General features: G+C 39.0%; 4 protein-coding genes across 4 annotated transcripts; 2 read left to right on the top strand and 2 right to left on the bottom strand.

Annotated features, from left to right (window-relative positions):
- Positions 1-26,482: 26,482 nt before the first annotated feature.
- Positions 26,483-31,538, bottom strand: GCC1 (GRIP and coiled-coil domain containing 1). The gene is made up of 2 exons (XM_003771580.3): positions 30,222-31,538; positions 26,483-28,145 (listed from the first exon to the last, which is right to left on the bottom strand). Exons 1-2 carry the CDS (start codon positions 31,233-31,235, stop codon positions 26,853-26,855), a joined length of 2,307 nt encoding a protein of 768 aa, XP_003771628.2. The 5' UTR covers positions 31,236-31,538; the 3' UTR covers positions 26,483-26,852.
- A 2,622-nt stretch (positions 31,539-34,160) lies between these two features.
- On the top strand, positions 34,161-38,752 carry ARF5 (ADP ribosylation factor 5). Its single transcript, XM_003771582.4, has 6 exons — positions 34,161-34,347; positions 35,043-35,123; positions 35,460-35,569; positions 36,386-36,457; positions 37,893-38,018; positions 38,210-38,752. Exons 1-6 carry the CDS (start codon positions 34,281-34,283, stop codon positions 38,294-38,296), a joined length of 543 nt encoding a protein of 180 aa, XP_003771630.1. The 5' UTR covers positions 34,161-34,280; the 3' UTR covers positions 38,297-38,752.
- A 1,247-nt stretch (positions 38,753-39,999) lies between these two features.
- FSCN3 (fascin actin-bundling protein 3) lies at positions 40,000-53,247 on the top strand. Its single transcript, XM_012551018.2, has 7 exons — positions 40,000-40,546; positions 42,304-43,006; positions 43,381-43,499; positions 45,048-45,207; positions 45,364-45,534; positions 46,643-46,848; positions 53,068-53,247. The coding sequence occupies exons 1-6, from the start codon at positions 40,406-40,408 to the stop codon at positions 46,846-46,848; spliced, it is 1,500 nt and encodes a 499-aa protein (XP_012406472.1). The 5' UTR covers positions 40,000-40,405; the 3' UTR covers positions 53,068-53,247.
- A 12,940-nt stretch (positions 53,248-66,187) lies between these two features.
- Positions 66,188-69,070, bottom strand: PAX4 (paired box 4). The gene is made up of 7 exons (XM_003771586.2): positions 68,870-69,070; positions 68,370-68,500; positions 67,879-68,094; positions 67,470-67,545; positions 66,991-67,116; positions 66,558-66,640; positions 66,188-66,403 (listed from the first exon to the last, which is right to left on the bottom strand). The coding sequence occupies exons 1-7, from the start codon at positions 69,003-69,005 to the stop codon at positions 66,188-66,190; spliced, it is 984 nt and encodes a 327-aa protein (XP_003771634.2). The 5' UTR covers positions 69,006-69,070.
- Positions 69,071-71,871: the final 2,801 nt, after the last annotated feature.

Genomic DNA, 71,871 nt, shown 5'->3' on the forward strand with positions numbered 1-71,871 from the left:
GTAATATGGCGAAACTTATGGATTCTCTCATAATAATGGAGTTTTTTAATTTTAAAAAAATTCATAATTGAAGGAAATGCCAAATTCAGTTAGAGATTAGTGAAAAAAAAGACTCCTTGAATTTTATCCATAAACTCTTTTTAGGGGTCTGTGGATCCCAGATTAAGAATCTCTATTCAAAGACTTGGTATTCAACATTTCAATTGTGTCTGACTCTTTGTGAACTCATTTGGGGTTTTCTTAGCAAAGATACTGTAGTGGTTTGCCATTTTCTTCTCCTCCTCATTTTACAGATGAGGAAACAAGGCCAAGTTACTTACACAGCTAGTAAATTCTGAGATCACATTTGAATTCAGGTCTTTCTGACTTCAGACTCAGTGCTCTTTCCACTGCACCACCTAGCTCTAATACAATGGATTGAAATGAAGATACCAATTTGTATTAGGAAGATTCCTTATCACAAGAATTTTATAACAATTAAATCACTAGTTGTGTGTGTGTGTGGGGGGGGGTTGTTACAGAAATACAAAGATGATATATTTTGACTATTATTCTCTTATGAGTTGAATACTTAGTAATAATTGGGCACATGTGCCTAATCCTTCATGCATCTAAACAAACCCATAATCTTTAATCAATATTTAAGAATCAAATTAAAAAAAGTTTTGAGTGTGAGTTCAGTGATGACCAACCTGGGTCCATTAGTTCAACTGACCTAAATTCAGGAATGATAGTCATTGAGAGCCAAGTGATAAAGGATTATTTTTTTCAGTCAAAAAAAAAATCTTTAAGAGCATTTTCTAATCAATATTTGAATGCAATTGTATTGGCAAAGTACTTGCAAAAACAAAATCATTGATTCTTAAAGACTTGAAATTCAAGAATCACAATACTAGCTGCTTTCCATTACTACCCACTTCAGTCATTTTCTCTTCCTAAATCATTATTTCAGGCTGATGCATAATTCAGGATTTTCGTACCAGATCTAAGAATCAAGAAACTAAAATCAGTTGTGACCATTAGGAGAAGAGAGGTTTGGGTGAAGCTATCCTCCATAGGAAAACATGAGAAAGAATAAAAGAAAAATGGGGCACATTCTGATCGTCTAGATCTTTAAAGCAAAGTTTCTACCCAGCAGGTAGGCACACCTTTCAGCCCAAAAGTCAGACTTATGTCCTATAGGTAACAATCAGATGTTACAGTAGAGAGCACACAAAATTGAGAGTATTGTGTGTGGATATATGTATGAAGGTATGTTCCCATTCTCATTGCCAGTCTTTAGAATAGGGGTCCCCAACTGGTTAATCAAAACTGACTGGTCTTATGTTATTTTTGTTTTTAACTAGAGACTAGATCTTCCTATATCTCCTAGGTTGGAAGTATAGCAACCACTCCTAGGGATGATGATACTAATGACATAGAAGCTTTGATTTGCTTTGTTTCTGGCCGTGCCTTATTTGCCCTCTTTCAGTAGCCTCATGACCCCATGCTACCCCAAGTCAATATATTAATGCCAGACTTGATATGGACACTTGATGGACTCGCCCTGCTATAGCTCCTGTGGTGCACCAGCCTCAACCTCCCAGGAGATTACAGTAACATAACCCATTTTTACTATAAAGTCAGGGCAAGATAGATGAAATGATTTGTCCATGATCACAAAATCTGTGATACAGTTGATTTTAGTTAATCAAAAACATTTATTAAGCACCTACCATGTGCTATAGTCACAATGAAAGTAGAATTGTCCAGACTTGGGAGCTAATTAAATATGGGGGTTGAAAAAGAGGAAGAGTTGAAGATAGATCTGCAGTTGAGAACTTTAGTGACTGAAAGATAGCAGTGTCATCACTAGAAATGGTAACTTGTTTCACATGGAGATTTGGGGATATTTATGGGACACAAAGGTGAAAATGTGCGGCAGGTAAAAAAAAAATTGGAGTTAGGAGAGAGGTTAGATCTCATATGTATCAGTCATCAGTATCAACCTGATAATTGAACAAATGGGAGCTAATAAGATTACTAAGGGAGAGAATGTAAAGAGAGAAAAGAAAATGTCTGTTGAATTAAATTCAATCTATGCTAGAATTACAATACTTGATGATAGACAGGATGAGAGAGAGAGACAGACATGAGAGATAGAGAGAGACAGAGACAGAGGGACAAAGAGAGAAAGAGAGGGGAGGAGGGAGAGGGAGAAAGAGAGAAGGAGAGAAGGAGAGGGAGAAAGGGAGAGGGAGAGAGGGAGAAAGGAGGAATCTGACAGCACAACTACTTCTAGCCACATCCATATTCACAAAATTTAGATTTTGTTGCATTCACTCGTGATCACTTGGCTCCAGAGAGATTTCAAAGGTGGTAGACTGGACAGCAGCCCTCTAGTGGAGGAACCTACCCATTAGTTTTTCACTGCTACCCTAACAATTTAAGGTGTCAGAACTCTATGTTTAATCTACCTTTTTTACACTGCAGTAATAATAAATGTTATTGTGGCAATTAAATTTTTCAGATGATTAGTTTATGTGGCAGACTAATCAGTATTGCCTTTATAGAAAAACAAAGCACTCTCACAAAGCTTGTGTTCTTAGAGATTGTCAATTAAATAATTTAAGCTGTGCTATTTATGTAAGTCCTTAATTACTTGGGGGCTTTGCACAATAGAATAGAGTTAATGGTCTATTCTGCTGTATTTTCCCATAGTGTGATGATTGGGAGCTTTCTTCTCTTAACTGCATGCAAGAATGAAAATATTCAATCTAAATAAAAGAATGGTTAAACTCATCTAACTGAAGCCTGTAAGTACCTCAGGTGGCTCTAGAGATTTTGTTCATGCTTCTCAATATTACTATATGCCTCAGCAACAACATGCTATAGTATGATCTCATCTCTCAAAAAATAACCAGTATTATCCCTCCTCAATACTGTTCATGGTTTCCTTGCTACTAGGTACTTTTAAAATGTTTGGCAAGAGGACTGAAATTAGAACATTCCTCACTACATTTTAAATAGACTCTAAATAATTCTCATTAAGTAATCTCCTTTTCTCTTTTCCTGATCCCTCAGCTAAGGCACTTTAAAAAATATCTGTTCTGCAGACAATTTTCAGATGATAAAATGAAACTATTACCACTCATATGAAAGAGTGTTCCAAATCACTATTAATCAGAGAAATGCAAATTAAGACAACTCTGAGATACCACTACACACTTGTCAGATTGGCTAAGATGACAGGAAAAGATAATGATGAATGTTGGAGGGGATGAGGGAAAACTGGGACACTGAAACATTGTTGGTGGGACTGTGAATGGATCCAACCATTCTGGAGAGCAATCTGGAATTATGCCCAAAAAGTTATCAAACTGTGCATACCCTTTGATCCAGCAGTGCTACTACTGGGCTTATACCCCAAGGAGATACTAAAGAAGGGAAAGGGACCTTTATGTGCTAAAATGTTTGTGGCAGCCCTGTTTGTAGTGGCTAGAAACTGGAAAATGAATGGATGTCCATCAATTGAAGAATGGTTGGGTAAATTGTGGTATATAAATGTTATGGAATATTATTGTTCTGTAAGAAATGACCAGTAGGATGAATATAGAGAGGCTTGGAGAGACTTACATGAACTGATGCTAAATGAAATGAACAGAACCAAGAGATCATTATATACTTCAACAACAATACTGTATGAGGATGTATTCTGATGGAAGTGGATTTCTTCGACAAAGAGATCTAACTTAGTTTCAACTGATCAAGGATGGACAGAAGCAGCTACACTAAAGAAAGAACACTGGGAAATGAATGTAAACTGTTTGCATTTTTGTTTTTCTTCCCGGGTTATTTTTACCTTCTGAATCCAATTCTCCCTGTGCAACAAGAGAACTGTTTGGTTCTGCACACATATATTGTATCTAGGATATGCTACGACATATTTAACATATATAGGACTGCTTGCCATCTAGAAGAGGGGGTGGAGGGAGAGAGGGGAAAAATCGGAATAGAAGTGAGTGTAAGGGATAATGTTGTAAAAAATTACCCTGGCATGGATTCTGTCAATAAAAGTTATTATAATAAATAAAAATTAAAAAATCCAAAAAAAATACCTGTTCTGCATCAAAAATGGCATTGATTAAAGGGAAGAGTTCATCCTATTCACATTCACAGTTATGGTTATGCTTGGCACATAGTCAAGAACTATATAAATCTTAGCTATTATAAGGGTCCATGACACAAAATCTTAAAAGCATCTGGCTTGCCTGTTCTGTTAAAGTACATTCTAATGCTGCATCTATGATTTAAAACAACATAATAGAGAGATGAACTAATAGTCCTAATAGTGTCTTGTGATGACCGCGTATTTTAAAATCAGCCTGAGTCAGGAATTCAGATTAAGGGAAAATCTTCAATCTTTATTCTCAGTAGAGGTGAAGAAGGATCAGAGGTAAAGGGGGATCGGAGGTGAAGGAAGATTAGCAACGTCAGCAGCTGCGTCAAGAAGTCAGCCAGACCAGCAGCCAAAAGAGCAGAAGCCCCCAGAGCAGAACCCAGCCAGCAGTCTCTCTCCCCCTCTCTTCCTGCCCCTCTGCCTCCACCCACCAAAATCGTCATTTCCTATACAACACATTAGGACTTGCACAGAGAGTGGGAGGGGGCCACTCTTTCTCCAAGCATATATATTAATAGAGTATGATCCAATTACGATTGAGCCTCATGTGCTTGGGACCTCAGTGCATCAACTCAAGCCTCAGCCCATTACTGTGTCTCTTTCAGTTTTCAGCTGTATGACCTTGGGCAACAACTGTAAATTCTTGCTGCCTCAGTAGACTCATCTGTGAAAATGAAGAGCAAGACTGAATGTTCCCTAAGATATCCCTTGCAACTCTACTTCTATGATCGCATGTTCTCTTAAGGAGTATCAATATATGCTCTTGCTTCCCCAAAGATTCATAGTTTTAGGTTGGAATCCTTACAAAGCGTTAACTCATTAGAGTTGATAAGAGACAATAATTATCTAATTTAGCATGGTTCAGTATGATTGATCTGATCTTACAAGATGTTATGGGCCAGAACTTGAAACAAGGTACTAAGTGGAACTGATAGAAACAATGCTTGTGTTCATACCTTTAGAGAGCTCATATAAGCAAGAAGCAATCAGGGCCAAAGAGCACTCTGGGACAGACACAGAGCACTCTGGGAGGAAGCCCACAAGCCCACTCTCGGAGGTGGAGTCAGATTCATTCCAACTTTCACCTTGGTGCTGGCTGGAGATATTTGGAAAAAGAGAAACTGAAGCTGGCAGAGGCAAAAGATTAGCGGCAAGAGCTCTTGGAACCAAAGAGGGAGAGAGACCTCAAAGAAAACTAACCAGGCTATATTGAGGACACAATTAAAGATTTGAACTTTTAGCACCTAGCTGCATTTTGAGGTGATTATTACTTTTAACTGAAACTAGGGCTGCCTCCAGAAAACCTCCCCAAGAAACCTGCTCACAGAGAATCATCATATATATTTTATAAAAGAAGAGAACACCACAGTTTTGTTTGTTGGTTGTGTTGTTGTTTTTTTCCAAAATTAAACTTTTATGTTTGGCTGATGAAAATATAAATCATCACAGATAGCACAGTGGGTGAGAACGCTTGATTTGGAGGAAGGAAGCCCTAAAGTACAAATACCACTTCCCACATTAAATGACCATGTGACCTTCAGTGAGTCACTTAACCTCGATCTACCTCAGTCTCATCTAGACATGTGGTGAGCAGCAATGCCTAAAGCTCTTTGACCCAGAACACAGAGTCCATAACAAAGAGTTACTAGGGAAGAATCTTTATCTGCATCTAGTGGCTTTATTCTTTGAGAACAGCAATATTCAAATCAGTTGAGGTAAATCACACAAATACTTTTTCTAGATATGTCTTCTGGCCAATGATCATAATCTTCATCAATATTTGGATTCAATGTAGAGTCTACATCAACATAATTGCAGAGCGCACATAAGTACAATCCTTCTTGCATTGTCTGATTGGAAAGCCATTTCTCTAGTTTGGAGGATATTGTAACATAATAAATGGTGCTTTTAATATATGTGACGAGTATTTTCCAAAAATCAAACACTTGCATCATAGAAGCTACGTTATTGTAAGTGATGCTGTAGCCTTCCAGAACATACTTGATGACAAGAACCTCCCAAGCTACCCAACATTAACTAAATTGCAGGATTAAAGGAGAGCACATGGGGAAGATGAATCTAGTCATCTAGGAAGATGGCTAGGTTGGCAGCAACAAAAGCCATCATCTTTTGTTCATCTACTCCTTTGGTAATGGCTTCTACTTCTCATCATTTGCAATAAGTACCTCTAAATTCAAATCCCCTAAGCTGGAAAGTGACAAGATCTTTGCCTATCTATATATCTATAAGATGGATCAGTGCATTGAGATAATCAGAAGCAAGAATGAAACTGTCCCCAGTATTTCATCACCCAAGCAGTAAATTTCCATATAAACTATCCTATAAGAAATGTTTTAAATGCTCATAAAAGATGGAATTCAGTTAAGAATCATAGTTTCTTATTAGTATCATGAGAATTAATGTCATTGGAAATCCATAACTCCCCAAATGGGTCTCCGTCCTCAATGAACTTAGATTCTACTGGTAGTTTGACCCCCAAGAGGAGTTCAAAGTAACTATTATAAAATATATTTATTACTTCTTACATTTAGTGTAACTAGGGATTTTATAGTGTGGTGACAGAGTTCTGGTGACTTTGCTGATGCAATAAGGAAGGACAAGGTGGAAAGAGAGAACAAAAGCATATACAGGGAAATAAATAGGATGGGGAGAAATACACAGCTGCTAATCATAACTGAATGTGAATGGGACAAAATGTCCCATAAAACAGAAGCAGATTTCTGAGTGAATTAAAAATCAGAATACCACAATATGCTGATTTTGCTGATGCAAATTTCAATACTCTGAGACTTGAACAGATTTATTTTTATTTTGGGGCTTGAAAAATGAACCATTCCAGGGCTAACCTGGAGATGGACTTCTCCAAACTTAGCTAGGTTGACCCACTAATGAAAGACTGTACAGTCTATCAATAGGCTTTTCTGGATTGGCAAGAACTACCAGAGTTTGTTCTCCGTGGGCATAGCCTTCAAAAATCTAAGATCACCTTCTTGTCACATTGAAATATTAAAACAGGATGTATACTTTTCAATACTTAAAAAGTTAAAAATCTTAGAGTTAGAAGCAACCTGAACAACCACGTAGTCTAACATTCTTATAGTATAGATGAGACTGAGTTCCAGAAGAGTTTAAATAATTTGTCCAAGATCTCACTGTTAGTTACTTACACCAGAGCAAAATAATATCCTATCTATCTTCAGAGAGAAAAGGGGATTGTGTATAATTATAACCAATATTTATATAGCACTTTAAGATTTGCTAAGCATTTAAGCATTACAAATATTATCACATTTTATTCTCACAACAATCTTGAGAAGCAGGAGTTATTATTATTTCCATTTTACGGATGAAGAAACTAAGAAAATCAAAGGCTAAAAGACTTGCCCAACAAGATACAGGTACTAAGTAATTTTTTATTTAATTTTTTTTGATTTATGAATCATGTTAGGAGAGAAAAATAAGAGCAAAAGGGAAAAACCATAGGAGAGATTAAAAAAAAAAAAAGAAACAGAAAAAAGAAGTGAACATAGCATGTGTTGATTTACATTCAGTCTCCTCCTTAATTCTTTTTCTGGATGCAGATGGAATTTTCTATCCAAAGCCTATTGGATCAATAAATCATTGAGAAGAACCAAGCCTTTCATAGATGATCATCGCACATTCTTGCTGTTATTGTATATAATGTATTCCTGGTTCTGCTTGTTTCACTCAACATCAGTTCGTGTAAATCTTTCCAGACCTTTGTAAAATCAGATTGTTCATCATTATTTTTGATAATATTGATATTGAATGATGATATTGATAATGATAACAATAATATTCCATTACCTTCATATATCACAACTTGTTCAGCCATTCCCCAATTGATGGGCATCTACTCATTTTCCAATTTTTTACTACCACAAAAAGAATTGCTACAAACATTCTTGCACATATGAGTCCTTTCCCCTCCTTTATGATTTCTCTGGGATACAGACATAGTAGTGGCAGTACTGGGTCAAAGAGTATGCAGAGTTTTATAGCCCTTTGGGCATACTTTCAGATTGCTCTCCAGAATGGTTGGATCATTTCACAACTCCACCAGCAATGTGTTAGTGTCCCATTGTTTCCACATCCCTCTAACATTTATCATTTTTTCCTGTCATCTTAGCCAATTTGAGAGGTATTTCTCTAATCAATAGTGATTTAGAGCACTTTTTAACATAACTATAGGTGGCTTTAATTTTGTCATTTGAAAATTGTTCATATCTTTTAGTAATAAGTGTTTTAAGGCAGGATTTAAACTGGGAGCTTCTTCATTTCAAGTTCAGTATTTTATCTATTGTATCACTTAGTTGTCTCTATTAATGTTGGATTATATCGATCTACATACTGAACCCACAGTTGGTATTATGGTTTTTTGGCTATATATTTGTTATGAATAAAAGCTCATGGAATTGTTATTGCCAAAAGAAACCTCAGGGATGCTGCATTTTTCCAACTGGAATCTCAACTCACTGTAGCTTAATCCCTTGGGACCTCATTTGTATAAGCTAGTGCTATTGAACATGTACATTTAGGCAATATTTCAAATAGATGAGCTATTTGAAACTTTTTCTTTAGGTTGCTGAAGTTTCAGAAGGAGAATAGGAATAAAAGGTCACAGATTCCCATGCCTATAGATTCCTTTTAGTCATCCCTTTTTCCCCCATGGCAAGCACTCCTTCTGATGTGCAACTTTGAAGACTGTAAGGCAAAAACTCACAATCCATTATTTATATTGCATAGGCCAAGCAATCAGATGGTTGATTGAACTTTCCACTTTTCACCCAGATGTTTGGTACAATGTAGACAGAACAAACATACACACAAACACACACACACACACACACACACATACACACAATCTACCAAAAATCAATATTTCATCATTGTGTGGCAGAAATGGTAACTGACTAGGAGTTAAGGGACTTGGGGTTACTTCTAGCTAATAGCTACATTTGTGATTTTGGACACATTATTTTACCTTTTTTTACTCTCAGTTTCTTCATCTATAAAATAAGATTGTTCAATCAGATTATATCTAAGATTTCTCCAAATTTAAAAAAAAAATGTTAAAGGTGTAAAAAAGAATGCTGCTGTCAGAAATGGGTGACATGGTTCTAGGAACTATAAACAAAACTGGAACAAAAAATAAAAAGATATTTTTCTCAGTGATCCCCAACAAGAAGCCAAATGAATCTATTCAACTATAACAAACATCTATTTTATTCTTTATTCCCTGTGACCTACCTGCATTCCTTAAGACCAGAATTTGATTTGCTTCACAACCCTGAGATCTCTCCTTTACATCTCTTTCTACTATCTCACACTACTCTCTTACTTATACACACACATATGTATACACATGCACATGTGCACATACACTCACATATACATGAATGGCCTTCCACCTCAGCAGACCACAATTATAACCAAAACACGGTAAAATAAAATTATAAGAGTCTATCCCTTCATAGCATATATACATACATATATATATATATATATATATATATATATATATATACACACATGAATGTATGTATGTATAGTGTTGGAGAATATAATCTTCCATAGCATATTATATGGAGAATTTAGCTTTAATTCAAAAACAAAACATCACACAGCAGTCATTAAGAGAACAAAATAATGGCAATTAGCTATGCTATCACAGTGAAGTATTCCTAAAAAAAAAATTATTTGGACTACTTTGAAATTCTTGGAGTCTTCAGGAAACCAAGAGAAAAAGAAAAGGGGAAATGGGAAAGACCTCAGGTGTCCCAAAAAGTGAAAGGAACCCAAAGGAAATGGTTAAAGATTTGCCAACAAGAGCCTTAACTGGTCCAATCTCTATGTCTTTGGATTTGGGATTCTAACCTGATATCAATCCAGTTCTCTAGCCAGGAGCTCCACGACAACTCACAATTCACCTGATACTGCTTCTCTTCTTCCTCCTCTAGGGAACCATTCCTTTTAGAAAAGTACAGCAAAACTCAGGGTTCATTCTCGTAGACCAAGGCCAACTCCATGACCCACTCAAGGGGTTACCTAGAAGTAATAGTGAGGGGCTAGGTGATTCTTCTCTTATGTCACTAGCTCGTGGTTCCCAATGATTTAAGTTCCATTTTCATTTAACTAACATCAATTAGTTTTTGCAAAGGAAAAGTTACTAAGAAGATGGATCAAAAACCCCAGTGATAATTATTTCTACCCCTGGGGGCCCATTTTTTGGTAGTCTTAAGTATTTATTTTTTAAAGCTTTTTATTTTCAAAACGTATGCCTAGTTTTCAGCATTCACAAAACCTCACATTCTAAATTTTTCTCTCTCCCTTCTTCCACCCCCTCCCCTAGATGGCAATAATCCAATATATGTTAAACATGTGCAATTCCACATGTATCATGGTGCACAAGAAAAATAAAATTCTTTTTGATTTTTCAATTGATTTTCAAATCAAAAAGGAAAAAAATGAGAAAAAAGCAAAATGTAAGCAAATAACAATAAAAAAGTGAAAATATCATGCTGTGATCCATACTCAGTGCCCCACCCCCTCTGAGTGCAGATGGCTCTCTCGATCACAATACATTGAAATTGGCCTGAATCACCTTGCTGTTGAAAAGAGCCATGTCCATCAGAATTGATCATTGTATAATCTTGTTGTTGCTGTATACAGTGTTCTCCTGATTTTACTTACTTGGGCTCACTTCATCTAAGTCTCTCCAGGCTTTTCTGAAATCATCCTGCTGATCGTTTCTCATAGAGCAATAATATTCCATAACATTCATATATCATAACTTATTCAGCCATTCCCCAACTGATGAGCATCCACTCAGTTTCGAGTTTCTTGCCACTACAAAAAAGGCTGCTACAAACATTTTTGCACATGTGAGTCCTTTTCCTGGGGGTCCATTTTTAAAGCATTTTCTACATAGTGTTTGTATCACCTGGTTTCAAAGGTGAGCCACTGGTTGCCTCTTCATCCAGTTACCAATAGGTTGAATCCCTCAGGTCATTCTTCAGGGGCCTCCCTGCTAGGCTGGCTGGCCACAAAACTAAGCATGAGTCTGGCTCCTAGTTTTCTGGTGGTTCATCATTCTGACCTTACAAAGTTCACAAGGTTGTCTCTCATACTCCTTCACCTAAAACAGGAAAGGATAGACCTAATAGAGACCGAAGCCACAACGGGATATGCCATTTGCCAGGTACTCTGTGACCACCCCAATGGGTGGATATGACCTTCCCAATGGGAAGATAAAGTCCTGAGGGCTCTCTCTTTATGAGAGCTTTCTGAAGTTCTTGCCTCTTTTTTGGAACACAGCTAGGCAGAAATGCCCCTCATAGTACAATTCATGTCTTTTAGATGCATTCAAGTTTTATCTCCACAGCCAATCAAAAAGGTTCCTCTTCACAATGTAGTTAACATACTAGAAACACTTAAAAGAATATCTGTGCCTGTTCTGAAGTCCAAGTCGGGATTGGATCAGTCTTACTCAGGCTTGTCAAGATTAGGTTCATCGACCAAAGCATACCCTCTTTTCCCATCGTCTCCTTACAAAAGAATAAAAATAAGAAATTAAAAAAACAGTTGGGCAAAACTATCCAACACAGCAACTAAGTCTAACATACCTTTAGAAGACACTTATAGGTCATTTTACAGATAAGGAAACTAAGGCTAAGAGAAGCTAAATAAACTTCTCAGGGTCTTCAACTTCAGGGCCAAACAACTAGTAAGGCAGAATTTGAACTAAGATATTTGTGATTCAAAGTCCAATGATCTTTTCAACACATATATACAACCACACATACTTTAGCTTATTTGCTAAGTGTTTAATAGCACATATATACACTCATACATGAAGATAAACTACATTTTTGCCCACTTTCTATATTCTTAAAGAGGTTTCACTATATATTCTACCTTACATTTTATAATGCTATATGTATATACAACTTAAATAGCCACCTGCAAGACTATGTAAGGGGGGGAAGGGGCATATATATAATAAATGTGAAAAAAGTTGGAAAGCCACCTACAAGCTGATTCTGTTCTTCATTTCCTCCCCTCAACCAATTTTAATACCCAAAGGCATCAGGATATAGATTTAGAAGCAGAGATAAGAGTTAGTAATTTGTCTCTTGACCAACTAAAATGCTTGGAAGGCCAAAGTGGCAATTGATAGGATGAAGGGTAAAAAAAAAAAAAAAGGAGATACTTAAAGTATAAAGAGGCAAATATAGGGACTATTCTACTATTCTCCATTGACAGCTTATCTTTGATATAGTGTGGGATCATACAGGTCAGGGGAAATCATTCTTCTTGGGTGAACCAGGAAAATGACAGATGGAATGGGAAAGAGAGGTTGGGAGAGGTGGTTTGCTAATCTGTTAGATATGCTAACTTGTATGTCTAAGAGTCAGAGATCCCTAGATCTGTGGGCAGAATACCTAGATTCAAAACCCATCTTAGCAACTTACCAGCTACATAATTTTAGGCAAGTCTCTTCAACTCTCTGTGCCTCAATTTACACATTTGTACAGTGAGAGAGTTAACATAAATGGGAATATAGTACTATGGAGTTTAAATAAAACTTAGATGTCATCTGGTCCAAATTTGTTATTTTACTTTTAAAATTTTCTTTTTATTATTCTTATTCTATTTGTTATTTCCATTTTATTATTATACATGAACATCCTTCTACAAAGAACAGACAAGGACAACTGTTTGTGATACTATGAATCTCTATCATGTACAGCTTTTTTTATGATGTATATTAATTTTATCACGGTAATTGCAATCCTTCTGCTTCCCTGAACTCCCTTCTGTTTTCTTGTATGTATTTTAATGGTTCATTGATGCTCTTTCTTTTCTTCTCATGAGTACTTCTCTTACCACTTCTTCTTAGAGACCTACCACACTAAAAATAAAACAAAAGCCTTCCCTTACAACAAGTACAGTTAAACAAAATAATTAACACATTAACAATGATTGAAAATGTACATGCTGTACCACTTATCCATCACCTCTCTGCCAAAAGAGGGGGAAGTATTCGTGTTTCATTACTGCATCAATCAGAATTCTCAAGTCCTTCATAGATGTTGCTCTTTACAAAGCTGTAGATGCATGCTGTCTAAATTATTCTCCTATTTCTGATCATTTCACTTCATCAATTCATACAAGTCTCCTAAAGTTTCACTGAATCCATTCCTTTCATAATTTTTTATGACTCAAAAATATTATGTTACTTTTATAAGCCAGATTTGTTTAGCTACCCTTCAATTAATATAAATCTACTTTAATATCAGTTCTTTGTTACAAAAAGAAAAAGAAAAAGTTCTGCTAGAGTGGCCTGAAGAGACTTATATGAACTGATGCTAAGTGAAGCGAGTAGAACCAGGAGAACATTGTAGATAGCAACAGCAAGATTATGATGATGATCAATTCTGATTGACTGAATCACTGCAAGGTGATTTGAGCCAGTTCCAATGGTCTTGTGATAAAGAGAGCTATATGCACCCAAGAGCAGACTGTGGGGACTGAATATGGATCAAAACATAGTATTTTTATTTTTTTAATTGTTTGCTAGTATTTTATTTTTTTCCCATTTTTTCCCTTTTGATCTGATTTTTCTTGTGCAGCATGATAATTGTGGAAATGTGTACAGAAGAATTGCACTTTTACCATATATTGGATTACTTGTTGTCTAGGAGAGAGGATGGGGAAAAGGAGAGAAAAAATTTGGAACACAAAGTTTTGCAAGGGTGAATGTTGAGAATTATCTATGCATATGTTTTGTAAACGAAAAAAGAAGGTGTTGCCATATTTTTCTGCATTTTGCTATTGTTCAGTCATTTTTCAGTCATGTCCATTTTTAAAAATTCTATTTGGGGTTTTCTTGGCAAAGATATTGGAGTAATATTTTTCCTTCTTCGGCTCATTTTACAGATGAGAAACTGAGGCAAACAGGGTTAAGAGACTTGTCTAACATCATATAACTAGTAAATGCTGAGGTTAAGATTTGAATTCAGGAAAATGAGTCTTCCTGACTCCAGGTCTGGCACACTATCCACTGAGCCACCTAACTTCCCCATTTGTATGCATAAAAGTTCTTTTAGCTCCTTGGAGTATATGCCAAGTAATGTTTTCACTGGTTCTAAAGGTAGACCTAGTTTAGTGATGTTTTTAGGTTTAGTTCTGTAGAAGCACTTTAAATTACACTTCACTACCTCTTTTCCTCTTTTAGAAATGTAAAAAATTATATGACCATATATGTATACACACACAGAAAAATTGTGTCTCACAGTCACAATTTTAGACACAATTAGACTTTTTAGCCTCGTAAAATGCAGAATATTAAGACTCTCTTCCACAAGTTCGAAGCCCTTATTTTAGAGATAAAAAACCTTAAGATCCCAAGAAAAGAAATGATGAACTAAAGATTAGAACTGATTATCTTACTCTAAACATGATGATCTTTTCAAGACAGTATATTGTTTAAAAAGGAAAAAAAACTAAAGTTCTCAGTCAATGCCTTGGCTAGGTCCCTTTCTGCTTACATATTTTATGAGTGTATATATAGCATATCTGTCTCCCATGGAATCTTAATTTTCTAGCTACTCCAGGGTCAGGGTTATACCATCACCCCTCTGAATCCCACGTGGAAACTATCATTCATGTAGTATATACATATGTGCTAACTGATGACAGGTATTGGCAATTAAATCTAAATAAAGTATAGAATGGTCCCTGTTATGCTTCCTCAGTCTCTCTGTAACCAGAGAGGAAGAAATCTAGCTCTGAGATCTCTTTCCTTTCTGAAAAGTGAAAGAGTTCCTTTGTCCAGAACCAGTTACGGTGCTGACTCTCACCTCTCTCCCATTCTTCCCCTTAGATTTATAGAACAGTATCCAAAAAATAATCTTTTGCTGAAATATGTATAGACACTAGGTGTAGCTGGTTTACCATAAAAATGGAAATTTTTCTTATCTGTTCAGCAATAGACCCAGTTCTATTATTATAAGTAAGTAGGTAATAACACTGAAAATAAAAAAGATTTTTTTTTCCTTTTCGTTTGTAAGAGTTTTGCCAAAGAGGAAATTTCCAGAGTCTGCACTGGTGGTATTTGTCCCCTTGGAGAAATTTTACCAACCACTTCAAATACCGATGTGTGCAAGTAGTAGTAGTAGTGGGAAGGGTAAAAGTAAAGGAAATTACCAACTCAAAAATAATTTATCCTCTAATTCTAGCTCTGAATATACAGAATACTTGGGATAGAAAATAGCATGTTATGTTTTAATTCATTTTAATTTTTTGATGTTCTTATATTATCATTTCCCAGTAGCTGCAAAACAAACTGATACATTGTCAAGCAATATATTCCTCATTCCAAACCTGTCATCTTCTCTTTTGCTAAGAAGGAATCAATCCCTCTTATAATCAATCCTCTGAAGCTGATTGATCATTGAAATGATCTGAGTTCTTATGGTTTTGGAGTTGTTTTCCTTTATAAAGGAAAAAAAAAAGTCAGTGTAGTTCTATACCTTAACAGTCTCAGAAGTATAAAGGATAGGTTAATTATTTAACTTTTAGAACACTGGTTAATGAATGAATGTAAACTGCTTGCGTTTTTGTTTTTCTTCCCGGGTTATTTATACCTTCTGAATCCAATTCTCCCTGTACAACAAGAGAACTGTTAGTTTCTGCACACATATATTGTATCTAGGATATACTGTAACATATTTAACATGTATAGGACTGCTTGCCATCTGGGGGAGGGGGTGGAGGGATGGAGGGGGAAAATCAGAACAGAAGTGAGTACAAGGGATAATGTTGTAAAAAATTACCCAGGCATGGGTTCTGTCAATAAAAAGCTATTTTTAAAAAATTATTTAACTTTTAACAATATTGATGTTTCTTATTAAAATTTAACATGGTTATCATTTTGCATGTTGCTCTCATCAATTTTCTAACTTTATAAAAACTTTCATGATCATCTCTAATCCTAGTTTTTAGATCATTCAAATAATAAAATATTGATGCATATATGACAATTTTAACATTACCTCATGAAAAAAGTACAATGATGATAGCTCAGATGACCAAGGTAGCCAACCAAAAGGACCTCCTTTAACTTTCACCAGTCTGAGAAAATCTAGAAATTATCACCAGTGTGATACATAATATAGGGTACTCCATCATGTTAAAATTAAAATACGTTTTTCAAAATTCTCAAAAGTAAATGTTTTAAAAAATTTTAATAAACTTTCAAATAATTTTTTAAAGGATGGCAGAATTTATACTGTTGTGAAAGCTTAATGGTTTTTAGACAATGAATACATTCAGACTTTTGGGTCATCCTGTATTATTTGGTCATTTTGTATACTCTTGGTTCTGCTTACTCCACTCAACATCCATCTTACCATGTTTCTTTGATTTCTTCATGTTCATCATTTCTTATGTGTAATAATATCCTTTACATCCATGTGCTATAATTTATCCAGTAGTCTTACAATCAATGAGTGCCCATTATTCCCAGTTTTTTGCTATCATAAAAACAAGGCTGCTATTAAAGTATTTGTATGTGTAAAGGTTTTCCATTTCTCTATGATTTCCTTAGCATTTCCTATTTTTCCAATAAACTTCAAATATACTATCTGATTTGACTATCACAACTACTCAATGAAGTTCATGATATTATTATCTCTACTTGACAAGTGAGGAAAATAAAATATATAGAGGTTAAATGATTTGGTCAGAATCAATTAATTAAAACAGATCTTCAACTAGAATCTATGACTCCTGAAGCTGGCTCTCTTTGTTTTCCACAGGGTAAGGTATAAACAGTGTTAGAGCAAATAAGAAAATATCTATTTTTCTCAATAAACAATGGAATGCTGAATAATATAAGTTTGAAGAAGCAATAGCTACTTTCCATCATCCTCAACCCCAGCATTAGGAACTCCAAAGTATAAAAAATGATTGAGAATAAATTGTGTGGTGAGATTATACTACTTGTAGTAACAACTTTCAAGTGAGGCTTTAGAGAAAAGGAAAAGATAGGGAAAATGAATAGAGAAAACGGGAGAAGGGAGAAAAGAAGAGAAAACAAAAGGAGAAAGATACAAAGATAGAGATACAAGTTTCTTTAATATTTAGCCTAAAACATAATTGAATTCCAAGAAAGTCCAAAGGAACTGGTAATATATAAAGATGTAGGGTTTGGACTAAATTAAGTTTAACAGATATTAGAAAGAAAAGCTTTAATAAAATAAAAAGAATAATAATAAAAAGAAATTGGAGTTTGAGGAGTTAGAAGAGTTTGCTAGAAATGTTATGATCTTAAAGGACAGAAAAGTTTGGAATGAATAGGAGTTGAGGATGGATACAGGGAAAATAAGTGATTAGTTGATCTAAATGCAGTTGTTACTAAAAATTTGTGCCTTCCCAAAACACAATAGTGGTTACTTGGCAGATTAGGAAGCAGACTATATGGTATGTAGTTCTTCCATCCCCTATGTGTTGCAGGAAATAAGGATAAATAATTTGAACCACCATATGCAGCTAGGGAAATTGGACCAATCTGAGAGATAATTGGAGAGAATGTGTGGTCTTTGCTGAAATCTTTAAAATGGCAAGAAATCTGGGCAAGGACAACAGACATAGTACTAATGAACAGAGTAAATAAACTATGATAATTTACCATAAACCAGCAGAGAACTGGAAAGACAGAGGCTTTCAAAGCATAAGAGGAAAAAAAATGCCTCAAGAGCCCTATGAGCTATGTTGTTACTGTTTGGTCATGTATGATTCTTTGTAACCTCTTTTGGGGTTTTCTTGGCACATATATTGGAGTGGTTGGCCATTTCCTTAATGGCCATTTCCTAGTTCATTTTACAAATGAGGAAACGGAGGTAAAGTGTGACTTGCCCAGGGTCACATAGTAAGTAAGGCCAGATTTGAACTCAGAAAGATAAATCTTCTTGACTGCAGGCTAGAGTCTACTATGTCATCAGGAGTCACAGAAATTATAATATAAGGAAAAAGTTTTAGTAGTAGTTTGGTGGTATATTTTGAATAGCAAATATACTGGCAAAATAAGTACCTTAAGGTGCCGTTTTCCTTAGTAAACTGAAAGTCCAGCACTATTTTCTGAAAGCTGTCCAAGGTCTGAACTTTATGCAACAGCTAAAAGAGCAATCTCCCTTTGGAACCTGACTCACTGAAAAATTAGGTGTGAGATTTTATGAGCTGTGGTTGGATTACTTCTTAATGGTGACTATTGTTATTTTTCTTGGACTCTGCCAGGAGTTTTATTTTGTTTCCTTTAACTTCTTAATCCAGATTTTGAGTCGTATGAGCCTGTGTGCTTTTAAAGGAATCTGAGTGACAAAAACTAGTAAAACAGTAGGATATAGCCAGAAAAATTCTCAGATTATCTTTGTAGGAAATAGGAACAGAAGAGGGAGCAATCTTGTAAACCCAGGCCCTTCTTTTAAGAAAAGAACCTTTCAAGGAGTGAGGAGGATTACATAAATTCCTTCTCCAATTCTAAGCTGCAAGTCTAAAGTAGGGGGAAGAAGAGAAAAGAATGGTAATATACTATCGGGCAACAGTGTCAAATGCAAATGGGCCACAGAACCGTGCATGAGGATCTTTGTGACCATATATTAACCTGGAAAGTCACATATTAACATTATACTCTGTTGTATTTTTACTGATTTTGTTAAATACTTTTCAGTTACATCTTAACCTGGTTCAGGCTGCATTTAGGAGTATTGCTGAAGGCAATGGGACACTTGAGCCATGTGTTTTGACACCTCCCCTATGGCATATTTCCTTCCTATTCTCCATTCTATTTTTGTTACAACGCCAAGATGTTTGTGGCCCCGAGTTCTGCTTTGATGTAGCAATACAACTTCAGACTCAACTCCCCACAGTGCAGCAATGGATTCAAAGTATCTATATCATACTGCCTCATCAAAAATTAAGGTTTTTAATGGCAAAATATGCCTTCGAGTTCTTTGGAAGGAAAAAAAAAAATCAGCCATAGAAAACAAAGGCATCTTTATGCTTTGGTAGATGGATTCTTGACAGAAGAACCTCAGTATATAGTCGTCCGTGCATCCAGGCATTTAAATACCATTTGATGATTAACTTGTTTCTTTCTTTGCTTACTGTTTGTGTCCTTTTAAAGGTGGAAAGAGCTTAAAATTAATTTCCTTAGGCAAGCACCTAGAGCTGCATATGCTTTATAAACTTAATGTTACATAAACATAGGCTATTAATATTCTTCCATTCTGTTTCTGACACCCAGGAATATCACTACTTAATACTCTTATGCCTTTTGAAATTATGCCTGGAAGAGAGACAAGCCATCAAATTAAAGAAAACTGTAAAATTATCTCTTTTATCCTTGGTATGCTATCTGGAATGCAATGACATTTCATGTTTTTATATTTTAAGCATAATATTAATTTTATATATAATAGCACATAATCATAATATTATATTTTAAGTATAATAAAGCATAAAATCTTTGAATCAAATAATAAGCATTTATTAAGACCCTACTGTGTGATAAGCACTGATGACACAAACATAAAAAATGAAATAATCCTGACCCACAAGGAATTTAAGTTCTAATGAGGAAAACAAGTATAAATATAAATAAATAGCCTAAATAGAAACTTAATAAATACTAATATATCCAAAGTTATTAAACACAAAGTAGAAGTTTGGGAGGAAGGGCACTAAAAGTTGAGGGTATTAGGAAATATATTCTGAAGATTATCCTTGAACTACAAATTAAAGAGAGAAAGAGCAGCTAGGTGAAACAGTGGATGGAATGCTACATTGAGTTGGGAAGAGTCGCAGACATCTTCCTAGCTATGTGACCCTGGGCAAATCACTAATCTTCTGTCAACCTCTGTTTATCTGCAAAATGGGGATAATAATAATGCTTACTTTACAGGTTGTTGTGAAAATCAAATGAAATCATATACATAATATCCTTTACAAACTTTAAAGAGCTGTATAAATGCAAGTTATTCAGGAGACAAAAGCAGAGAGAATGCATTCCAGAAATGTGAAACAGCCAGTGATAGGGCCCATGGACAGGAGATATAGGCTAAAATGTGAGGAATAGAGAGAAGGGCAGTTTATGTATGTATATGTGTATACATGCCCACACATATGCATGTATGTACATGTATATATTTGTATTTGTACATGCATGTGTGTATACATATATATGCAATTGTGTGTACATGTACACCTCAGAGGATACATGATTTTACATTTGTGTGAGTCACATTCATAGAGATTACAGTTAAAGTCATGAGAGCTGTATGGTGTAAATTGGGAGCAGAACAGAGTCTCAGTTCCAACTTCTAGCCCAATCTAACCCTGCAGAGGAGGCCAAAGCAGTTCTGTCCCTCTGAACCAGCAGAACTTCCCAACTGGCTGATAGTGGCTGAGTCCAGGAGCAGTCTACTGTTACTCAGACCCAAACTCAGGTTAACTCAGATTGGAGGTTGGGGTTGAGGGAGCTGATCAGATCTTGCCTTGCAGATCTTCATCCTAAATGCCTGGAATGATATAACATGTAATACCCCTTAAGAAAGAATTTACAGAATCAGTCCAGACCTTCCTCCAGAGGAGCTAAAAAACCTCACTCTAACATAGTCTAAAGTGAAGAAGTAGACTCAAAAATGTGCAAATGAAAAAAAGAATCCCACCATTAAAAAACTACAACAGTGACGGGAATGTTCAAGGTACAAACCCAGAAGAAAATAACTTCAGAACACTTATAAGCAAAATCTCAAGGAAAAAGATAGCTTAGGCCCAAATTAAATTGAAATTCTTGGATGAGATGGAAAGAGTTATTAAAAAGAGTTTAAAATGTTTTTTATAAATTGAATTAAATGAGGAAAAAAATGTTAAAGAAATGTAATCTATGGGGGGAGGGAGGGAGAAAAGGAAAGGGAATTAATAACTTGGCATAAGAGGTACAAAACTTTGCCCAAATTATTATAAAGTCTTTGGAAATTAGAATAGACCAAATAGAAGCCAATGGCTCAATTAGATAAGAAATATTTTAAAAATTCAAAAAAAAGAACATGTAAAACATATCAAAAACAACGGACCTGAAAGCTAGACTGAGGAGAAAAATTTAATCATGGGACTAAGTCAAAAACCATGAACAAACCCCCCCCCCCCAAAAAAAAAAAAATTCTAATCTCCATTTTCCAAGAAATCTTAAAATTGAATAGACCTCTTAGAATTAGAGCTAAATAGAAACAGAATCTACTAATCATCTCCTAAAAGAAACCCAAAATGGAAAATCCTAGTGAGAAGATTAAGATCAATTTTGTGTAATTTTCTTATTGATCCTATTTAAAATTAGTTGATTTTGTCCTGTAACTGCTTCCGTCTGATATGCGTTTGAGTCATGTATCTATGAACTTGGTTCAGAAATTAAACTAGCCTATAATGGGTTAAGTTTAGAAATCTAACACTTCTGCTAATCACTAATCTATTCTTGGCTCAAGGAGTTTAACTGAATGGGGGGGGGGGGGTATGTGTGAATACAAAGGGAGTCCAGCCTAATAGATCTGTATCCCCAAGCTATCCTTCAAGGATATCTGATTTGCTGTCCAGGAGATCTGGTCCATTACCTCTAAACCTCACAACTGCACTCAAATAAGTATTTCTTAGTCTCACAAGAGAATATGGGGGTTGTTGCTAGCCCTCATTATCAAATTTCCAACTACTCAAGTTGCTGCCTGTGCCTCGTTCTGTAACCATGTTGTCCCAATCCCATGATATTATCTACCCTGTTCTGTTCTTTGTTCTGTACTCCCCAAAACTTATAAAAAGGGAATTGTCAGTTCAGGATCAGTGGAAGCAACCCACTGATCCATTTATTGTCAGGCAGCATACCCCTTTAATGTTGCCTTGTGCAAAAAATTGCCTCGACTTACCTTCTTGTTGAATTTCAATTACTACACCAAGAACATCATAACCAAAACTCAGAGCCTCTAGGTCAAAGGAAAAATACCAAAAGCAAACAAAAAGAATCTAAGTACCAAGAAGCCACAGTCAAGATCACATAAAAATTAGCGGCCATCACTATAGAGAAGCAGAGATGAAAATACTATTTTCCAGAAGACACAGGATATATTCATACAGCAAAGAATAATTTATCTAGCAAAAATGAATATAATCCTACAGTGGAGGGAAATGGATTTTTAATGAAATAGGAATTTTCAACATTCCTGATGAAATAACTAGAGCTGCATAGAAACTCTGAAGTTCAAACAAAGGTGTTAAAAGAAACATAAAAAAGTAAATACCAATGAACAAGCATAAGGGATTAGTGAATAAACTGCTTATATTCTAATATGGAAATATGTGTCCTTTATGAGCCCTGTCACTATAGATGTCATAGTAGAAATCTACTTAGACAAAGCACCTAGAAGTGGCTCTTTTTTGTCTTGATCTTAAAAGAAGAAAAATTGAAAGAAAGATGTGTATCATGGGTTGAAGGCAGCATAGAGTGGTGGATATTGAAATGAAGGTTAAAGAAAATTTTTTCACATAATCAAGTATACAAGTAGAAATAAATATTAACATATAGAAAGTAGGTGAATATCTGACACCTAAACTTTTTTTTTTTTTTTTGGCTGAGGCAATTGGGATTAAGTGATTTGCCCTTAAACTTCACTTTGATCTGAACTGATAGAAAGAAGAAAAATACACACAGAGTTGGATACAGAAATATTCAACAGAGAAATACGAGAAAAAAGGGAAGAAGAAGGAGGAATTATAGAGGATAGGATAAGAATTAGTCCCAAGCAAAACATACTCTAGAAAAAGATTTAAAAAATATTTTTGGTTATTTTTAAAGTGATAAAATGGAATATAAAGGAGTGTTCATCAGTTGGGGGTTTTGGTGAACAAGTGTTAAGAAATTATGGAGATGATCTCAAAGGAAAATTGGGAAGGCTAATGAACTAATGCAGTTAAGTGATCTGAACTAGAACAATTTATACAATGAGAACAATACTGTTAAAAAAAATAACTTTGAAAGACTTAAAAAGTCTGATAAGTATAATGACCAATCACAATTCTAACTAATTATGGAAAATACTACCAATCTGATAGATAAAAGACTGAAAGCAAATTTTTCTTTTTAATATTTTGTTAACTATATTTTTATATACTTTTCTTTATAATGCTAGTTATTTCATATTATATTAAAAAAACTTTACCAACCTGAAAAGGGGTCTATGGCACAAAAAGGTAAAGAAACCCTGTTCTAGGGTAAATGCAGGGTTTCAAGTCTACTCTTAGTTAATTATTGTTATTTTAGATCTGATATACCTGGTGTCATGTGGGCTCATCCTGACTTCATGTTCATCTATATTATTATTTCTGGATCCTTTATGCTTGGAAAATTGTGTGCCCTGACAATCAGCACAAGAGTTCACAAACAAGTTTCTTCTTGAAAATTGGGATGTATATTAAAATATAAATCTTGGGGAAATTTTAGCTCAAAGGTAGAATAGTACAGGTGTCAAAGTCATTGCCTGAGGCCCATCCAGCCCTGCAAACATCCAAAACCAAGGGAAACCAGATTAAAATGTAAGTGGGAAAAGTCTTACAAAGTAAATTTAAAAGATAACACATTGTTAATAGTGATTTTCTAAATCAAAACACAGGAAGCAAAGATCTATCTCTACTTTAATTTGGCACTACTGGTATAGTGGATAAGATTTTGTATGACTTTGAATCAAAACAATTTAAAAGACCCCTCAGATATTTACTAGCTGTGGGACTCTGAGCAAGCCACCCTTCTCTGTGCCTGTTTCTTCATTAAATGAGGAAATTGGACTCCAAAACTCTGAAGTTCCTTCCAGCTCTATGATCCTATGATCTACCAGATAACTGCCTCACATAAAAAAATTTAATCAATAATTCCAGGCCCCTCAAGATCCACAAAGACGCTTTTGGCATTCATTTTACAATCCTTTCTTAACATATGAGCTTACAGGAAGAATAGGAAATGCACAGGAAAGAGGTATGAAGGATACAAATCAGACTAAACAGTAATGAAAAGATTAAGCGCAATGAGAGTAGAATAAAATCATCAACCTCCCCTCAAATACCACCAGTTAAAGATATACAGAAAATGTGTTTCCATTAATAGACAAGAATTAAATCAAACTATTATATCAACAGACTCTCAATTTTCTCTACAGTAAAATGATGTCAGAAGAGTAGGTGGTATCCTATTGGTGGAACTGTAAATTGATCTCAACTTTTGAAAAGCAATTTAGAATTTTGTTTATAAACTGACCAAAATATCCATTCTCTTTGATCTACAGGTCCCACTGCTACTCATTTATACAAGGGACATTAAAAATGTCCCAAATACATGAAAATATTGCTTTTAACAACACTTTTCATAGTAACAAATAACTGGAAACAAAAGTAGATGCCCAACAACTGGAAAATAACTAAATTGTGTTACAGGGAAGTAATGGAATATTATTTGTTATAAGAAATGGTGAATAAGAACAATATAGAGAAGCATGGGAAAACATATCAACATATGCAAAAATAAGCAGAAGAAAACAATATGCCAAATGACAACAAATAGGACAGCAATACAACAAATGAAATTGGATGCTGTGAAATTACAATGTCCATGATATGAGAATACACCTTTCTCCCTTCTTCGTAGAGGTAAGGGATTATGGGTATGAAACTCTGTTTATATTTAGAAATAGTATAATGTACTAATCAAGAGTGCTGGAGTTAGTCAGGAAGACCTGGGTTCAAATTCTGCCTGACACTAGCTACATGACAGCCACTTAATCTTTCTAAGCCTCATCTTTAAAAATGAGTGGATCTGACCAGCAGGATGATTTCAGAAAGGCCTGGAGAGACTTACTTGAACTGATGCTGAGCGAAATGAGCAGGACCAGGAGATCATTATATACTTCAACAACAATACCATATGATGATCAATTCTGACGGACATGGGCATCTCTAGCAATGAGCTGAACCAAATCAGTTCCAATAGAGCAGTAATGAACTGAACCAGCTACACCCAGTGAAAGAACTCTGGGATATGACTATGAACTATTACATAGAATTCCCAAGCCCTCTACCTTTGACCGCCTGTATTTTTGATTTCCTTCACACTATTTCAAAGTCTGATTCTTTCTATACAGCAAAATAACTGTTAAGACATGTATGCTTATGTTGTATTTAATTTATACTTTAACATATTTAACATGTATTGGTCAACCTGCCATTGTGGGGAGGGAATCGGGAGAACCAGGGGAAAAAGTGGAACAAAAGGTTTGGTAATTGTCAATGCTGCAAAATTACCCATGCATATAACTTGTAAATAAAAAGCTATTAAAAAAAAAATGAGTGGATCCAGGGACCTTTACATCTCTTTTCAGCTTTAAATCTGTAGTCCTATTTTGGACTTGGTTGATAAATTGGTTAGTCTGACTCAAGTATTTTTTATTTTTTACATAGTTTTTAAGAAATAGCTTCTTAAAATAGAGGGGAAAAAACCCCAACAGAAAATGGAGATGATGTAAGATCAAAATGGCAATAATTTTTTTAAAGATTAGTTGAGTCCAGAAAACTGGACTATTATCAGGCCAGAAGCTAGGCTGTGAGGAAAGCAAAACTGAACTGAGATCAGTTTCTCATGGCAATCCTCCCCTCTTTTCCTCCGAATACCTTATCATACCTCTAAAGTCTCTCTCCTTCTTTCCTTTGGTTCCCTGGATATTCCAATAATTTCAAAGTACCCTGAATATTTGAGACTGTGACCCTGGAAAGGCATTTTATTGAAACTTTTGAATGACTGTTGTACTAGTAGGTTGGTTTTCTTTCCTTTTTGTTTGTGAATTTATTAAAGGTAATTCTCCACACAAGGGATTTAACTGGATGGCTATGCTAATCATTCATTTTTGATGAACAAAAATTTAACTACGTCTTTCAGATAAAAAGAATGTACTTTTAATCCTGTGTGCTACAGACAAAGCACCTTCTCCCTCCCTTTAACATCTGTTTTTCAAAGGAACACCCAGGTAAACTCTAAAAGGCACAGGCACATTCTAAAAATCCTAAATTCACAAGACCCTTGGACTGTATAATAAAAACATCCATCTACTGAAGGATTCCTATGAATATCATTCCCATTCCAGACTTGTCTCATGTCCCAGGGGAGTGGACCAAAATTCCACCTGCCTCTGGAAATGAAGAAACAAATTACTGTTTTTTTTTTTTTTTTCATCATACTGAAAGTACCAATGGGTTACCTTTCCAGTGGAATTTATTATCTACAGAAACCAAATTGTCTCTGGGAATTGCAAAGGATAACAAATTATTTTATTTTAGAAAGTTTCAATATTTTCCAACCTTTGGCATTCAGTCTCAAACCCCTGAGCAGAGGTAAAATGCTCTGTACTATAATGCCTCACAGTAAGGCCAGCGGTAACATCAGAGGCCAGAAGCAACAACAGACACTATCCCAGTTATTTGTAAGAGAAGAGGTTATAGGGTTATAGTATCAGAACAGACTCCAGGATAAAAAAGGGTTTAGAAACAGAAAAGGCCAGAGGTTTTATCTCTTGCCAGAAGGCCACCAGCTACTACTAGTTGGGAGTTTCATAATCACTTGTTTCTCCTCTGGACTGAAATGCAGGATAGTCAATATTGCTGTAAGTGTCTGCTGGCGACCCAAAGAGTCAGACAGGGTTAAGAAGCGGTAGATTATATTTTTTAAGTACTCCAGATTGGCCCCCTCCCTGCTTTGGTCCCTGATGCTTTTTTCAATGTGGCTCTGTAAAGCACAGACTTGTTCTCGGTGCTGTTCACCTTCCACAACTAGCCTGTCCTGAAGTTGATGCACCTCCACCTCAAGCTTATGCTTTTGTTTCCTCAAAGATGTTATCTCAACTTCCTTCCGAGCCAGCTGCTCAGCATACAAGAAGAAAGTTGGTTCATTTGATGCAGCCAAGTGCAGAGCTTGGGTCAAACTGTCTGGAGTTGAGTCACTTAGATCCCCATTACTTCCCTGGCCCCCTGAGGCCTTATGTCCCTGCAACCCAGAACACAAAGCCACAGAGCGGAGCTGCTCTAGTTCCAAGTCCTTTTCAGCAAGTACCGCTAGAGCACGGTCCCTCTGTTTGTGTAGCTCTTCTTCAAGCTTCAGTGTCCGGTCCCGGAAATCAAGCTGACTTCTCTCCAGCTCCTGCCGATGGACCTGCTGCAGCTGAGTCAGCTCCTGTTTCCAGCTCTCTGCCTCTTGTTGGTGTTGCCGTTCTAGCTCTTCACAGGAGAGTCGAAGGGAAATGTATTTCTCCTTCAGCTCTGCAAGCTGCTCCTGGCTTTCCTCCAGTTCCTTAGCTAAGTTTCCATCCTTGGTTGTCTTGCTCTTGAGGACAACCTGGGCCCTCATTTTGTACCTTTCAAACTCCTCTTTGAGCTGCTTTAGCTCTTGCTGGTAATAGAGTGCAGTGGCCTTTTCCCCATCAGCAGCATCTGAGTTTGTCAGCATCTCTATTTCACACAGTTTTTCCATATTTAGAGACACCTGGCTCTTCTTGGCTGCAATCTGCAGGAGTCTCCTCAGTTTCTCCATCTTATCCTTTAGGACATTGACATCCAAGCTGGTCTCCTCATTGTGACTGTCCAGGGGAGAACGACTAGAGGCTGCAAGAGCAAGCGTCTTATTCTCCATATCCAGCTGCAGAAGGCGATCTTTTAGTTTTTGAATCGCCAGCTGGTCCTTTTGTTTAGCTTTCTCATAGGTACCCAGCAGTTCAGACACTTCTGAGACTTGATTCTCTAAGGCAGCCACTCTCTGTTCCTCCATCTGAGAATATTGACGGAGCTGCTCCTCTGCCAAAGCAGTCTAAAAAACAAAGAAATGAACAAAGATGAATGATGAGAGAGTGCAGAGCTTGTCACTGAATTAGGAAAGGGAAGAGAGAAGACCTTTTGTTACGGGCCAGAACTCTGAACTTGAAACAAAGGATGCTTACAAGGCACTATGTCAGTGGAATTGATAGAGACAAAGTTATCAAATTTAACATGATTCAATATGATTGATTAAACCTACAAGGAGATGTTACAGGCCAGAACTTGAAACAAGCTACTAAGTGGAATTGAGGAGACAATAGTTAAATCTAGTTTAGCATTGATTTAGTCCTACAACAAATAATGGTTTCCTAGTGATATAATAATTGGTTTACACTCAGTGTGGGGCATATAAGCTAAAAGCCTCAGCTTCTAGCTCAGGATTCAGTCGGGGAGATTCATAAGCCAAAGAAGGCAGGCAGGAGCTCAAGCTCTCGGAACTAAGGAGAGAGATAGGCCTCCAGAAAACTAGCCTAGCCCCAAGTGAAGGAGACAAGACTTTGAAGAAAGACAACAAAGGATTTGGACTTTAACACCTGGCTGCACTTGTGGTGATTACAGAACTGAAAGGAAGACTGCTCCCAGAACTCCAAGGAAACCCAACAAGAGAATATTACATTTAAACAGGGTGTGCTGGCAGGAATCGGAAGAACTTTAGAAAACTTTTTCATTAATTTAGGTGCCAGTAAAATTACTATTCTCATTCTGTAACCCTACCCTCACCCCTTTATGTCTCAGAATTTCTTTCTTTCTTTTTTTTTTTTTTTTGCTTAGGCATTTAGGGTTAAGTGACTTACCCAAGATCACACAACTCTGAAGTATTAAGTGTCTGAGGCTGGATTTGAACTAAGGTCCTCCTGACTTCAGGGCCAATGCTCTATCCACTATATCATCTAGCTGCCCCTCTCAGAATTTATTTCACCCAAATAATGCTAAACTCATTTTATGTGATTTGACAAAGATCACTTAACAAATGCACTAGTTATTCCTTGAGTAGCAACACCTTCAGCTCAAGAAATTCAAAATGAATTATTCTCTATAAATCCTTCCTTGATTTACCAGCATACAATTTTCTCTCCCTCCTCAAATTTTTCTACATCACTTCATCTAAATCTCTCCCATACTATCATGTATTATTGCTTATCTGTATACATGTATTGTTTCTTCCTGCCACTTGTTTCCCCAAAAAATGTGAGCCCTTTCAAGTCCAGAATTTTCTCTCCCTTTGTAAACCCACTGCCTGGCAGTGCCTTAGCACACGATAGGCATGCAATGTTTGTTGAGTGCTACTCTGCTTTGAGTTCCAACATTTTTTCACACATTTAGCAGATCACCCTTAATTAGTTGTTTTTTCTTCCCCAACCTGGAAACTGCATGCTACTGCATCCTACTCCTGTCTAGAAAGTTCAGAAATGAACAGAAGCCCTCACAACATTTAAAAGACTTTTCTGGAATAGCATACTCATCTCCCAAACAAGTTCTGACTGACAACTGAAGGAAACTTGTCTCCTTTTGGGAAAAACAAAATCAAGCACACACGCAGAATACAGTACTTCATTGTTTTTTTGACCACAGCTGTTAGAAGAAGCCACTGCCCAGAAACTGGGAACACTCCAACTTCATTCCAGATAGCACCCACAAACTCTACGTCCCCTTAGATGTGCTCTGTAAGTTTTGTCACAATCAGACAAGGATTTTTCAAAAACCACTCACAAACTGCACATCCCCTTAGATGTACTCTGTCATTTTCATGACAATTAGACCGTGATTTTCCAGTAGATTTGTCCATGAGAAATTTTAACCATGAGAATAAAATAGGAATTGAAATTATGAAAAGACCTTGGAGGTCCATTCGGTGTGAACCTCTCATTTTACAGAAAAGAATACTAAGAGTTCTTAAAAGATAAGGCAATTTCCCTAATGATACAGCCGATAGGTGGCACAGTAAGGATCTGAAGTAAGGTTTTCTCATTACACATTGAGTGCTTCTTTCACCTACCCTGCTGGCCAAAAAGAAAAAAGCATAATATTCCTGGCCTCCAATTAAGCACTCTTAGATCTGGTGAATTACCTTCCTCATTTCCTGCTGCAGCTGGGTCTGGAAGTGGTTCTTAAGGTGCGCAGCTTCTTCCTGAAGCTCTTCCAGTCGAGGGTCCGGAAGGCTTTTCTCCTCTCGAAGAGCCTGCAGCTCCCGCTTCAGCTCCTCCACTTCACGGGTCAACTGCTTGATCTGCCCCTCGAACCCTTCCACCTGGTCGGCGGAGTAGGCCTGGGCAGCCAGGGCTTCGCGGGTCTCCTCCAGCTGCAGCTCAACGTCCTGGCGTAAGGTTCTCTCTCCCTGCAGCAACTTCTGCAGCTCCCGCAGCATCAGGGCATGGTCGCTCTGCTCCTGGGCTCGGTCGTGCTGCTGGGTGATCAGCCTGGCTTTCGTCTCCGCCATCTGCTCCTGCAGCCCCTGGAGCTCCGCCTCCAGGCGGCCCCTCTCTTCCTCCGCCTTTCTGCCGGCATCCTCCAAATCCTGCTTCATCTTCTTTTTGTCCGCCTGGTAGGAGGCTTCCATGCGGGACTTCTCCTGGGCCACAGTGGCCAGAGAGCTGGTCAGAGTGGCCAACTGGGTCTTCAGTTGGTGAATGCGTTTGTCCGCCTCCCCCGCGCCGCCGGCCGGCGCATCCCCGCTGCTGGAACTAACGCCGCTCTCGGACCCGCTGGCTTCCGCCGGCGGCCTCTCCTCCTCCAGCGCGGGGTCGCCCTTGGCGCTCGTCAGGCTGGCGCTGGTGTCCAGGCTGGTGGCGGTGCCGGTGCTGTCCTCGCTGTGCGTGGAGCCCCGGTCATCCACGGCGTCGGCCGGAGGAAGGCCGGGGAGCTGGCCAGCGGTTAAGCCGGCGCCGTCCGCCTCGTGGGACGCCGAGAGCACCTTCAGGCTGGCCTCCAGGGCCTCCTTCTCCTTCAGCAGGCTCTTGTAGGCCCGGACAACGTCCTTGAGCCGGACCTGGTACTGGAGCAGCTGTTTCTTCTGCGTCTCGATGGTCTCCAGCAGCTCCTTCTTACTGGGCCCCCCGCCGAAGTTCATGCCGAACTTCTCCATGGCCGGGGCTGCTCCGTGACGTCACCGCTCGCGGAGCCGCGGGGGGCTGGGGGCCGGGGGGGGGGCGGGGGGGGCGGGTCTGCTCTTACTCGCGCCCCCGCGGAGAGGTCGGCGCGGCCCACGCCGCCATGTCAGGCGCTTTCCTGGCTCCGGCCCCGACGAAGCCGGCAGACGTCGCCGCGTCCCTCGCTCCCGGGGCCCCGAGCCCGGACGGACCGGTTCCAGATCCGAACTCTACTCAGTAAGCACTTCAGTCTGTTGCCAACAATGCTTCCGGGTTCGCCGGAAGTGAAGGTGGGCATTCGGGATGGGCGGGCGCTTTGGGAAGGGAGGAAGAACCCAGAGCGAAAGGGGCGGGGCATAGCGAGGAGGCGGGGCCTCGGGAGCCAAGGGAAGGGACCTGTGGTTCAAGTTGCTCCTGGACCCCTACACGGGGCGGTTACTTGTGGGGAGGCAGGGCTGGAGCTGTTCTAGGTATCTGATGCAATAGAGAGACTGAGCCCTGGAATAATGCATGCAGAGACCTGTATGTGTGACTGCAGAGTAGGGAACGGAGGCGACCCCCTGCCCCTCTTCTGCATCATGGACCCCTTAAAGTGTTACATAAATATTAAAATGTCTGCAGTGCTTGAAGGGGATCCTGCCCTCCGTGGGAAGTGCAGGAGCGCGGTACCGAGGGACGTTCTGCATACCTCTAACTGCTAGGTGACCCTGGACAAATCACTTCACTTTTCTCTGCTTCAGTTTTCCCATCTGTAAAGTGGGAATAATAGCATCTGCCTCAGTGTGTTACAATGCTTTTCTCTGCTTCAGTTTTCCCATCTGTAAAGTGGGAATAATAGCATCTGCCTCAGTGTGTTACAATGCTTTTCTCTGCTTCAGTTTTCCCATCTGTAAAGTGGGAATAATAGCATCTGCCTCAGTGTGTTACAATGCTTTTCTCTGCTTCAGTTTTCCCATCCTGTAAAGTGGGAATAATAGCATCTGCCTCAGTGTGTTACAATGCTTTTCTCTGCTTCAGTTTTCCCATCTGTAAAGTGGGAATAATAGCATCTGCCTCAGTGTGTTACAATGCTTTTCTCTGCTTCAGTTTTCCCATCTGTAAAGTGGGAATAATAGCATCTGCCTCAGTGTGTTACAATGCTTTTCTCTGCTTCAGTTTTCCCATCTGTAAAGTGGGAATAATAGCATCTACCTCAGTGTGTTGTGAAGATCAAATGAAACATTTACAATGCTTTTCTCTGCTTCAGTTTTCCCATCTGTAAAGTGGGAATAATAGCATCTGCCTCAGTGTGTTACAATGCTTTTCTCTGCTTCAGTTTTCCCATCTGTAAAGTGGGAATAATAGCATCTGCCTCAGTGTGTTACAATGCTTTTCTCTGCTTCAGTTTTCCCATCTGTAAAGTGAGAATAATAGCATCTACTTCAGTGTGTGGTGAAGATCAAATGAGACATTTACAATGCCCGTTGCAAACCTTAAAGCACTGTAAAAATACTGGTTATTATTATATCTACCAAAGCAGAAGATCCAGAAAGCTACAGGCATTATGGTCAGTTGACTTTTGACAGTTTTCTAACTCTAAATCTGCACACTGAAATCTATAGATGTCTAGTTTTATTCAGTTCAGAAAGTGTTTACTGCTACAGATGTCTAGTGTTACAGGAGGTAATGAAAGAATCCTGAATTTGTGAGTCTAAGATCTGAATTCAAATCTCTAATAATTTTTCTACCTGTGTAATCTTGGGAAAGTCACTTTCTTCCTGATTATAAACTTTCATCATTTGTCAAATGAGAAGATTAGATAATCACTTATGCCCTTTCCAACTCAAAAGACCTATTGTTGGGGCAGATAGACAGCAAAGTGGATAGAGCACCTGCCCTGCAGTTCACATTCAGCCCTTAGCTGTGTCTCTGGGAAAGTTATTCAACCTCATTGCCTCCCCCAAAAAAGGGCTTATTTTGGGAAGTATATTTGTGTATGTAGGGAGAAGAAAAAGCAGCAAATCTGGGAATTGCACCTGAACTTGAATATGTGCGTATAAGGAAAAATTTCTGATTTGAAGAGATAATTTTTTTTCTCTACCCGGCCTCTTATGAATATGGGAGGAGAGAGGCAGGCAGGGAATTGCAAATAAAGCATACTAGAATTCCCTAGAATGCCCTTGGGGGGGGGGGGGGAACGTTCCTCGAAAGCATGGATTGTCTTAGTTTTATTCATAATCACAGCACTTAGCAAAGTGCTTGGAACATTTTTAAAGCGCTTAATACAAGTTTCATTTGTTATCATTAGTGACTATTTTAGAGCAGGCGTGACGCCTTGAAGAAAGGGCAAAGTCCATAGATTCATTCCTTATTTTGCAGTGGAAACAAGACGTTAAGGTGGTACTTCTTTTCATTGGTGTTCATTGTTGGAAGTAAGAGCAGTGTCCCCAGATCCCCGCCTTCCTTTGCTGGGGCTCTGGGAAAGACTGGAACGAGGTTAAAGGGGAGGAAACACTCGATGGGGTGGTCGGGGGGCAAGAAGCCGTGTCTGTTACAATTGATCCCGCTGACGGGCGCTAAAATGGGCTCTGAGGCGATGTTCTTGGGAAGCTGGGGATGCGCTGATCACTCCCAATTCCTGCTCACCTACACAGACGCCCAATACACACAGCGTCCCACGTGCGCTGCTCCAGGATGCTGAGAGTTTCTTCTAGAGCTTTCTTCCCGTAGTAGTTTTTCCTGGTCGGAAGGAAGGGATTTGGAGTTAGGAGAGCGGAGTTGGAATCCCTCTCCTGCGGTCCGCCTCCGAACCAATCGCCGCTCCCTCCTCCCTGCCTCAGTTTTCTCTTCTGCGGAGAGGCGGCCGGCTTCTGAGACCTTTAAGGTGCGCGGAGCGGGGGCGGGGCCCGGATGAGGGGCGGAGCTCTCGGTGACGTCACGCTGGTCCTGTAAGCGCGGAGGCGGCTCCGGTTCCTGCTGCCGCTGCTCCTCATCCCCCCAGCAACCTGCCGGCTCCCCGCTCCCGGCTCCCGGCTCCCCGCTCCTCCCTCCCCGGCCCAGTCATGGGCCTCACGGTGTCCGCGCTCTTCTCGCGGATCTTCGGGAAGAAGCAGATGCGGATCCTCATGGGTGAGGTCCCGGGCGGCGTCACCCCCCCCTCCGCATCCCTCCCCGCCCGCGGTGTAACGCCCTCCGCCGCCCCCGCAGCATCCCCGCCCTGCCTCCGCCGCCTCCCCTCCTCCCCGCGGGCGGAAAGCTGGGGGTGGGGCGGGGAGGAGAGAGGGGGAAACTGAGGCACGGGGCGGCGGGCCGAGAGGAGGGGACCCCCGGCGTTCGGGCCCCGCGGCTAGCAGTGCGGGGCGGGGTTAGCCAGGGAAGGATGGCCGGCCGCCCAGCTGGCCCTGCCTGCAGCCGCCTCCGCTTTGCAGCAGCGGCGGCAGCCCCAGCCTGCCGGCGCCCGGGCCCGGGACCTGCCGGCCTGTGTGGGGTTAACCCTCAGGCCGCCCCCCACCCCACGCAAGGCTCCTGGACGCGGCCGGAGCGGTCCCTGAGGGTGCCCCCACCTCATTCCCGGGCTCTTGCCTTTGAAGTACAGGCCTGTTTGGGTGGGGTTTTTTGTTTGGCTTGGAGAGCGCGTCTCCTTCTATTGAGAAATGGCTTGTGATGCCCCCCAGCATGCTCCAAGGGGGGGGGGAGATGCGCGTGGAGGTTTTCCCGATGCTTTTCCCCCGAGGAGCGCTTCTGGGCGCCTGGAGCCTCTCCCTCCCTCTCCCCTCCGGAGCCTCTCCGGTAGCCCCTTCCATTACTCCGCATCTCTGTTGCAGTCGGCTTGGACGCCGCGGGCAAGACCACGATCCTCTACAAACTGAAGCTGGGCGAGATTGTCACTACCATCCCCACCATAGGTGAGCTCCGGGGGAGGGAGGGAGGGCCGGTTTTGGGATCTGCTCCTCTGTCGTCCCGGAGAGTTCCCAGCATTTCCTCTGCGGGGCCTGACCCTGACACGGGATACGCTGCTTTGAGAAAGTAGGTCACGGTGTTTGGGGCTGCTGGTGTCGGGAGGTGGAAGATGGAACCCTGAGTTGTGCTGTAATAAGGCTGCGTGATGTACTTCTGGGAATTCCCAGAAGCTCTCCTGTCCGGGCTGATGTCCCTTCGCCTTGGGGGAGTTGAATGTACCTGCCCACTTTACAGTGCCCCTCCTCCCCCCCAGGCTTCCCCCCTTTTCCCTTTCCTCACAGGCTTCAACGTGGAGACCGTGGAATATAAGAACATTTGTTTCACCGTCTGGGATGTAGGAGGCCAGGACAAGATTCGGCCTCTTTGGAGACACTACTTTCAAAACACTCAGGTGGGCCAGAGAGCTGGGGTCTAGGGATCCCGTACCACTCACTGTCCAGCCAGGCAAAAATAGCATTGAATAGCTATACCCCTTGCCCCCTACCACTTACAATTTCCCATAGTTCCCCACTGCCTACAAAATAAAACTCATTTCTCTGTCTGGTTATCTATTAAGCACCGACTGTGTGCCAGACACTCTATTAGGTGTTAAAGCTAAAAATCTTAATAGCCCTTTGCCCTCACAGAACTTTTATTCTACTTTTTAACCATTTCCCCAACTATTCCCTTTTGGATTCTAGCCACCTTGACTTAGTAGTTCGTGTTTCTTGCCTCCTTGCTTCTGCTCACCTTTCCTTCAGCCTAGAATATTCCTGTTTCACCCTTCTCTCCTACTCCAATCTCTTTCCCTCTACTTTTTAAAATTCTGTTCATCCCTCCAAATACTGCTTCTTTCTCTGTGAAGTTTTCTCTGATCTCTCCAGCCAGAAGCAATTTTTCTTTTCATTTTCCCATAGCTTTGGCTTATATTACCTAGAGATGACCCTGAGGACATTTTTCCTTATACAATATTGGTTTATCTGTCCTTTTACATTAATATTTTGAAAATAGAAAGCATATATTTTTCCCCCTCACCGGGATCTTGCATATAATATTCAAAAGATGTTTGGGGCTTGGGAGTTGGGTTTTTTGTTTCATTTTTAGAATGAACAGTTGAGTCCATTGATAGATAAAAGTAGAATTATAGAAAGGGCAAGGAAAGGGATGGAAAGGATAGAACTATGATTCATATTCTTTGGCTGGGCTGTGCTCTTTCTTCCCACCCTAGGGTCTTATCTTTGTAGTGGACAGCAATGACAGAGAACGAGTCCAAGAATCTGCCGATGAGCTTCAGAAGATGGTGCGTACCAGATGGGCTGTGGAGAGCATTGGACAATAAGCCTTCTCTCATGAGTCAGAAATAGCAGACACAGTGAGAACACAGACTGGGTTGCAGCCTAGGCCAAGAGATCTAAGTCTTTTTTTGGATGTAAAATCTCTTATGTTGATTCATTGTGGGTAAGGAAAAAAAAGAGAAGCTCTCCTCCATTATGGGATGAAGCAGGTCAAATAGACTTTCTTTTTATCCTTTAAATATATGTATGTGTGAGATGTTGGCCAAAGTGGGAAAGGGAGATAGGTTGTATATTGTATCTGTTATTGTGTTGAAGTAATTTCTATCCCATTTATCAAAAACAGGTATTAGTCATTTACAAGACCTATGTGATTTCACTCATTAATAATTCTATTTTATGGGGCAGCTAGGCGGCATAGTAGTGAAGAGCACCAGCCCTGAAGTCAGAAGGACCTGAGTTCAAATCTAGCCTCAGATACTTAACACCTAGCTGTGTGACCCTGGGCAAGTCACTTAACCCCAATTGTCTCATTAAAAAAATCAATAATTCTATTTCATTTATATTTATAATTACTGTAATAATAGCTATGTAGAGGTAGCATTTCTTTAAGAAGTTCAGCTACAGAACAATGTGAAGCTTGAATTATGAATTCATAACAACTGAATTATATATAAAGAACTCAAATTATGGTCTATAGATATAGAATACTCAGGGAAAAAATTGAAAAATGTTAGTTCAAAATTAAAGAAAATCTAATTTAATGCTGAAAATGCACGCAATAGGTATTTTTTAATTCATTCATATTTAAATATTCTAATAGGGGGAAATATCACTTGAATTGAGATCCTTCTCCCAGAAACTATTTACTTTATGTGGATCACCAAGGTTCTACAAATCATTGAGAAATTTTGATATAAAAATAACTAACTTTCATACAGTATACTTTACAATTCATGAAAATATATTTATATATAACATGTTAATACATTAATATATTAAAGTTAGTATATTACATTAAATAACAATTGAAGTAAGCAGAACAATAGTTTTCCATTTTACAAATGAAGATTATAAATACTATATTCTGTTAACTATAAAATACTCTTACTGGAGGCATGTAGGTGAAGGGGATAAAGTGCTAGAAAATCCTAATTTAAATCTGGCCTCAAGACAGTAGCTGTGGGACTGTGACCAAACCACTTAACTTCTGTCTTACTTTCCTCAGCTGTAAAATGAAGAATTCATAATAGTACTCACCTTCCATAGTTGTGGTTAAGAACAAATAAAATAATATTTGTAAAGTGCCTAGCATAAAAGGCATTCAATAAAAGTTCATTCCGTCCTTCAGTGTTTACCTTGCCTCCCTTAGAAAGGGTGGCAGTAATGTCTGATGAATGTATGAATCCTTATCATATCCTTCTATTCTTTCCCCCTCTCAAGCTCCAGGAGGATGAGCTTCGGGAGGCTGTGTTGCTGGTGTTTGCAAATAAGCAGGACATGCCCAATGCCATGCCTGTGAGCGAACTGACTGACAAATTGGGTTTGCAGAGCTTACGTAGCCGGACTGTGAGTTTGTCTTCTCACTCTCCCTCCTCTGGGGACTGGAGGCAAGAGGGAGATTTTACAGTAGAATAGAGGGGTGGTATGGGGAAAGAATTATGCCTGAAAAAATGCAGGCTGACATGAGAAGTGAGGCTTCCATCCCTTAAGCATCCAACTGCTTGCTCACTTGCTAATCTGAGCTTTCTCTCTTACAGTGGTATGTCCAAGCAACCTGTGCTACCCAGGGTACCGGGCTGTATGATGGGCTGGACTGGCTTTCCCATGAGCTGTCAAAGCGCTAACTACTTCAGGGGTAAAACCCAAGCTGGAAGAAAATTCCCAGGTTGTATCTCTTGGACAATTGAACTCTTGAGGACTCCTGAGGCAGCACTTCCTGCTTCCTACCCTTCCCCCCTTTCTCAACACACACACACACACACACACACACACACACACACACACACTTACTTACTCAGACACTCTCTGTTACAGCTGCTCTTGCCTGCATGTTCTCTCTTTCCAGGACCCAAAAGACTAACCCTCTGGGTACTGGGGGGAGGGAGGAAAAGGGTTGTCTTCTGACTCCCTGGGAACTGTGCAAGCAGCTACCGGAACCAAGGCCTTCCAGAAAAGAAACTGGGTTGACTTTTGATTTCATTCTTTTGGGTACATTTCTTGGGGGGATGTGGGGAGGGGTATCAGACTGGTGCTGTGATTCAGCACTGGATATTGAATAATAAATTTGCTGTGGTTTGTAACTTTGTCGTTGCCTTCATCTCTAGAATGGGGACAAATCATTTTTCTTTACAGGGTACCTTGGGGTAGCATTACCTAGGTATCTTGATGACTTGTTTTGTGAGGAACACACTTTATAAACAAACATTTTATATACAAGTGAGTCACTAGTGGAAATATTGCCTCGGAGGGAGGTAAGGATTCTGACAACAAAACAGAAACTGGTTTGGGAAATGCCGTGGCTTAGGGCTCTGAAGGAGTAATGCTTTTTTCTTAGCCATCTTGGCTGCTTGGCTCAGCCTTTCTTTAATATTTGTACCTGAGACTAGACAGACTAAAAGCTCTTGCTCTGTGTGTGCCACTGGGCCCGAAAGCAATCACGTCCCTATTTAAGGAACTTAGCTGGATCTCTGGCTTTTCCTCTCAGCAGGAGCTCCGGCTGCTCCATCATCTCAGTTATTGCTCATCCCTCCACTGGAACAGAATATCTTAGATCCGACGGAATATTGTGCTTACAGTGTGTGCTATTAGGTGCTCTGCCCTCTCGAGAAGTCCTCCAACTTGGAAAGGAAGGAAAAACTGGTAGGGAATGACAACACACAAAAATCTCTCCTCTAATGCAACTAATGGTTTTCACCTCCTTTGAATTCCAGCAAAGAATCAAAGAAACCCCCCCACCACCACCATTTTTTATTAAATGTCCTACTTCTCTGTTTGCTACTTCACCCTGCCCCAAATCAGTTAATTTCCCCAGGACTTCCACTGTGTTTTTTGTCTCTTTATTCATGCACCTTTACCTGGATCACTATGGGAATCCACATTAGCCATGTGGAGACCCTTCTTTCTACATGGTAGTATTGTGGGAGCAACAATCCTGGGGACCAGATAATCTGCATCTTCTGCTTTCTTATCTTTGAATTCCTTGTCCAATGTGCCAATGATTAATGGTGGAGATAAAGGCGATTAGTGTAACTGGAAGTTTAGGGAGCAGTGGCAGGGCTGGGGATAGTGATAACTCATGTCATATATGTTTCTGGGTCAGTCATGAGTCCTCAGCCAGTATTGGGCTCTCTCCTTTTGCCCAGAGAATTTAACCTTCTCAATAGTTTTGCTATGGTTTTTTTCCCCTCACATTCTTAGGCTAGAGGGGTTCCTCAACCCTAAGGGAACCTCATACCCCTGAATAAAGACAGAATGTCTTCTCCTGTTTAACAAAGAAAGAAAGATCAGAAAGAGGACTTGCCTGAAGTCACAAGGTGGCCGTAGAAGAACAAAGAGGTTTGTGATTTCTAGTCTTAGATCCCACATGGCTCTCTGCCCAAGCTCAGAATATAGAAGACTGCCATGGTCCTGAGATTGTCACGCACTCTGGAGTGACAATTTGACAAATGTGGAGGGATGTAGTGGTGAAGGATTGGGACCGTGCCTTGTCCCACTATAGGGTAATTAATGACAGGCAGCCCTCTAGGGAAAGGCAGCAGTAGCCTTTATGGTCATAATGCCCACGGGTCACAGAGGTGGTTAGGTCCAGCAGGGAGGGCACTCGCCCAAGGAGGTTCCCCCTTTAGGTTCCCTCCCTTGTTGATCCTGGGGCCCTGTTCCTGGCCCTATGGCCTGCAGGTGCATGCTAGGACGAGGCTGGGCCGGACGGAGTCATCAAGTGTGGCGCCGGCCCCATGGAGGAGGATTGGATGCTTCATGGGTCCCGGCCGGAGGACCAGAAGGTTGGCCTTATCAGCTGGGCTGGCACCTATCTAACAGCTGAGAACTATGGAAATAAAATCACTGCTGTAGCTAAAGGCTTAGGCAGGAGACAGGTAACCAGCCATCACTGGGGTGAGTGGGGTATCACAATGCTGATGCTCAAATCACATTCCCTGTCTTGGGAATGTCGGCACCTTTTCTCCTGCCCTGGCTCTCAGCCCTTTTGCTTGCTTCTATCACTGGCATTCCTGGGTCCTTTCTGTGCTGTGCCCGTGGTGTCTCCATCTCCAACTCCATCTTACCTCATCAGAACCTTTAATAAGTCCACGGTTCACTTCCAGTCTTCCTGCCTCTCTCTGCTCTGGCAGCTCTCTCACCCTCTGCTCCCTGTAGTGTCAGCACAGAGGCACTGTGACATCATAAAGGGAGAGACTTCCAGATCCTCAAGCTAGAATGAAGGACTATGGGGTCGCAAGGGAAAATCATATATATGTGTGTGTGTGTGTGTGTGTGTATACATATACACATATATATGTGTGTGTGTTTTCATATACATATACATAGATATAGATATAAATATAAGGGAAAGGGGGAAGGTATATGTAACACTAAGTCCTGATTTCTCATCTCAAAAAGGGAATAGGAGAAAAGGAGAGATCCAGCAGAGACACATGTGAAGAATTCCAAGAACTCATGGATTCCATAAGAAGAAAGGCATGGAACAGAGACTGGAACTGGGTTCTTTGTCTCTATATTCTTACTTCAAATTCTCCCTTTCCATTGAGAACATTTAAATATCAATTTTTATACCCAAAGCAAATAGCATAAGTGCATATTTCCTAGGACAAGTATTTCAGAGCCATGCTGTTCCTCAAATGCTGCTTGAGGGGAGTGGGGAGCAGATGGCCAGCCAGTAAAGAGCTCCGCTGGGGTTTTATCAGTGCCTAGTGGGCTACATGTGGGAGTTTCCAATTTTAACTAATTATTCTTGATGACTAGGTGTGTTGAGCTCAGAAGACCAGAAGTGCTACCAGAGCCCCCTAAATTTTATCCCCATGTTGGAAAACTGTTTGATCTAGATCTGCCTCTGAGCACCTCACAGATACACACATGTACACACAATTTCTATGTCTATGGTCAACACATTATCTCTAGAAAATATGAAATCTAAAGGCTTAGGCTTGACAGAATCACATGACTGGTGTCTGGGACAGAATTCACTCATTTCTTATTGACAAGCCCCACCCTCTATCAAGGCAATTACAGCTTACAGCCCCAAACTTGCTCCTTGGACCTGAGCTACTTGTTGTTCATCTCTGACACATCAGGTAGAGATAGAATTCTGTGTGATGACTACTCTTAAAAACAGTTGGTTCTGGGAATGGAGATAACAGGCTGAGCAACAGAGCCGACACACCTGTTTCCTGACTATAGTATAGTGTCTGAGAGAGAAAAGTGAGACTTTCTTGGAGGAAATTGAGAATAGAGGATTGAATATTCCTGTTGAGCTAACTAGAAAAGCACCATGATGCCTTTGATAGAGCATGGGGCTCGAAGTCAAAAAGGCTTGAGTTCATATCCTGCCTCAGATATGTGTGACTGGCCAAGTCACTTCCCCACTATCTGCCTCAGTTTCCCTCTCTGTAAAATGAGAAGGTTGGCCTTTTCCATTTCTAAGTCTATGAACCTATGAACTTTTTTTTAAACCACATGAGAAACTGTGGTTTGACGAGACTGGCTTAAAATCTCCGATGGTAAGCACACTGGTCAAGGTGCGATGACGTCCAGGGCGCTGTGAATGAGCAGCTTAGGAGCAGTAATCTGGTGGGCACTAATATCTCCCTCCTCCCTCCCTGGGAGTTCTCTGCAGACCTGGGAATTAATAGTGTGCAATGAACAGGATGAGGATTCCCAGGCCGTGGTTCGCCTCCAGAGCGTCCACGGCCACATCTTGCTGCCGGAGGGAGACGGCTCCGTCTATTGTGGGTGGCCCGAGAACTCGCAGCACGGCTACTTCCTGCTTCGCTTCCACCGCCACGGCAAGTGGACGCTTCAGTGCATGGTCACTGGCCACTACCTGGAGTCCGATGGCGAGGATGTGTTCTGCACCTCCAGAGTGCTCTCCGCCTACCACATGTGGGCCCCGCGGCCGGCCTTGCACGTCCACGTGATGCTCTACAGCCCCATCACCCGCTGCTACGTCCGGGCCAGTCCCGAGCAGGGCTGCGCCTGGGTGGATGCTCCTGTGCCTTACCTGGAGGAGTGCGGCTTCCTGCTGCACTTCCACGACGGGCTCTACCACCTCGAGTCTTCTTCCCACCACTTCCTGTCCCAAAACGCCAGGTTGGTCAGCAGGCCCTCGCCGCAAACGGCCTTTCACCTCCAGCTGCGGCCCGGTGGGCAGGTGGCCTTGGGCGATGGGGAGGGATGCCTCTTGTACCCGCAGGGCTCCCGCGCCCTCCTGGCTCTGGGCTCCAACGCCATGGGGGGAGAGGAGTGGTTTGTACTACAGCATTGCACAGCCTGGATCACTATCAAATCTAAGAATCGGAAATTTGTCACCATCGTTTCAGGCAAGTGACTGAGCTGGTGGGAAGGGTGGAGGAAAAATGCGTAGAGGAGATGAATTAAGGAGAGCAGGGGAGAGGGGGATGCATGAAAAATGCTGAACCCTACGAAGGGAAGAATCTGTAAATAAAGAATAGAAATAGGCCTCGAGGCAGATAGAGTCTCTGGATGAAAGGGGCTGTGTCCTTCTCCTCCCTGTAAAATGCCCCGCAGTGTCTGGTATGGACCATTCCACACAGACAAATAATGCAATGAGGAAATGCTGATGGGAGATGGTGGGGTCTGGGTTTTGTGCAGGTAGAAAAGAGACTGGAGAAGCAGGAGCAGGGGCTGACCCCGGACCCTGGGCTACTTGTGATGAAAATCCCTCTTTCTGCAGATTTGGAAGTCTGTGCTAGATCTGAGCGGATGACTCCTATGTCTTTCTTCCAATATGAGAGTAATCCAAATACTAATGCCATTCAACTCCGTTCAGTGACTGGCCAATATTTAGCACAGGTAAGATTACGGGCCTAAAAGCTGACCCAGGACAATCTGAAGGAATAAAAACTCCCAAAGTTTTACATTCTTCCCAACCAAGGTGCACACCCTAGGACCCTAGGGCCCCAACTCACAATAGAAGTGACAAGTTGTCCTTTCCAGAATAAATGTCCTACTAAAAATTGAGATGCTTGTGTTCCTAATCCCTAATTCATTCTGATTTGCCCCTGTGGATCCTGAGCATAAGCCTTTCTTTTGTTCCTTTAATAAACTAGATCCAAGTTTATTAAAGTGTGGATCAGGAATCTCCTATGGAGACTCCTAACTGCACATATGGAATGTGGGGTCACATTTGCTTATTATCAGCAAATGTTTGATTTGGATATCTATTTTATATATCTATATACCCGAGGTCATGCAAAAATTTCCCAGGCAGAAAGCAGACTTTGAGTAAAAGTTTAAGAAACCCTGGATTAGATTATAGGAGGGTTGGGCTACAGAATCCAGAGTTGGAACACACTATAAATATAAATCTCTAGGGCTACAAAACCTCCCCAGAAATTTTGAAGATGATATTGAAGAACTTTTTCCTCTTTAATAATTCTAACGGCAATAATAATATTATATTAATAATAGCCAGTTTGTCATTTAGTGTATATTATTTCATTTGCATGTGACAGCCCTGTGCAATAGATATTTCAAACATCATCCTTATTTTATAGATGGCAAACTGAGACTCAGAGAAATTCACAGGCAGCTAAGTAGCATGGGAGATAGAGTACTAGGCTTGGAGTCAGGAATGTGACTTCAGATATGTACTAACTTTGGACAAGTCACTTGCCTCAGTTTCCCCATCTATAAGATGGGGATAATAATAGCCCCTCCCTCCCAGGTTGTTATGAGAATCAAATGAGATGATAATTTGTGAAGCACTAACCATAGTATCTCTCACATAACAAACCCTCTATAAATGTTAACTATTATTATTTGTAAGTTCCATAGGATCACAGATTTAGAGCTTCCAACTTCTTTATTTTCAAATTGAGGGAGCTAAGGCTCAGAAAAATTAACTTGCCCAGAATCATGCAGCTAGTATTTGTTCCAGGCAGGATTTGAACCCGTGAATATCCTTACTCCTGGTCCAATGTTCATTTCCATTCCCACAACACTGCCTCTCTTTCCCTGTTCTGTCCTACTCTCTAACCCTTTGTGAACCATGATTCATCCTCTATTGATAATAGGTTTTTCTGGGATGAGTATGGAAGAAAAGAAAAATGAAGTTCCAGACCAGAGGATCTTAGGCTAGAGATAATTATCAGATGGAACAGTAACTTGGGTAGCAAAAAAAATTTTAATAACTATTTCAGGATAGTTTTCTTTGCAGTGTATTTTACACATTTCAATGCATTAATCTGAGGAGGGTTTAGACAGAGGGGTTTGTGACACAAAAAAGGTTAAAAATTCCTGAGTGAAGTCAATGTTAATAGCCTGAGAGAAGACTTCAGAGGCAAGATTTGAGAGAGAACCTGGACTCTGCCCTAATACTGAAACTTTCTCCCTCTCTAGAGGTCACATAGGGCTGTGGTGGGAGATGGACAAAAACTAGAGCCTGAGGCTATTTTCTGTGTGAATTGGAACTGTGGCAAGATTATTCTACGGGCTGCTAATGGACGCTATGTGGGTGTCACATCTAATGGGTTCTTGATAGCTACTTCTTCACATCCCGGTAAGTGGAGGGAAAGGCAACGTTCATCTTAGGATCTTCTGGACCAGGAATCCATGAATAATGCTTTTCCATACCTAGTCTCTCCCTAGTACATCACATCTGAAAGAGCTCAGAATAATTATCTTCTCCATTGACCTCTACTCCCATTTCCCCCAGGCCCCTCTGAAGAATTTAGGATTTGCTTAGTCAATCGACCCTTCCTGGCACTGAGAGGTCGCTATGGCTATGTGGGTACATCATCAGAACATGACCAACTACAGTGTAACATGGACCAGCCAGACTGTATCCAGCTACTGCCCTGCAGGCAAAGCATTTACCATTTCCAGGGTGAGTGCTACTCTCATCCCAATCTCTCCCCATGGATGTGCCAGAAGGGATCTGGGGATCATTGCTCAGTGTCTATTAGCTTCTTCCCCAACTCATCCCTCCCAGGACTTGGGAAAGGGGGAGTCTAGGTTGGATAGTCTCCAAGTCCCTTCCAGTTCTTAATATTTATGTTGTTGGAGTTGGAGAAGATCTTGAAGGCAATCTGATCTAACTTATCTCTTTGGCAAGGGCCTAGAAAGGTGGGGTAGTTTGAATGAGGTTATTCAGCAGATTAATGGCAGTGCTGGGATGTGCCTTGAATCCATATGTCATGACTCCTAATCCAGTGCCCTTGCTGCCACACCACTCCCTAAGGTTTTAAGATTTTCTGAAGACACACTTTACTTAAAAATCTCTCTATCCTAAGTTAAATTAAGTCCACTTTTCCTCTGACTTTTCCTTATTCCTGCCTCTTCAACAAGAGTCTAGCCACGGGGGTAAATTAAAGTCAATTGTAGGGCAGCTCATCCTGAAATATTGAAGGGGATAAACTGGGGAAAAGGGGGTGGGGCTGGTAGGAAATTGTCCTGGGACTAAAGTGGAAGGTGGGACCAGTAGATTGATACATGAAAAAAAGTAGATGGGGTTTTTTTCAAGTCGATCTAAGGAGGAAGGTGTTTCCCCATTGCTCTTATTGCAGATCCCAAGTTTGGGAAGACATAGCACAGAGATCTATATCTCTCCTCTTCTCTGAGGCAGCCAGGTGATACAATCCATAGAGCCCTGCATGTGGAATAAGGAAGTCAGATACTTGCTAACTGGGTGACTCAGTTTCCTCATCTGTAAAATGTGAATAATAATAGCACTACCTCCCATGGTTGTTGTGAGGATCAAATGAAATAATCTATATAAAGTGCTTCCTAAAACTATTTAAATGCTAGCTAGTTAATATTATGATTAGCTAGAGCACAGCTGATATGGGGTGGGAGATTTGGGGAGGAAAGGAAGAAGTATGATTGATGATGGTAATGTGGTGATGTGTCCATGCTCCCACTCAGGTGTCCAGGGACTTGAGGTACATGCTTCCCTTTCACATCACTTAATGACCTCAGTTCTCCTACCCTTGCAGCACAGGGTGGCACGTTCTGGTCCCTGACAGCCTATGGCACCTTCCGTCCTTGGGGAAAGTTTGCTCTCAACTTCTGTCTAGAACTACGAGGCAGCAACCTCCTTGCTGTACTGGCCCCCAATGGCTACTACATACGGGCTGACAGCAGTGGTGTCTTGCTAGCTGACAGCGAGGCCATCACCAGCGAATGTCTCTGGGAGTTTTAGGTATGAGAAAACCTTCACCCATCCCAACCATCCCTTTTAGCTATTATCCTATATTTCTCTTCCCTCTTACAAATTCCTAGAAAAGGTTATTTATTCTCATTGCCTCCAGTCACTTCTCAATTTGATCTCTGTTCCCACCGTACAGTGGCATCTATTCTATCACTAGTATTTTCTTTATTGCTAAATCCAGTTGCCTTTCTTGGGTCCCCATAGTTCTTGACCTCTCTATGTCACTTAACCTCTATCCTTCTGGATACTCTCTCTTTCCTAGAGTTTTATAACATTGTTCTGTCATGAGTCTCTCTAATCCTTTTGGGTCTTCATTGTAGGATCATCATCCATGTTCTCTACGCTTCATGTAAGGCTCTGTCTTGGATTCCCTTTAAAAAAATTTTTTTGTTAAAGTTTTTGATTTTCAAAACATATGCATGGATAATTTTCAACATTCACCCTTGCAAAACCTTATGTTCCAAATTTTTTCCCTCCCTTCCCGTACCTCCTCCCCTAAATGGCAAGTAATTCAATATATGTTAAACATGTGCAATTCATCTATACATATTTTGGATCCTCTTTTCTTCCTTCTATAGAATCTCTTTCACTTATTTTATCAGCTCATCGTTTCAACTGTCATCTCCCTGCCAATGATTCTCAAATCTATATATTCAGCCTTCATCTCTTCTTTGAACTCTCTAATTCAACTTCACTGATTACCTGAATATCCCATAGACATCTCAAACTCAACATATCCAAAAATCTTTGTTCTTAACTGCCCCCAATCCCTTCTAATTTCCTCTTTTCTGTCAAGATCTCTAGTCAAATGTATTTACTCTCTACTTACTTTCACTTACCCCATCACCACCAGATCCTATCAGTTTTCAAGTCTCACTGATTCTACCACCTTTATATCTCTTGTATCTATCACCTTCTCCTTATACATATCATAACCACTCTAATTCAGGCCCTCGTTATTATTATTATTACAGAGTTTAAACTATATACTTGCATAATATGTAAAGGATATTTGGCAAGGATACAGTGAATTCAGTTGAATGTAGTTTCCCTACTTTTCCATTACTATGTTTACATGTGCCTGAGGAAAAGCAACTTCTGCCTTCTGATGGGCTGGTTTTTATATTTAGATTATCAACAAGCTCTGTCCCTTAATCCCCAGAACTAATTAAGTTTTTTTTTTTAATTTAATAGCCTTTTATTTACAGGATATATGCATGGGTAACTTTACATCATTAACAATTGCCAAACCTCTTGTTCCAATTTTTCACCTTTTACCCCCACCCCTCCCTAGATGGCAGGATGACCAGTAGATGTTAAGTACATTAAAATATAAATTAGATACACAATAAGTATACATGACCAAAACGTTATTTTGCTGTACAAAAAGAATCAGACTCTGAAATATTTTACAATTAGCTTGTGAAGGAAATCAAAAATGCAGGTGGGCATAAATATAGGGATTAGAATTCAATGTAATGGTTTTTAGTCATCTCCCAGAGTTCTTTCTCTGGGCATAGCTGGTTCAGTTCATTACTGCTCCACTGGAAATGATTTGGTTGATCTCGTTGTTGAGGATGGCCAGGTCCATCAGAACTGTCATCATATAGTATTGTTGTTGACGTATATAATGATCTCCTGGTCCTGCTCATTTCACTCAGCATCAGTTCGTGTAAGTCTCTCCAGGCCTTTCTGAAATCATCCTGTTGGTCATTTCTTACAGAACAGTAATATTCCATAATATTCATATACCACAATTTATTCAGCCATTCTCCAACTGATGGACATCCAGTCAGTTTCCAGTTTCTAGCCACTACAAAAAGGTCTTTATGACCAAAGAAGAACTAGAGATCATTACTGATCACAAAATAGAAAATTTCGATTATACCAAACTGAAAAGTTTTTGTACAAACAAAACTAATGCAGACAAGATTAGAAGGGAAGCAATAAACTGGGAAAATATTTTTACAGTCAAAGGTTCTGATAAAGGCCTCATTTCCAAATATATAAAGAATTAACTCTAATTTATAAAAAAATTAAGCCATTCTCCAATTGAAAAATGGTCAAAGGATATGAACAGACAATTCTCAGATGAAGAAACTGAAACTATTTCTAGTCATATGAAAAGATGCTCCAAGTCATTATTAATCAGAGAAATGCAAATTAAGACAACTCTAAGATACCACTACACACTTGTCAGATTGGCTAAGATGACAGGAAAAAATAATGATGATTGTTGGAGGGATGCAGGAAAACTGGGACATTGATGCATTGTTGGTGGAGTTGTGAACGAATCCAACCATTCTGGAGAGTAGTTTAGAACTATGCTCAAAAAGTTATCAAACTGTGCATACCCTTTGATCCAGCAGTGTTACTACTGGGATTATATCCCAAAGAGATTATAAAGAAGGGAAAGGGACCTGTATGTGCACTAATTAAGTTTTAATGTTGGTTCCAATACCTTTCAAGGCAGGCCCTCATTATTGAAATCACCTCTAAATTGGCCTCTTCTCTCTAATTTGTCTTCCCCACAGTTGCCTAACTGATATTGCTAACAGAGATCACTTCCCTGCTCAGGATGATACAATATGGACTCTTATTTGGCATTAAACACTATTCATAATCTGGCTTCAGGACTGTCTTTTCAGGTTGACTGTAGATTAGTAGTTTGTCAGAACTCTACACTCAGGCCAAATTGACTTCATTACAGTTTCCAATAGTCTCCTTCCTGCCTCTCTGCACAAACTGTGGCCCCACTACTGAAATTCTCTTCTTCTCTCTGGATCTACCTTTGAGGCAAAGCTCCAGCACCATCTACTTTGAGGCCTTTTCTGATTCCCACCAGTTTTGGTGCCTTCTCCCTTCAATTTCCTTTGTTTTCCTTTTGTATATGTGTTCTTTTTTCCTTTTGTATATATGTAGGTTCCACCCGGTAAATGATGAGTTTCTAGACATTAAAGGGATATTTCTTTCTTTCTTTCTTTCTTTTTTTTTTTGTATCCCCAACATCCAGCACAAGACCTGACCTATCCTAGGTACTTATTAAATGTTAGTCGATTATCTGATTGTAGCAATAGTTGAGAGAGAAAAGAGGAGTGGAAATACTTCTAGGTTAGAGAATCCTACATCCTAGATTTAGAGCTGAGAAGGATCTTTGAGGCCATCTCGACTCAGCCCTTCTTTTCCAGATGAAGAAACTGAAGCTTAGAAAGATTAAATGATTTGTACCAAGAATTTATCAGTTGATAGATACTTCTAAACGTGTCACCTTGCCATTCAAATTCTCTAACCTAAATTCAATAGATAGAATAAAGAAATGGCCCTCCAAAAAATGCTTTCATATGGTGGCCAAAAACAAGTGGGAATTCCCACTATCACACTAGAAGAGTGTTTGTGTGCTAAGTATAGACATCCTTGCCTATATCTAAGCCTTTGAAAAGTCCACTAATAGGGGTGAATCAGAAAGAGGAAGATTTAAAGAGAGAATGTATGTATATGCGTCTCTAAGCATCAGATGACTCCCAAATCTACATCAATAGCCTGACCTTTCTCATGGGTTACATTCTGTTTTATCTTGTATGTTTCTGAAACTATGAATTCCTCATCTTTCTTCTGAACCTGGCTCCTCATTTTCCTATTTCTATTATCCCAAGTATCCATCCTCAAAATCTGAATATGTATTTTTTTATTTCTTCCTTTCCCTAACTTCTTAGTTATTAAATGCTATTGCTTTATCAATTCTGCTTTCCCATATCTTTGGACAATGTCCCACTATCTTATTTTAGGTCCTCAATGCCTCATACTTAGTTTATTGAAAGGTTTCCTAACAGGTGACCTTGTCCAACTTTTCTCAATTCTTATTGTTCCATATTGACATCAGATTAGTTTTCCTACAGAATGGCTCAGATCAGAGGTAGTCAGGCTCCATGCTGGCTGGCCAAATGAACTCAGAAAGCAAGATTAAGATATAATTGGGAAATGTTTAGTAAAATAAACAGAAATACAATAAAACATAGATAATATAATTTATGTGATATCCATGTCAGCAGAGATCTGTTTCTAGTTGATTTTAATACCACTGGTTAGATCAAGTTATTCTGCATCTCAAAAAGCACCAATGATCTCCCTGTGCATAGTTCCAATCTTTTAGCCTGACATAATAAACATTCCCCAATCTGCCTTCCCAATTTTGTACTTGGAGATTGTAGTAGATGGAGTCAGGAAGATTTGGCTCCTATACCTGCTATCCTTTTCTCCCTTCCTTTCTGAACTGGCCCTTTTCAGTCTTTTTTGCAGGATGATCATCTACATACTGCTTCCTATGGGAAAATGCATTCTAGGGTTTTGTTCTAGGACCATACACTCTCTTTTCTTACTCTATCTCACTTGAGGACTTCATTAGTTCCTGTGAGTTCAACTGTAGTTGCTATGTAATGGGACTCCCAAATCTACATATCCAGATAATAATAATTCCTTTCTTGACCTCCAGTTCCACATCTCCAACTATTTGCTAGTAGGCATCTCAAAGGAAACATTTCTAAAATAGAACTCATTTCCTCCTAAAACTTTAATCACTTAGATTCACACAGGACATAGAAGTTGCCCACAGATCTTCGTTGTCCTTTACCTTATCCTACTATTCTATTATTACTATTTCTTATGCCACGTCTGCCTCTTTGTCATTCCCATACTCTCATTTATCAATATAACCATTGTTCAGGCACTCATCATTTCTTTTACCTCTAGATTATTACAATCATGGTCATCCTGAATCTGGGTTTTGCATCCCTCCAAATTATCCTTTACTAATCAAAATGATATTCTTAAAACCAAAGTTTGACCATATCCCTGCTGAAAAAGTTTCAATGGTTCCCTGTTCCTTCTAAAATAAAATATGAACTCTGAGGTCATTTAAAGCTTGTCACAAAATAGGGTCCACTCTATCCTTCCAGGATGACTATACATCATTCACCTTTAGCATTCTACATTTCAATCAAACTGGCCCATTTGCTGTCCCTTGTACACAATATTTCATCTTCTGACTCTGTGCTTTTTCCTGAGTTTAAATCCTTACTATCTGTATGATTCTGGGCATTACTTAGCTTTTCAACCTCAGTTTTCTCATCTGTAAAATGAGGATAATAAAAGCCCCCTACCTTCCAAGGTTGCTATGATGATTAAATAAAATAACATTTATAAAGCACTTTACAAATCTTAAAGTATTATGTAAGCATTTAGCTAAATGCCTGAACTGTACCCTATGCTTGTTGGAATACTGCTTTCTTTCTTTTCACCTCTGGCACATCCACTTCTCTTTAAGATTCAAGTGCTATCTCCTACAAAAAAAAGTCCTCACCAATTTTCCTATTTGCTAGTATTCTCCACTTCCCAAAAAAATTACTTTGCATTTGTCTTTATTCATCTAAGTATATATTGTTTTTTCCTTGTAGATTACAGATATCTTGAGAACAGGGACATTCATTTTTTTCTTTTTCTACCTGACACAAAGTAGGCATTTGATATTTGTGTGACTATGAAAAAGTCAGTTAACTACTCCAAATCTCATACAACTTTCTAAGAGTATGAGTGACAGAATGTATCTTGAGACAATCACCATTACCGATGTCAACATAAACATTCCATTTTAGCTAAGCTGGGAGTCACTTTTCTGGACTTCAAATTTCTCTTCTTTAAAATAAGAATGTTGTATGAGATTATTGCTAAGGTCTTTTCCTATGGTGAAATTCTCTGTGCTTTTCTCTGCTCACTGTCCTTGGAACGTGTCTGGCTTTCCCCCACCCTCCCCTCTTTTACTTGCTAGCCTGGAATGCCCTTGTGTTCCTCTTTGCCTACTGAAATATCCCATCCATCATTTGGAGAATCACAGTGTCTCAGAGCTGGAAGGCATCTCATCTTAGAGGTCATCTGGTCCAAATTGTACTTGAATAACATATTCTTTCTCCTGAAAAGGAAATTGAGGTACTGAAAAGTTGACATTCAAACTAAAAATCCTATTTCTTCAATGAAGCCCTTATCATTATATTGTTTCTTTTTCTAGTAAATGTCTTTCTTCCCTATTAATCTATAATTTCCTTGAGGGGTCAGGGAGCTTATGCACTCTTTGGTATTTGCTATAGCATCGAGCATATACCCTTAAGTGTTTGATAAATAATTGATTGATCTGATTTTACTCCACATCCCCCTACCCAGATAAATGTGATGCTACCATAAAGAAGCCCTCTGGAGGAATCATCTTACTCAACGGGATGGGAACCCTGAAGATGAGATCTGCAAGATTATCCACAACACAGTCCCTAATCCTACCAGCCACAGCTTATCCTTCCACTCCTCTTTTGCGTTCGGTAACAATACACCATGACCAGCCACCAATGTTTTTGTATGCTGCCTCTTTCTAAGAAACAGAAGAAGAGGGGTTGGGATAGGCACTAAGGTGGAAAGGCTAAGGCTATGAGGCCTTGGGATAATTTGAGTCTGACATTCAAAGGGGCTACAAAAAGGTCTGTCATGGGCATCTATAATCCCAAGTACTGGGGAGGCTGACTGCCAGATCTCTAGAGCTTGGGAATTCGGAATTTCTCCGAGCTATTGCAGATCTGCCATGGACACTAAGTTTGTCATGAATTGGAAGAGGCCCCAGGACTGGACTGGGAGTAGTGCCAGACAGAGAGCAGTATCAAAGCCCCTAAGAGCATGGATCAACCTTCAAGTAGACATTATACTTCTAGCATGAGTGAGATGGGGAGATCCATTCTTTAAAATAAATAAATAAATAATAATAAAAAAAGGTTTTCTAGGTAAGAATAGGAATTCCTTTCTTCCCTTTTCCTGCCTTTTCATCTTTTTTCACCTATATCAAACATCTATGTCCTAGAACTGTAGTCTTCCATGTTGGGTGTGCAAGATAATACATTGGAGGCATAGAATAAATAACAGGGCTTTTATTTCTATTAATTTTAGCTAAAATTAAGGAATTAAAGTTTACTAATATATAGTACAGAAATTGGCACAGTTGCCCTCATTCAGTCATTATTGCAGAGATTTTCAAATGTTATGTAAAATATCTTGAGGAAAGAATAGGATATCCATAGTCCAGAAGGTTTGAAGTAGTGCATTTCACTTATTTATTTGTTTTTGAGTGAACTGTGACATGTTAAAATTGGCCGAGACACAGTTAAGATTATCTAGTCTAGAAATATGTGTTACCTATCTTTTCATAGAGAGGTCATAGACTCAGAATGCAGTTTGAGACAAATGTTTTTTGGACATAGCCAACATGGGTGCTTATACTGTTTGTCTATACATATTTATAGCAGGGTATTTTTCTTGCTTTATCAGTGGGAGGAAGTGGAAAGGATAGAAAACAGATCTTCATGAAGAAGATTATATTAACCACTTTGAACAAAACAACCCTCTCCAAAATGGGCAGGTAGATTCAAAAGATTGCTGAAAAAAAATCATAGGTTAAAGAAAATATTTTCGCATTCAATAATAAGCACAAAATAACACCCCCCAAGTGGTAGGAGTGACACTTCTACTCCTAGTTTTTTTTTTTTTATCAACTATGTTATGAGAAGAAAGTAAAAACAACCTAATCAAATCTAATAAGAACTTGCTCAAAATTTTTTTTAAATATAAAGATTATTTAAAATATGAATTTGTAACCATTATCATTGAATTCAGCCCATTTTATCACTTGAGATATTAACTACTGATAATATGAAACCTTCATGATTAGCAAGATATTTTAAAACTATCCTTTTGTTACTAAAAACAACCCAAATATCATCTTTAAAAATTTTTATTTTCTTACACTTAAAAAACACAGAAAAAAAATTCCTAATCTGTTTTTAAAATTTATCAAATGGAAAATTTTAAACTAATGTAAAAAAAAAAAAAAGAATTCACTATTTTGTGATTAGTTTGCAAGAACAGCTTATTGCCAATAGATTTGGGATGGAAAATGCCATTCACATCCAGAGAACTATGGAGACTGGATGCAGCTCAAAGCATATTTTTTCACCTTTTTTTTTTTTATTTGATTTTTCTTTCTCATGATTTTTCCTTATTATTCTGATTTTTCTTTCACAATGTGACTAATATGAAAACATGCTTTAAATGATTGCTACATGTATAATCTATATCAGATTGTTTACTGTTTTGGGGAAGGTGGAAGTAGGGAGAAAAGGAGAAAAAGGAGGAAAAGATTGAAACTAAAAATCTTTAAAAATGAATTGAAAACTCTCTTTACATGTAAATTAAATAATACTATTGAGAAAAAACAGATAATTGGTATCAAAAAAGATGGAAAGTTACTAGCAGAGTTTCAACAAAAGTCTTTTTGCATAATTAGATGGGAATGAACAATGAATATAGTAATATAAGGAGAGTTAGTACTGCAATTCTTCCATTTGGCGCTATGTTTCTTCATGTATCTTTTTAAGCTAAACATCCTTTAAAAATACTGTTTTACTGAAATAAACTGAATTTAAGGAAAACTTTCAAATTGATATAACACAGAATTCAACTACAGTTTTAAAAATTAAAGAATTTTCAATCATATCAAACATAGAATCTGCTTGTTGCTCATTTTGTATTGCATTTTTATGTTGGCAGCCTTTAAAGTGGTTGCCAGCCACTTTAAATAAATGTAGAGGATGCTTATTTATCCCTGCAGCCATTGACCAACCTAGAGACGCTAACTTATGTGATACCAAATGTCTCTAGTGCAGAAAACAGTATCATGTTTAAATGTATCAATGTCTGAGAGTTCTCAAGGAAGATTTGTAAAGTTTTATAAATCAATAGTAATGTTTAATAAATAGATGTTGTCATCTCATTCTCTTAAACTCATTAGTCCTTTGAAATTTAACTTTTAAAAATGATAGTTTTAGTGACAATAAAAAAATAATTTTGGATGGTTAAATAATTTTAAACATTCCAATTTTTTCATTCTTTTAAAAATATCTATCATGTGTATATTCTACAGTAAAAATAGTATATTTGTGAAGTAAAGTAATGTGTGTAGGGTCTTTTATTTATTTAGCCAAATTTATGATTTCATAGGTGTCAGAAGCTCCAAGTAAGAAATTGTATCCACTGAAACAAATTGGCACTTTCTCTGCAACTGAGAATCTGAAAGTTACTTGAGACAGTGAAAAGTTATGATTTGTCCAGGTTTAGGCAGCTAGTATGTGTCAGAGCCAGGACATTACCTAAGGTTATTCTGACTCCACAACCCTACCAAGCTGCCTCTCTTGTGCAGTAGAATATATATGCTCAAATTATAAATATTGATTAAAATATTGTGTATTGGAGAGCCTGATGAGAAAAACTATATTGCTAAAAGGCATCTAAGTAGCACAACAGAGCATGGGGGTCTGGCATCAGGAAGATTTATCTTAACTGAATTCAAATCTGGCTTCAGACTTACTAGCTGAGTGATCCTGGCCAAGTCACTTAACTCTGTTTTGCCTCAGTTTCCTCATCTGTAAAGTAAGCTGGAGAAAAAAATAGTGAACCACTCCAGTATCTGTGCCCCCTGCCCCCCAAAATAATTCAAATGGGGTCATCAAGAGTTGGACATGACTAATCGACTAAACAACAACATGTTGCTAAAGACTGGAAGCTGTATTCCAGTATGGGGGATAAAAGCAAACTTAACATAAGATCAAGACTTAGAATGTGGAATTTTTTTCTCCTAGAAGTAGGAGTTTGGGATAATTCTGGAAAGACTTAAAAAAGAACAGGTGTATACAAGTGAGGTGATGGGGCTTCCCCTATAGATGGAGTAGCAGCATGATCTCAACTACAACTCTAAAACATCACCTTTCTGCATGGCCAGAAAAATGGAAGATATAACAGTGAAATGTCTATTTTTGTTTTTATTTTTTACCTCTAGCACTTGGTCAGAGGGTCAGATCACAAGAGGAAAAATAAAACAAACCATCTGCAGGAACTAGCTTTCCTTGATAAGTGCAACAGTCATCAGCTTCTAAGCATATTATTTTATTTTGTTAAAGACTGAATCTCACAAATTCAATCTTATTCCTCATAAATACTAGTGATTTGCTCATAAAGCCTATCCTTTACATTTCTTGTGTCCCTTTCTTCAAGGCATGAGAAGTACTGTGGAACAGCTCTGAGAACCAATCACATCAAGGAGAGTAAGCTTGTGAACTTTTCCTATAAAAGGACTGGTATCCTACTTCTCCCCAACCTTTCTCCTCCTCACCCCCCCCAAGATATTGTTAGTTCTTTCTCTCTACCTGAAGGGTATCATTGCAAGCCATTCATATGTTTCATAATCATACTTCTATAGGCAGAATTATAACTAAGTTTGGAGCCATTTAAATCTGCCTCATCAGACTTTGAGCCTTAAGTTTATACAACCATGAAAGAATGCTCTTTTAAAAAAAAATTAATGGAATATATTGGTCAAAAAAGTTTGATTATCATTGCCCTACAGATTTCTTAGGAATCTGCCTGGCTTTTAGTCCCTAGTGTAGGCTGTGTAAGCCTTTTCAACTCTTGTGAATGTAAGTCATGTGGAAAATGATGAATGTTGGTGTTTTATAACAAATGACAAGAAAACCCAAAGGCTAAAACTGTAGCAAAGAAGTGATTTACTTTAGAAGAACCATAAAGCCTCAAATTTATATAATGCTTTTTCCTATAAAAATTAAAAGGATCTGGGCACCTAGATGACATAGTGAACAAAGCACTAGCCCCGGAGTCAGGAGGACCTGAGTTCAAATCCAGCCTCAGATACTTCATCTTGATCAAATCACTTAACCTTGATTGCTTCCAAAAAGAAAAGAAAAGAATGAAAAGTAAAATATTATTTTAAAAATCCATCACAAAAGTACTCTCATTGTCTATTCTGAGATGTCATAGCTATACAACCATATTTAGAGGTCAAGGAGAGATACCTATGGCACATTTTGAGTTTAATCTACACTATTAGCATTTTCTCCATAATTTTCTTATGTCTGTACTACTGACAAAACAGTAAATCAAGTCCTGATTTATAGTTTCCTGATTTCAGAAGTATAAATGCTCACATTGAAGATGTAATAATAGGCTCTCCCAAACTGCTTCAAATTGGCTTCTACACATACCCTGTTGTACTAGAGGTATGAAGAGTCAGAGAACCTTTGTTGGAATGGATCTGTAAGGTTTTTAAAACAGACTGTTACTTGATATATGAATCTCTTTTACACCCTCCTTCATAGCTAGTCTTCAAGATTTAGGAGCACTCTGAGTAATGGAGAATTCACCACCTTATAATAAAGTCCTTGTAGCTTTTTTTATTTTAATTTTTTAAATTAAGCATTTATCTACCCTTTCTCTTTGAAAAACAAAATTCTTGTAACTAAGTTACATAATCAAGCAAAACAAATTCCCACACTGATCATGTCTACAAAAAAAATATGACTTATTCTGCATCTTGAGCTTAGTACCTCTCTGTCAGGTAGCATAGTAAAATGGAACTGTGTCTCATTCTTACATTGATCAGAATTTGAAAATCTTTCAAAGTCCATTTCTTTACAACGTACTCCCTATATAAGTTATTCTTGGTTTTGCTCACTTTACTTTGCATCAATTCAGACAAGTTTTCCCAGGTTTTTCAGAAACTGCTCTTCTGCTTATTCCTTCCTTATAATGATTTAAAAACAATTCTCATTTTTAAAGCTTATATTGAACTGAAATATCTACTATCCTCCCTCTCCTAAATTCTACCACTTGCTCCACTTTCTGCTTGTAGGAACGAAACTGACTATATATAAAACCCAAGACATTTGTGATTTGTGAAAGTCTCATATTTTCCCCCAAGTCTGCTCTTCTCCCTAGTAAACACCCTCAATTTCTCTAGACATGATTTAACTTGGAGTATGTATTGAAACTTTCAGTTTTGGAATTTTCACCTCAGGAATAGCCAAACTACCAATCAGGGATTGATTTATTGTTTTTATTATTTAGACTTAAGAAAATAATAGAGAAAAATGTCATTAATACAGATCAAACTTTAAAGGGTATCTTCCAGAATTAAGAGCCAATTATTTACATTACCTTTACAATTATATCCCTGGTTTTAAGACCCCTCATCATTCTGGTCATTCTCCTCCAAACACAATATATATGTTATCAGTGTCTCTCTTAAAAAGTAGTACCTAGAACAGAACACACATTATGGTGTTCATATAGTGCAATGAACTGAATTACATGGTCTTATCAGTGAAGAATGGGACAGTAGCCTTTCTTGTTTAGGACATTGTCATTGAGAATATATATGAAAAGAAAAGGAGGTGGGTTATATGTGGAGAATGAGAGTCTACAAATGGACAATGTGAGGGCTATGATGGACACTCCACTGCAGAGTTATCTCCCAAATTTTTGTTGTTGTTTAATTGATTACTCATGTATAACTCTTTGTGATCCTATTTTGGGATTTCTTGGCAAAGATACTGGAGTGATTTGCTGTTTTCTCTTACAGCTCATTTTACAGATAAGGAAAATGAGGCAATTAGGGTTAAGTGCCGTATGTAGGGTCCCATAGATGTAAATATCTGAGGCCAGATTTGAACTCAGGAAGATGAGTCTTCTTAATTCTAGGCCTGATATTTTATCTATTGAGCCACCTACTTGCCCAAGCTTTGATAAAAACTACACATTAAAAGAAGTAGGGGATTCTATAAAATGGTATTGACCAAGCTTAGTCAAATTCCACTATGCTCCTTTGGAGAAGCTATGAATGTGAAATACTACATATGTCAGATCTTTACCATATCTTGATAAGTTTTGCTGAACCATTTCCCCCTCTAATTGTTATCCTTTATTATAAGGCAAGGACAAATTTGGAAATGGAAATCATACAAAGAAAAAATCAACTATATATATGTGTACTAAACACACAACTATATATATATATATATATATATATATATATATATATATATAGTAGAAACAGAGGAAAGCCTATGCATTTGACTTGTTTTATGGCAAGACCTAGACAAGCATCAGATGGAGTAAAACAGAACAAGGCTTTGCAATCCATATTAGTGGAGGGAGTTTCCATGATGACAGAACAATGGTAGCTCACTTAAGTATCAAAGTAATTTTTAGGACATTGCACATCTATTAATATAGCCTAAGATTATTTTTACTTTCCTGAGAGTCACTTCACCCTGATGACTCACATCAAGTGTTTAGTCATTTAAAACCTGGGATATTTTCTACATGAACTACTATCCCTCCTCTGACCTTGTGCCCATGTTTGTGTGTGTGTGTGTGTGTGTTTAGTACACATACAGGAATTTATATATCCCTACTAAATTTCATCTTGTCAAATATGAACCTCACTCTTCATGTTAGGATTTTCTTGGTCTGTTATCAAGTACATTAGTTATTGCTTTCAACTGTGTAAGATCTAAAAGTGAGGCAGGTAACTTTGCACAGCCTGTCTTCACATAAATCCAATTTACTTGCATGTCATGGCATCACTTCCCTGATGTCATGGTCCTTTTTGAGAATGAAGGATAAATTACTTCTGTGAGTAGAACTGGCCCACAAACAAATTGGTCAGTTGGAAAATTTCTCCTTCCCTCCCTTATTCCCTCTCATTCTTTATCCCCCCCTCTTCCTTTCCCTTCTTCCCTCCCTTTCTCCCTTCCTCCTTTTCTTCTCTCTTTTCCTCCCTCCTTCTCTCCTTCCTCTTTCCCTCCCTCCTTCTCTCCCTCTTTTTCCTTCCTTCCTTCTTTTCTACTTTCTCTCCAAATAGAGGATCATACCCTTAGTTCAGATCTCTTAGATTTTTTTCTTTTAGATCTCTGAACCCCGCCCCCCTCCATTTGGGGGGTTTACTGGCTAGATTTCTTTCTTAAGGACCAGGCCTTAAATCAAAACCACTCTGATTCTTTTTTTTTTTTAATTTAATAGCCTTTTATTTACAGGTTATATGCATGGGTAACTTTACAGCATTAACAATTGCCAAACCTCTTGTTCCAATTTTTCACCTTTTACCCCCTACCCCCTCCCCTAGATGGCAGGATGACCAGTAGATGTTAAGTACATTAAAATATAAATTAGATACACAATAAGTATACATGACCAAAACATTATTTTGCTGTACAAAAAGAATCAGACTCTGAAATATTGTACAATTAGCTTGTGAAGGAAATCAAAAATGCAGGTGGGCATAAATATAGGGATTGGGAATTCAATGTAATGGTTTTTAGTCATCACCCAGAGTTCTTTCTCTGGGCGTAGCTGGTTCAGTTCATTACTGCTCCATTGGAAATGATTTGGTTGATCTCATTGCTGAGGATGGCCAGGTCCATCAGAACTGGTCATCATATAGTATTGTTGTTGAAGTATATAATGATCTCCTGGTCCTGCTCATTTCACTCAGCATCAGTTCATGTAAGTCTCTCCAGGCCTTTCTGAAATCATCCTGTTGGTCATTTCTTACAGAACAGTAATATTCCATAATTTTCATATACCACAATTTATTCAGCCATTCTCCAACTGATGGACATCCATTCAGTTTCCAGTTTCTAGCCACTACAAAAAGGGCTGCCACAAACATTTGTGCACATACAGGTCCCTTTCCCTTCTTTATGATCTCTTTGGGATATAAGCCCAGTAGTAGCACTGCTGGGTCAAAGGGTATGCACAGTTTTGGGGCATAATTCCAAATTGCTCTCCAGAATGGTTGGATTCGTTCACAACTTCACCAACAATGCATCAATGTCCCAGTTTTCCCGCATCCCCTCCAACAATCATCATTATTTTTTCCTGTCATCTTAGCCAATCTAACAGGTGTGTAGTGGTATCTTAGAACCACTCTGATTCTCATCGATTGACCACCAACAGGTCCCAGGACAAGCCCCATTTAGTTATTGTTTGGGTCCTGATTGACTTGGATTAAAAGTAAATAGTGACCATTTCTGCTTTAGCCAGAAACCCTGAAAGGATCTTTCCCTCCCAGATTTATTTATTTACTTAGATTAAATTTTTTTTTCACTAGATGAAATAGGAGCCTCTTTGCCTCAATTGCTGTCTAGCCTTAATCATAAAATGGGTGCAGCCTCCGTCAAAACGGAATCCTGTTGAAGACTTTAGCTTAAAAAAAGCTAAAATCTTTCATTGCATCCAGGACCATCTCTAGTCTTCCTGATCTAAATCTGGCTACTGAACTCAGTTGCTCTGGAGGGAAAACTGAGGCAGGAGACCTTGCTTAGCCCTCCCTCACTTAAATTCAATTCACTTATATGTCATAGCATCCCCTTCCTGATGTCATGATCCTTTTTGAGACTGAAGGACAAACAACAACAACAACAAATGTGGTGATGAGAATGTCATTTCTCTCCAAGCTATTGATAAAAGTGTTCAAATATAACAGGACATAGGACTGAGACCTATGATGGCACACCACTAGAGGTCTCACTCTGGCTTTTATGTTTTCCACTCAATTAATAGTTCTCAAACTTTCTGATCTCAGCTCCCCCTTACATTCTAAAAATGGCTTTGCAGATCTCCATGGGACCACATTCTGAGAATCACTGAGTCATTGCTTTTGAAATATGGCCTTTTAAATATCTATGAATCCATTTAATATATCCATCATCTTCTGTTCCACATTTCTCCATTCTGTATACATGTAAGTAATTATTTCTCTAATTTCTTGTTATAATCCAACTATCTATAGTATTTGCCCAACTACATGTCTATAGCATTGTTCTAGCAGCCATATTGACAAAAAGAAATTAGTTTGATATAATTGTTTTTGCAGCATCTAATTTGACTACCTTCTGCTAAGTACTCACAGACCATTTCTTTAATTCTCCACTTAAAATTTTGCCAAAAATTGATACCAAGTTCTTAAGTTTGTATTTTATAACCCATCTTCTTCCTTTAAAAACTAATATATGTCTTTTTTTCTATCTCCCAGTCTCTCAATTGTCCACAACTGGCCAAAGATCATCAATAGTTCAGGTGATCACATCTGTAAGCTATTTGAGTATCAAGGTATAAGTCTTTTAGGCTAGGGTACATAAACACATATCACTGAGGTATTCTCTTACTATTTCCTTTGGGGCTTCAATTTTTTTCTTAATCATATTTGGCTTTTTAAAGTAGATCTTCCTATTAAGCTTTGCTTAAAACTAGATATTAAAGCAGTAGAAAATTTTATGAAATGGTAATAATCAAACTTAGTCACATTCCATCGTGATTCTTTGTAGAAATTGGGGATGGTGAGTATGAAACACTACATATATCAAACCTTTAGCCTATCTTGGTTAGTTTTGCTGAACCATTTTCCCCTTAATCCCCTTGACAGAGAAAATACAGAAGCAAAATAAGAGTAGCATGTTATACCTTCTTCTTATTCCTGGGGTATGTGTGTGGTAGGAGTGTAAAGGCAAAATGATAATGGCCCTTCTAAATCAGTGCCTAAAGTCCAGAAGATGGAATTTAGTTGAAAAGAAAGGATAAGTTCTTAAGGCAACTCCAAAGAGGGAAAAATTTGATTTTTTTAAAAGTATCCTGAAAAAACCATGTTCTTTCCTTTCCTTTCCTTCTCCATTTTCTTCTCTTCTCATGATGTGGAACATATTTCAAATGGGAGCATGGATGATTTTCCATGATTAGGTACAGAAAATTTGGACTTTTCAGTAAGAACTAAAAGCTACTTCTCAGAAGGAATCATGGTTCTTTTTCTTCCTTTATCAGACTGGAACAAGGACTACTGCTTCCTCATCTTGGTAAACACTGTTCTTTAACAAAAATATTTTGAATTGAATTGGATGAAATAGAATGGAATTTTAAAATCATGAAAGCGTTTGATTGTACCCAGATTCCTGATTTCAGTGAGAATCAAGGTTGTAGAGACGTTATTTCCTAAATACCCCTGTTATGCCTGGGATTGGTCAGTTCATATATGAACGGACAAACACAAACACACACACCCATGCATACATACTTTATTCTTACTATGTTCTTATTCCAGAAAAATGAAAGTGATAACAAGCTTTTCATCATCTATTAAAATCAAAAGATTTTTATTAGAGATGGGAAGAAGAGCTATAAACAGGAATCTTACCAGCTTCACATTTGAAAAATAGATGAACTTTCCCTAGTCTGAAATTGCATGATGAACTAAGAAAGATCTTGAGCACTGAGGAGAGGGCTTAAACTGTTGGATAGATTGTTTAAGTATCAGCTGACCTAGAGAGGCTGGAGGAGGAGAAGCAAACAAGAATTTGGAGTTGAGAATTTCTTAGAGTTGAATTATATGAACTCATGAAGAGGTTATTAATTTACTTTTTCACTCAGATAACCAGGAAAATGGTAATTTTGCTGATGAGGAATCTAAGGACCAGATAAGTGACTCACACAAAAGTACACAATTTAAAAAATTCAGTTTTATTTTCACTTCCTAATTCTCTCTCTACTACCTCCCTTCTCAACCCACTGAGAAAACAAGAAAAGCAAAACCCACTATAAACACATGTAGTAAAGCAAATCAATGTTTACATTAACTATGTACCCTAAAAAGGAAGAAAAAAATGAAAGAAATTTTTAAAAAAGACGAGAAAATGTGCTTTAATTTGTTTAGTTTGTCGAGTTCATCATCTCTTTAGCTGAAGGGTGGGTAACATGTTTCATCTTGGGTCTTCTGAAACTATGATTTATCATTGTGTTGATCAAAATGTATACATTTTTCAAAGTTGTTTGCATTCCCAGGTTCCTCTGAAACCATCCCTTCATCACTTTTTACAGCATAGTAGTATTCCATCACATTCATAACATTATTCCAGTTGATATACCTGTTGATGAACACCCTATCCATTTCTAATTCTTTGTCCATGAAAAAAAGCTGCTATGAATATTTTTGTACATATAGTTCTTTTTCCATTCCTTTGATATCTTTGGGGCATAAACCTAGTAATATTATCACTAGCTCAAAGGTTTTAAAAATTAATAGTTTTGGGGGAAAGTTCTAAAATGCTTTCCAAAATACATGGACCTGTCCCTGACTCCATCAACAAAGCATTAATGTATCTGTTTTCCCACAATCCCTCCAGCACTTGTCATTTTCCATTTTTATCAATTTCACCAATTTGAAGAGTATCAGATGGTACTTCAGAGTTTAATTTGAATTTCTCTGTTAATCGGTGATTTTGAGTATTTTTCCCCTTGGGTATTAATAGTTAATGCACATAATTAGTAAATGGTAAAGTTAAGATTAGAATCCAGATTTTGATGTGGTATTCTTTTCCCTATACCATAATATTTTGTATTTCACTTCAATTCTTAGAGCGGGACGGGGCTAGTAATGGCAGAAGAGGAAGTGAAAGGCATAATGACAGGAGTTAGGGGTGGTGGAAAGAAGGGCCAAGTATCCAAGGCAGGGAAAGGCATTGGTGACAAAGGTGTTCTATATCCAGAGTATGAAGCTCCAACAGATATTTGCCCTGTAGTGACAAAGAGAGAAAGGTGAGCGCTTTCCCATGCCCCTCACAGAGAAAAAAGAGCTCATACACCTCATTCCTGAATTAAAAAACGAATGAATATTTTCTCTACTAACCCCTATCTCCAATATCTTGGGCTACTAATTCTGGAATTAGAGGCATTCAGAAAGAAGATCATAAGGATGTTGATCCTTCCCTCACTTTGTGCCCTCTTGAGGTGGGGAGTCACCTGAATTTAGCTTCCATTGTGACTCCAGTTTGATTCTTATCTGCCAAGGAATCAAGCAAAGTCAGCCCCTCTCTCTGCATGATCCAGGAATGAAGGAGGAAAGAGGAGAAGGTAGTTCTGGGTGCTTACCGCCACGAGATTCTTGCCAGACACTGGGTAAGGCATCGCACACATACTTTCCTAACGCTGTCCCCAAGCACAGTCGATAATGATGTGGTTCTGATGGCTCAGAGGCAAGAAGAGGAGGCATGGGAAGGTTAGTTGGGGGCTGCCAGGGGCAAAAAAAGAAGAAGGAGAAAAAACTTGACCTACCTTCCTGTGCCTCTATATCCGTGGTCCTGGGGAGAAACTGGGATCATTTTTATACCAGGAAGGTTGGGATGAGCTTTTTGGCATCCCTAAAACAAACTAAGGGATGGGCTGAGAGATCCCCTGGATCAGCCCCACAACCCTGCTCTATTTTTTTTTTTTTTTGGTACCTGTGCAGAAGTGGTCCATTTTGAAGTATCTTGTGAGATCAGACCCTGGGAAGCAGCTCCAAGATTGGGCCAGGTTTGCTCAGAACATGGAGCTGGGAAGAGCAGGGCGAGTAAGGTGAGGATTGGGACTAATTTTCCTTCACCCATAGGGCAGGGGAGGATATGGTAGAAAGCTGAGGGAAGTGGGGTAGGTGCAGTGCATGGCAGGTAGATAGATGAGTTGGGGACTGTGGACTTAATCTGCCTGGAGTGTTAAGGATCAAGGAGCAATCACCTGGGAATTGAGTTTCCCACTTCAACTTCTCTTCCCTTCTCCATTTGGCTCTTCGGTTGGAAAACCAAACCTGGAATGGGACCAGAAAGCTACTCCCAACTCCATGGTCTCTTTCTATAAACTCACACTAGTGAGTTTCCACTCCAGCTCCTCCCCCAACCCCTTTCTCTAACCAGGATGAGAGCTCCCTTCAACCTTTACTCCACCATTTATTAGCATCTCACCTTCACTGTAGCTTCAGGCAGAGAGGTGGCAGCAGCTAGTTTTCCCCGGGTAGCTGGATCAGGGTATTGCACTCTCTGGAACTCTGTCAGGAGACCCCCAGAGTGAGGGCATGAGAGAACCAGTACAAGAAGACAATAGACATCTGTCCTTCATTCTTTGTCTAAGTACATGTGTTCTGCAACTTTCTTGTTCTCCAAAGCAGGTCCCACCCTCTAACTTCTTTTCTTGATCTTGAATGCCTTAATCACACCACTGATTTGTTCCCATCCCTGTTGTGATTGATCCTCATTGTTCAAAAAAAGAGTGTGTGCTGTTCATGCTGAGCTGCCATTCTGATTGGTGAGAGGGGGATTGCGGGGAACAGAGGAGAGGAAGGAGTTTTCTTCTAGGAGACTATTCAGCACCCACCCCTCTGTTTCCTAGCCCCAGCACCTTTTTCCAGGGCAGCAGCCTGAAATGGGGAGAAGACAGTTCGATTTCGCTGACGTGGGCCTGGCTTGGCCACCTGGGATGCCTCAGAACCACTGTGGGGAAAGTAAAGACCTGGAGCTGGAAAATCTGCAGGGAGAAGGGAGTGGCTGATGATTAGTTGGCAATAGGACTGCTAGCATATCAAAAGCCCTGGGGCACTGACAGGAACCAAAGGGAAACCTTTTTTGCTAAACTAAACTAGGGAGCATCAGTTACAAATGAATTCTAGACACAGAGATTCACTGACAGAGGAAAGACAGAAATACATCCAATAACACTCAACAGTCACTCTTTGCAAGCAAAAATTATGGTATTGGTCTAAATTTCAAGGTAATGGATAATAGCTCTGGGTGGAACTCTGAAGGCCCCAGGAGTGAGCAAATAGCTCTTTTCTCCTACCTGTTTCCATTCTTCCCTGACATCCCTGTTCCATTTCTCACCTGGTATTGTGAGCTGGGTCCAAGGAAGCCTCTTGTCTTCTTGTAAGGCCCTCAGGATGCGGTTGATGGAGGAGACCTGAGCAAGAAGGATATATAGGTTTAGCTCTGGGGCTATACTTGGTGGCTAAGGCTGGAATTAAAGTTCCAGGCTCTTCTTTTCATCTCCATTTCCTTCTTCATTTTCCCACCCTTTCCCTTGTCGGTAGTCTTATTCTCTGTTTTTACTAAACATCAGCAGCCTTCTCTTTCCTTCCTTTCTTGAAACTTTCTTTTCCTTTTCATACTGCTGTCTTGCCCATTTTCCCCAGTTGATTGCACTCTAGGTCCCAAAAGAATTCATGGGACCTAGTTCAACCCCTCCATGCACCCTTCTGCTCAGCTCTTTCACTGAGTAGGGACAAATACTCACGCTGGGTGTCCTGTCCTTGGTGCAGAGCCCTTCAGCACATAACTGGTGACGGATCTCCCAGGCAAAGATAGCTGGGCACTCACCCTTGAGCTGGGCAATACGAGCTACCACAGCGGGTGTGGCTAGGCGAGGCTTGCTTCCCCCAGTGCCCTTTGGTTCCAGGGTACCTGTGCGATAATATCTCCCCAGAATCTTGCTCACACAGCCATTAGACACCTGGGTAGGGTGGGAGGATGGAAAGGTACACACCATAGGGGAAGGAATTGCCTCTTTTCAGAGGAAGCCTCTCAGGCAAAATAAGATTCCAAAAATCAAAATCAAAAGAATGCTTCAGAGGACAATCTTACTTCAGGGCTCCAGATGCTCACCTCCCAACCTCAAGGAGCATCCTCTGAGACTGTTTTGTATAAACTAGAGCCAGTTTCCTATTGATGCCATCAAAACTCAACATCATTGATACTTACTTTGCCCTCCCTACTCCCACCTCCTACCTTGAGACTTCTAGAGATGTCACAGGGCCGAACTCCACTGACTGCCAGTTTCACAATCTGCTGCCGAATATCTCTGGGTAGAGGTCGCCCATTCACAAAAATCCCCCCTAACTGATTCACACTACTGATCCCTAGAAAGAAGCAGAAGGTATCAAACACAGTGGAAGCTTTCCCTCTAGTCTACTACAGTAGGATATCCCCTAAGAGAGCATATCTCTGAGTCAACAAGCATGACTCTTGACATAGAAGGGGCTTAAGGGTCAGGTTTCCACTCTACTCTTCAGGACCTCTCAAAGGTACCACTTCCTTCTTCCTGGGGCATAGTTGAAGGAGGGATCAATTTTCCTCATATTTCAGGTCTAGGAGTGGTAATGAAGTGATATAATACTAGGAGAGAATGTTGTTCCTCAACACATCATTAAAGGTAAGAGTTGGGAGAGGTAACATCCTAAATGCATCAGCCACACCACTCACTTTAGATTTCTCAGAGTTTCTCTTACCATTTTGCTGCATGATCTGGGATGACTTGTCTGAATAGAGGAAACAGATGTGGGGATCAGGAATGTGGGGAGGCAAGACTGGGCTATCTCCTGCTTTATGATTGTGCCTGTAGTGACATAGAAGATTTATAGACATCCCCTTGCATAAGTCACTATGACAGTAACATGCCCCAGAATAATAGAAGCATGCTACTCTGCTAATTGAAGAACAAGCAAATTAGTATAATAATAATGACTAGTATTTATAAAGTATTTTAAGCAATTTGTATAAGATATCTAATTATCACGATAACCTTGTAAGATAATTGTTATTATTATCCCCATTAAATATTCTTCCTAAATCCCTGTCTTCTGAATTCTCCAATAACTATCAATGATACTACCATATTCCCAATCATCCAGATTTGCAGCCTCTATCACCCCAACTCCTCTAATTCACTCCACATATCTAATATAGGTCCAATCTTGTGTTCCTACCATTAGACATCACTTATACATTCCTTTCTCTCCACTCACACAGCCACCACCTTAGTTTAGGTCCTCATCACCTCTTGTCTAAACTTGCTCAATAGCCTTCTAACTGGTCTCCCTGCATTAAAAATTCTATCCATACTCCATTCAACTACCAAAGTGATTTTCTTAAAGCAAACATGTTATCCCTTTCCCCATCCTACTTTTATACTTAATAAGTTCCAGTGACTACCAGATTTAAGGGGATATTCCAAAGAGATCAAAAAAAGAGAAAGGTGATTTATGTTTGCAAAAATATTTATATAGGTGTTTTCATAGTAGCCTTAAATTAGAAACTGAGAAAAGTGCCCACCTATTAGGGCAACTGGTTAAACAAACTATGGTAAATTAATGTAATAGAATATTACTGTGTCATAAGAAATGAACAGTTTCAGAAGAAACTGGGATGACGTTTAATAAGTGATGCAGAATGAAGTGAGCAGAAATAGAATATTAATATGACAACAATATTTGCAAGAAAAATCACTTTGAAAGACTCTACAACTGTGACTAATGCAATGATAAACCACAAGCCCAAAAGAAGAAATATGATTCATATCAACATTTCCATCTAAAGAGTTGATGGATTCAGTAAACTGAATGACATCTACATGTTTAGCTGTGGCCAATGTAAGAATTTTGTTTTTGAACTATATGTATCTTTTTCTTTTTAAAAAATTGTCTAATTGATGAGGGGGAGGTAAAAAAAATGCTAGTAATATGATAAATTCCAGTAGTTTTTTATTACATCCAGGATCAAATAGAAAATCTTCTATTTGAGGAGTCCTACAAATTCCTTTTATGACACAGACATGGAACTGATACTTAAACCAGATAGGTTGAAAACAGAGAAAGAAAATTATAGACCAATCTCCCTAATGGGTATTGATGCTAAAATCTTAAATAAGATATTAGCAAAAAGACTACGGAAAATCATCCCCAGGATGATACACCATGATTTATAACAGGAATGCAGGGGTGGTTCAATATTAGGAAAACTATTAGTAAAATTGACCATATTAATAACCAAGTTAACAAAAACCATATGATCATCTCAATAGATACAGAAAAAGCATTTGATAAAATCCAATATCCATTCCTACTAAAAACACTTGAGAGTATAGGAATAAATGGACTTTTCCTTAAAATAATCAATAGCATCTATTTAAAACCATCAGTAAGCATCATATGTAATGGGGATAAACTGGAACCTTTCGCAGTAAGATCAGGAGTGAAACAAGGATGCCCACTATCACCATTACTATTCAATATTGTATTAGAAATGTTAGCTTCGGCAATAAAAGTTGAGAAAGAGATTAAAGGAATCAAAGTACGTAATGAGGAAACCAAATTATCACTCTTTGCTGATGATATGATGGTATACTTAGAGAACCCCAGAGATTCTACTAAAAAGCTATTAGAAATAATCCACACCTTTAGCAAAGTTGGAGGATACAAAATAAGCCCACATAAGTCATCAGCATTCTTATATATTACTAACAAAATCCAACAGAGTTACAAAGGGAAATCCCATTTAAAGTAACTACCGATAGTATAAAATATTTAGGAATCTATCTGCCAAGAGAAAATCAGAAACTATATGAGCAAAACTACAAAACACTTTCCACACAAATAAAGTCAGATCTAACCAATTAGAAAAATATTAAATGCTCTTGGATAGGGCAAGCAAATATCATAAAGATGATAATACTATCTAAACTAACCTATTTGTTTAGCGCTATACCAATCAGACTCCCAAAAAACTATTTTAATGACACAGAAAAAATAACAACAAAGTTCATATGGAAAAACAAAAGGTGAAGAATTTAAAGGGAATTAATGAAAAAAAATTAAATGAAGGTAACTTAGCTGTACCAGATCTAAAATTATAAAGCAGCGGTTATCAAAACCATTTGGTATTAGCTAAGAAATAGACTAGTTAATCAGTGGAATAGGTTAGGTTCAAAGGACAAAACAGTCAATAACTTTAATAATCTAGTATTTGACAAACCCAAAGATCCCAGATTTTGGGATAAGAACTCATTGTTTGACAAAAATTGCTGGGAAATTGGAAATTAGTATGGCAGAAACTAGACATTGACTTACACTTAACATCGTACACCAAGATAAGGTCAAAATGGGTTCAAGAACTAGGCATAAAGAATGAGATTATAAACAAATGAGAAGAACATAGGATAGTCTATCTCTCAGACCTGTGAAAGAGGAAGGAATTTATGACTAAAGAAGAACTAGAGATCATTATTGATCACAAAATAGAAAATTTTGCTTATCAAATTTTAAAGTTTTTGGACAAACAAAACTAATGCAGACAAGATTAGAAGGGAAGCAATAAACTGGGAAAACATTTTTACAGTCAAAGGTTCTGATAAAGGCCTCATTTCCAAAATATATAGAGAATATAAGAATATAAGAAATCAAGCCATTCTCCAATTGATAAATGGTCAAAAGATATCAATAGACAATTCTCAGAC

This window comes from Sarcophilus harrisii, chromosome 5, assembly GCF_902635505.1.
Source record: "Sarcophilus harrisii chromosome 5, mSarHar1.11, whole genome shotgun sequence".
In the NCBI taxonomy this organism is placed as follows: domain Eukaryota; kingdom Metazoa; phylum Chordata; class Mammalia; order Dasyuromorphia; family Dasyuridae; genus Sarcophilus; species Sarcophilus harrisii.

Excerpts from the sequence above, each read along its gene's own strand:
- GCC1 (XM_003771580.3), bottom strand. The coding sequence starts at position 31,235 with ATGGAGAAGTTCGGCATGAACTTCGGCGGGGGGCCCAGTAAGAAGGAG. Across the intron at positions 28,146-30,221 it reads TGCAGCAGGAAATGAGGAAG|ACTGCTTTGGCAGAGGAGCA; the intron begins GTAATTCACCAG and ends TTTGTTTTTTAG.
- ARF5 (XM_003771582.4), top strand. The coding sequence starts at position 34,281 with ATGGGCCTCACGGTGTCCGCGCTCTTCTCGCGGATCTTCGGGAAGAAG. Across the intron at positions 34,348-35,042 it reads GCAGATGCGGATCCTCATGG|TCGGCTTGGACGCCGCGGGC; the intron begins GTGAGGTCCCGG and ends TCTCTGTTGCAG. Across the intron at positions 35,124-35,459 it reads CACTACCATCCCCACCATAG|GCTTCAACGTGGAGACCGTG; the intron begins GTGAGCTCCGGG and ends CTTTCCTCACAG.
- FSCN3 (XM_012551018.2), top strand. The coding sequence starts at position 40,406 with ATGGAGGAGGATTGGATGCTTCATGGGTCCCGGCCGGAGGACCAGAAG. Across the intron at positions 43,007-43,380 it reads ATTTGTCACCATCGTTTCAG|ATTTGGAAGTCTGTGCTAGA; the intron begins GCAAGTGACTGA and ends CTCTTTCTGCAG. Across the intron at positions 45,208-45,363 it reads AGCTACTTCTTCACATCCCG|GCCCCTCTGAAGAATTTAGG; the intron begins GTAAGTGGAGGG and ends CATTTCCCCCAG.
- PAX4 (XM_003771586.2), bottom strand. The coding sequence starts at position 69,005 with ATGTCTATAAATCTTCTATGTCACTACAGGCACAATCATAAAGCAGGA. Across the intron at positions 67,546-67,878 it reads CCAAGGACAGGACACCCAGC|GTCTCCTCCATCAACCGCAT; the intron begins GTGAGTATTTGT and ends CTTCTTGCTCAG. Across the intron at positions 67,117-67,469 it reads GACCCAGCTCACAATACCAG|ATTTTCCAGCTCCAGGTCTT; the intron begins GTGAGAAATGGA and ends TTCTCCCTGCAG.